Here is a 71,147-nt window from a genome sequence, read left to right on the forward strand (position 1 = left end):
ATCAAATACCTGAACCGAATCGATACGTATAAATAGATACCTGAATGCTTGCACCGATAGATACATACAAATCCGTACTCGAATACGCGTGCATCAATCTGCAACTGCAAATACATACCCCAAACACCTGAACCGATACATACAAATGCGTACCCATATATACGACCCGCAAGTGCAAATACGTACCCAAATATAACATCACATATATATCTTTTTGAGAATTTTATAAAATATAACAGATAAGTAAAAGAATTATTGTTTGTCAATAATCCATATTCTAACATTAATTGGAAAAATGTTCATTTTTATTGGAAAAAATAATAAACAAAGAAACTACTCATGCGCCATCTGGCAAGTGCAAATACACACGCCCAAATATGAAATATCCCATCATATAGGTTTGCATCTTTTTGGAAATTTTATAAAATAGTTAAAAATAAGTAAAAAAATCATCAATTCATACCCTTCATTAACAGGACAAAAATTTCATTTTATTCGGTAGAAAAATAATAAACGGCCGGCAAGTGCAAATACCATCCAAATATCCCATCACATATGTTTATAACTTTTTGAGAATTTTATAAAATAGGTACAGATAAGTAAAATAATTATTGTTTTACAATAATCCATATCCTAGCATTAATTGGAAAAATTGTTCATTTTTATTGGACAAAAGAATAAACAAAGAAACCACTCGTGCGCCGTCTGGCAAGTGCAAATACATGTAACCAAATACTATGCAATATCCCGTCATATATGTTTATATATTTTTGGAAATTTTATAAATTGTTACAGATAAGTAAAATATATTTTTTTGTCAATTATTCATATCCAGCATTAACAGGACAAATTTTTCATTTTATGCGGCAAAATAATAATAGATAAAAATACTTGCGTTTGGCAAGATTCGAACTCAAGACCGACAGCACAAACTAGGCCCATATAGTATCCCGTGGGAGCGATTTTTAGATGTGTTTATTTTTTTATTTTTATTTTGTGTTTCTTTAGCTTTTGCCATCTGTTTTCTCGGGTTCTCCAACAAAAAATCTTTCCTTTTTCGTTTGGTTTTCTGTGGAGAGCAACTAGTTGAGGAGCTCTTCTTCGGGAGCCTCCTCAACGATCACATGGTTGGGCTGAGAGCGTGTTACTTGGCGTGCTCTCAGTTGCCGCCACACGTCGCGCTTTGGACGCTCCTTCCGAATTTATTTATTTTATTTGAACGTGTATTCGGCTTTTTAGATGTTTTTTTGGGGGGTTTCGACATTTCGGTTTTCCACCGAACTTTCTTAGCTTTTCGACAAAAAAATCAAAAAAAAGTTTTGCACTAAAAAATGTATCTTTTTCGTAAGAGGCATGGTTTTTCTTCGGCAAGTGGCACAGTTTTGATTCAGCGAGAGGCACGGTCGTGCCTCCTGGAAACAAAAAAAAATACGCATTTTCTCTTCTTTTTTCTCCCACGAGAGGCACGGTTTTGCTTCCGTGAGAGGCATGGCCGTGCCTCTCGAAAACAAAAAGGAAAACATGTTTTTATTTTTTTTCTTTCGTGAGAGGCACGATTTTGCTTCCGCAAGAGGTATGGCCGTGCCTCTCGAAAACGGAAAAAATACGCGTTTTCTCTTTTTTCTCTTCCGTGAGAGGCACAATTTTGTTTCCGTGAGAGGCACGAATTTGCTTTCGCGAGAGGCACGACCCTTGCCGAAACGACGACTTCCGAAAATGGGAAAAACATGCTCCCGATTCGGTTTTTTGTTCAGTTTTTTCGTGAAAAAAGAAGTTCAAAACCTATCAACATAGGATCTCGTTTTGAGGGTCTCAACGCGAGGAATCCAACGCTAAAAACGGTCTGAGATTTGGATGCATGGTTTAAGAGATAAAACATTTTAAATAAACAGATCTACGAAAAAAGGGACAACTCACAGGTTGCGACAAGTGGCACACATACAGCACGCCAGTTGTCACAACCTGGGGAGGGGGAGTAATCTTTGGAAGGAGTACTCTTCAATTAGTGATTTCATTTTTTGTGTCTGTTTTCAATATTTTGGGTTTTGGGTCGGTTTTATGTGTTTCATTACCATCCTTTTTACCTTATTCTTTTAATTTCTGTTTTTCCATTAAATAAAACTATACAAGTTTTTTTAAATACATGATTCACATTTTTTTCAAATTTATGTTTTGATGTTTACTTCTTCGTACATATTATACATTTTCCATGTACATCTAGAAAAAAAACTTATACACTTTTACCATTTTACAAATAGATGATTAACATTTATTTCATATACTTATTTTATATTTTATATTTGAATATGTGTTAACCATTTCCCAAATATAGGGGCCTAAGTACTAATAACATTACTGAAGTTGCTGCGAGACGCTCCCCTGGTCGCTCCCGCGGGTGGCCCGGGAGCGAACCCTAGGCGCTGCCAGCGAGCTCCCCTCTGTCCCCACCTCCCCTCGCCGCCGCCGGCGGACGTCGCCTGGCGAAGCCCGCGCGGCTCGGCAGCTACGGGGTCCTTCCCTCCTCCAGCTCGGGCAGGGGCGGCGCGGGCCGTCTGCTACGGCGGGAGCTCGGCGTGGCGCTCGCGCTGGCATGGGCGGCCGCGTTCGGGAAGGCGTGGGTGGGCGCGTGGGGTGGCCCGAGTGGGCGCGCGGGGGCGCGGCTCGGGCGCGCTGGCCTCCGGCGGCACGGATCTGGTGCCTTGCGGGGGCTCACGGTCGGGGAGTCTGGCCCCCTGGTTGCGCGGCGTTGCGGCTCCGGCGTTTGGTGACTCCGAGGCTGCGCCTCGGCAGGTGGCGGACGCGGTAGCGTCGTTGGCAGGATCCGGGGCTGCGGCCCGGCGGCTCCTTCCCAGCGAGTGGGGGTGGGGTGGCGCCCCCCTTCCTGCCTTCGGGTCCTTCATCTCCATGCGGGTCGGCTTCCTGCTGGCCCCTGTGGGCTGCTGCGGTGATGCGTCAAGGTGGGCGCGAGTCTAGGGAGCTGCGGGACGAGGTGGGACTGGAGCGGCCGGCGTGCCGACTCCAGTTTTGCTAGTGGTCGAAGTTTGCCGATGTCCCTGTCCCCGATCTGGTGATCTTGACCTCAGTGAACCGATTCGGGTCCTGTGCGCTTGTGCTGTAGGAGAAATCCCTGCTCACCCATTGTGTGAGCCGACCACGACGGCGCCACCCCGGCGTCGTATACCTTCCTGGAGGCGTGTTCTCCGAGCTATATCGCGTGGATCTGCCTCGGCGTGGTTCAGGCCATCTTGTTGTAGGGATGTGCTCAAACTCCGGGTGAGAACCTTGCATCGACTATGTCGATGTCAGCGGCAGTGGCGTCTATGGACGTCGTCTTCCTCGCAGGTGCCGTTGTGGAGCTCCAGCACCTACGGTACTTTGCTTTGTGGTCTCCGGGTGAAAACCTAGATCGGGCTCGCCGGATCGGATGATGGTGTTGCGTCTTCAACAACACTTCCTCCTTGGAGGCATCATCTTGGGGGCCCAAAGCGACGGTTCCTGTTGCGGCGTGTGGCTGAGGTTGGTGCGTTTGGTGGCGGTGGTGCAGCGAGCTTGGAGCCGACGGTGGTGTGTTTCTTCTTCATGTGTTTCTCTTTGGCCGTCCTTTGCGTGGTCTTCGTTCTGTTGCTGTGCATGCTAAGACCCTTCCATGGTTGTCGTTGTGCTGCGGCGAGCTTTGGGCTCTTGGTGCTGTGTTGGCTCACCTTTGCTCAATGACGATGCAATGATGCCTCCCCAACTCGCTAATAGTTTCGACCACCCATGGTAGATCTCCAGCCAAGGTTCGTGTTAAGGTTTGGCACTCGTTGATTATAGTTGATCCTATGTTGTGCCGTGGGGCTCGGTACGCACGCCGGCGCGGTGCGTTGGGTTGTTTGCAGAGCCTTAGTATTGTGATCCCTCGATAGCACCCCACATCTACTTGTGTCTCTCATGGTGTTGGTCTCTCTGCCTGCTAGCTAGGTCTTGCCTTCTCCTGGGTGGCATTTTTATCATCTTTTATAACCTCATTACTTGTACGGTTTTCGGCCTGGTTTCCCTCATAAACGGGGTTAACTTGTTTAGTTTTTTTATCCGGTTTCCCTTTAAACTGGATCAGCCAAAGTTAAGGGGTGACTCTTGGCTTTGGCAGCTTTTTGAGCAATATATTCAGGTGGGGATACTCCCCCCCCCCCCCTGACCGTTCAAAAAAAAATATATATATATAGGGGGAAACTAGTATAGGACCTCCCCTTTTGGTGAGATCGTAGGATCAGCCTCAAAAATTTATATTTAGATAATCTCAACAATTCTGAAAACAAAATTGCAACATACCTGGAGGGTATGTCTACCACTCCAAAGAAAAATCAGCTCGAAACTCTATCTATAGTTAGAGATTCAAAAAAGACGAATTCGACTATGATTAGTGTCAGCATTGGGTGAATAGCATTTGACACTATTCACTTTCGATTTTCTCTTTTTTGGTTCTCTAAGTGTAGTTTGAATTAGGAGCAGAAATTTTTTGAGATTGTACATCAAACATGGACGTGTATCTGCAAATATTTTCAGGATTTGTCAAGTTGTTTCGTATCTTCAAAAAGATTAATCTTATTGATCTACCCTAAGGGCAGATCCTATACTAGTTTGAGTACCCCCCCCCCCCTCAAATACAGGTAGAAACATTTTTATGAATGATAAGAAGCAATTTTCTAAAATTGACACGGACATATTTTTTGCTCAGTGAATATTATTGGAATTGTATTAAGATAATATTTTTGGATGGTATGAAACATTTTCTTTAAATTGCATAAACAGTTTTTTACATTGTATAAACATTTTCCAAATGTTATGTATATCTTTTAAATGCGTGAACATTTATTAAATTTCACATTTCTTAATGCTATCAGTAGAAAATTAATTCATGCTAACAAAACAAATTACACCGTGTAATATTTTTAAAATTCATGATTTTAATTTCCAAAGTTAATTAAGTTTTGGAATATATGTGTTTGAACATTTTTGAAAAAAGAAAAAAAAAGGTTGATATGTTGCATATTGACGGCTAGACAGTTACACCTTACAACACTAAATTGCAAAAAAAAAAGTCAAAACATACTCATGCTAGATCTAGTTTGGATGAGCACCTCACAAGGATTCAAATGGTGAAAATGAATCTTATTATTATGTTCGATTCAAAAGTTATGGCTTATAAAAAATTAAAATTCGAATTTAATGCGTCTGCATCATATGGGTACTTTACAATCCTTTCTTAAAAACGTTTTGAATCGAGCTGCTCTTTGGCTTTTCTTTTCTAACAAAGAGAAGACCAATACTTTATTTTTCTATGTTTGCTCTAGTCTAACGATAGGCCAATGACCACTACTTAGACGCGTCCTATTTTATGACGAGACAACCTCACCCAACACTCTTTTTCACCGAAGAAAAATGGAAAAGGAGAACAACATTCTCCTAAAACAAATGCTCGAGGACCATTGGTTTCTGCACGATATTCATTAACTAATCTCAGGGATGCAAATTTGTGATGTTTAGAGTACTCTGACCCTCCCTACTTCAATGAAATGAGCTATTACTCCATCCGTGAACAAATATAAGGCCCCGCTTGGAATGTAGTTTTTCTGCCACCCCTGTAATCTTTTACACCTGTATTATACCAGCCTCCAACCAAATACATTCCGAAGGGTGGTATTTTCAATCCGGTTGTAATATGTGCTTGGCTCTCCAGGTTCCAATCCACTTGTAAAATATGCGTGTCGCCCAGGTTGCAACACTCGACTTTCCAAACATATGTACACACATATTCAACAGCACGGCCAATCATGACCAAGCAGGACGGCCACGTCGCCAAGGAGTACTTCGCCGCCGGTTGAACTGGGAAGGCGCGGGGAGGGGTGGCAGAGGAGGAGGAGGAGGAGGAGGAGAGAGGATACCTTGGTGGAGCAGAGGAGGATGAGCGATTCGCCATCACGTTCAGGTCACGACTGCCGGCCAACATCGCCGTCGCGGGCAGGAGCGAGTCACCGTCGCGGCCAGGAGCAAGTCGCTGTCACCGTCGCGGCCAGGAACGAGCCGCCGTTGTCGAGGCGCCTAACCGCCGTCGTGGCCACCGTCTTCTGCGCCTCATGTCGCCGTCGCGAACGCCGTCGCTTGACCACCTCGTGGACGCCGGCGCCGGCGCCTCCCGGCGGCGCAACTCGATCTAGGTCTCGAGCGAGAGGCGGGGTGGGGAAAAACGACGGCCTCTGGTCTGTATCGGATACCGGCCTGATACGGGTGTAAACGAGAAAACCAGTGTAAAACTTACAGCCCAAAAACGACATGCCAAGCACCAACGACAGGCCCATCCGTTTTTATTTTACAGGGGTAATATTTTACAGGTGTATTGGGCCCTAAAACGAGGAACCAAGCGGGGCCTAAGTGTGTTTAGGTTACTACTTGATCTAAACGCTCTCATATTTATTTACGGAGGAAGTACTACTTAACTAGATTTATCTATGAGGCCAGTCAGGCATGCAATTTTTGTGAAAGATTCTCGGGCACATCCTCCTCCAACAACCAGGCTGACTGCAGCTGGTTAACCAGAATAGTAGTTAGCTTAGCTGGTACGCAGTATTGTATTCCGTCGGGCAATTATGCCTGACACTAGTTTACTCATCCAGTGCCCAGACATTCAGTCCGAGCACATATCAGCCCGTGTTGACTGGAGCGTCCATGTGAGATCCTGCAGGCGTTGGGTACAACTTAGCCATTGGCGACGGCAAATAAAGTTGTGACAATGATGCAAGTAAAGTTGGACTTTGGAGTTGGACATGGACCCGAGGAATGAGATGGGAGAATCTCATCCCCTTTTCTATCCGCGCCTGTCTGCGGGTGCACGATGGATGGTTAGGTGCCACCGTACAGTGCAGTGCAGCACTGCAGCTTAAAATTAGTTGATCCGTTATGTTAATCTGGTCAGCTTCGGCACTCGTGTTAGGTGCCTCTGCCTCGCTGGTTCCATGCCCATTGCCACGGATCGCACACGCTTTCAGACAGAGGTGTTCAGTCCATCACATGAACAATTCAGTCTCCAGTATAATGGCTCCTCCGTATCAAAAATATAAGACATTTTTTTATACTATGACATTGTCAGAAAAACTTCTTATATTTCGATACGGAGGGAGTACATTGGTTTTTTCACTTTTTTTTTATTTTGGAAAAGGAGGTTAAAATTCCCGGCCTCTGCATCAATCGATGGAGTGTATGGCACACATTTTTCTTCACATCACATGTACGAGTGGTTCATTATTTCTTTGTTTATTGTCAGTGGTGCTAGTTGTATTGTTCGTGCACACACTAATGACGCATGTTTAGGCTCCTGTCATTGTATGTACAGTGCTGGTTTGGTATCTTCCTTCGACTGCATTGCACCTGCTGTCATGAAATCTCGCAAGATGCGGGTGGATAATCCAACAATTAGACACAAAAACAGCCGAGGAATTGTACGGGCTGCTCCTTGTTTATGATTAGTAGCAGCACCGGTGCTGTTCATACACACCATTCACACGTGTTAGGTTCTTCGTCAGTTGTCACTCGAGACTAAAACGTACTCCGCCGAAAGGCCTTTGTGGGCACCGACATGTTTAATCAGCATACTTACGGACTGCACCCTACGGGCTGCACTCACAGGCATATGTGTCCCCCAGTTAATCCCTCTCCCTCCATGAATTTCAACTATGGGGCCCGGTGCTGCCCACTCAATTATTGTCACGTCATACCGTAACTTGCAATCCGGGACTCGGCAAATCCGGCCCCTTCAACCACCGCGGACGAGACCGGGCGCGTCCACGGACACTGACCGGGTACCCTTCAAATCACATTGTCCACATCCGTATATCTCATATCCGAACCCTTATATTCATACTAAATCATGCAACATCGACCAAATTACGTAGATCAACTAACCGGACATAGAATCAACCACAAGATCACGAACGATTGTTCATAGGTCCACCAAAGTTAACATAAACGGTGGACAACTTTATACTACATATAAAACTTGAAATGAAATTGAACTTCACCACTTTCGGGCCGGCTCTTACCCCTGCTGGTCGCCGGCGTAGCTGTAGCCATCGGCGGCTGGTGGAGGATGACGAGGAGGAGGAGACGATGACGAGGCCCTTGAGGCGCTGGACGGCCCAGTCTTGCTGGCGCCTGAGCTTGGCCAGCTGAGCCGCCTCCGCTGCCTTCTCCTTCACCTCCTGCTCGGACTGCTCAATGGCAAGCCGGAGGGCCTTTGTGTTCTCTCAGCGGAGCCGCTGAGCATCCGTCTCTGCTGTCGTAAGTGACTGACGGTAGACCCACGCGAGGAGACGCTCGTCCTCGTTGGGCTCCACCGGTAACCCACGACAGCGGCGGACAGAGCTCTCCGCAGCGTCCCTCTCCCTTTCACGCTGCCTCTCGCGGCAGGCGGCGGGCACCTCCGACTCCGGCATGCGCGTCCGGGCCGGCGGGGCGGGCACAAGTACCCACCACTGCCCACAAGGGGGGCAGTAGCTGGCAGGGCCAGGGGACGGTGTAGGGGAGGCGCGGATTGCGCAGGCCGCCTGTCGGAGCTGCCCCAGGGCCGGGAGGGGCCAGCGCTAGCATCCGAGCTGTGTTGATGGGAAAGCTGCGGCTGCGGCGAGGCTGCAGATCCGGAGCTGCCCCGGTCTCCACCTTGGACCGCTCCAAGGCAATGAAGAGGGCAAGCTCATACTTGGGATCTAGCTCATCATCGGAGCGGCTGCCGGAGCTCGACATTGCGCCGGATTCGATCAAAATCGGTGTGGAAAGAGGAGAGGACGGAGCGAGAGAGGAGAGGACGGAGCGAGAGAGGAGAGTGAGTGAGCTAGGGTTTCGTAGCGATGAGCCTGACAAGTTTTTTTGTGGGACATCCGTGGGGTCGGTGGTGGGCCGAGCTTGTCAGGTGCACGCGCTCGGGCATGCCCGAGCCGCCTCATATCCTCCCTACATTTGGGACGGATATGAGGGGTGTCCGTCAGTCCAGGAGTTGAGGCCCGTTTGAGAGCTCCGGTTGAGTCAGTATTTTGTGATCGGTCAGTGACCGGATGGCCTACCGGGCATATGAGACGAATATAGGGTGCCCGGCTGTAGATGCTTTAAGTGTAGAAAATTTAATCAGTCTTCGCCGGAGACAATTGAATATAGATGGATTATCTCTTCCTTTCCCGTCCCGCGAGGCTACTAAGGCATCCTTCCCTTAACCCCATCGGTGAGATCCATGCGTGTATGTTATGAAGTCATATGTTTGGGGCCACCAATATGCGCTTCTATTCTTAGCAGAGATAGTAAAATGTAATATCTTTAATAGGGCAGGACCACATGTTGGGTGTTACAAGTTCGCATAAGAGCCAGTACTGACCGTAGGAACCTCAAATGATCGTTATTGAGTCTAGAAAGAAAAACTATTTTGATACTACTTATCGGAGAGTAGGAATTCGTTTTTACTTATTTCACTACCGCCCTCCTCTGGTAAGGAAGTGTGGTGTAGAAGACCTACCTAGCCGGCACCTCTAAGAAGGACACGACGCATTGTGTGTCTTTACCACCCAATCCAAGACGGATCCAGACTTTTGTCTGTGAGATGGAACATGGGTGGATAGAACGGACTTCAGTTCACCTCCATGAAGGAAGGACGACGTCTGAGGATGTCGTCACCGCCAGGCCGGACTAGCCGACCTAGGGTTTCCCTCAATCCCTAGCTATACCACTAGTCACCCATGATGTCTACTACACAACTTGTTTTTGCAGACTCGTGTTGGGCCTCCAAGCACAGAGTTCTGTAGGACAGTAGTAAATTTCCCTCAAGTGGATGACCTAAGGTTTATCACTCCATGGGAGGCATAGGATGAAGATCGTCTCTCTCAAACAACCCTGCAACCAAATAATAAAAAGTCTCTTCTGTCCCCAACACACCAAATACAATGGTAAATAGTATATGTGCACTAGTTTGGCAACAGATGGTGATATCAGTGTAGTAATGATAGTAGATATTGGTTTTTGTAATAGGAACAATAAAAAACAGCAAGGTAACAGTAACAAAAGTGAGCACAAACGGTATTGCAATGCTTGAAAATGAGGTATATGGTTCATACTTTCGCTAGTGCAATCTCTCAACAATGCTAATATAATTGGATCATATAACCATCCCTCAACGTGTGATGAAGAATCACTCCACAGTTCTTATCTAGCGAAGAATATAAGAAGAAATTGTTTGTAGGGTACAAAACCACCTCAAAGTTATCCTTTCCGATCGATATATCCAAGAGTTCGTACTAAAATAACACCAAGTTGTCCTTTCCGATCGATCTATCTAAGAGTTTGTACTAAAATAACACCATATGATACACATTAACCAACTCTAATGTCACCTAGAAACTCCAATGTCACCACAAGTATCCGTGAGTTGATTATACTATATGCATCAAACAATTTCAGATTCATAATACTCAATCCAACACAAAGAACCTCAAAGAGTGCGCCAAGATTTCTACCGGAGAAACGAAGAGAACGTGCATCAACCCCTATGCATAGATTACCGCAATGTCACCTCGGGAATCCACGAGTTGAGTGCCAAAACATATATCAAGTGAATCAATATGATACTCCACTGTCACCACGTGTATTCATAGCAAGACATACATCAAGTGCTCTCAAATCCATAAAAGTATTCAATTCGATAATAATGAAATCTCAAAAGGAAAACTCAATTCATCACAACAAAATAGAGAGGGAGAAACACCATATGAACCAACTATATTAAGAAAGCCCGCGATACATCAAGATCGTCTCAAATTAAGAACACGACAGAGAGAGATCAAACACATAACCACTAGTACAAACCCTCAGCCCTGAGGGTAGACTACTCCCTCCTCATCATGGTGGCCGTTGAGATTATGAAGATGGCCTCTAGTGATGATTTCCCCATCCGGCAGGGTGCCGAAACGGGCTCCCGGTTGGTTTTTTCCTGGCTACAGTGGCTTGCGGCGGCGGAACTTCTGATCTAGGGTTATTTCTGGCGGTTTCTGCATTTATTGGATTTTTTGGCGTCAGTTTCACATGAAGATGGGCCTCAGGGGGCCCACTATCCTCCAGGGCGTGCTAGAGGTTGGTGGCATGCCCTGGTGCCTTGTGGGCAGCAGGGGGCCCCCTTCCAGCGGTTCTTTGCTCCAATATTTTTCTTTTCTTCCAAAAAATCGTCAAAAAGTTTCATCCAATTCTGAGAACTTTTATTTCTAGAAAAAAACAACACCATGGTAGTTTTGCTGAAAACAACGTCAGTCCGGGTTAGTTCCACGTAAATCATACCAAAACCATATAAAATCTTTGTAAACGTGGCATGAATACTTAATAAATTATACTCCCCCTGTCCCAAAATTCTTGTCTTAAATTTGTCAAGATACGGATGTATCTAACATTAAAACGTAACTAAATACATTCGTATTTAGACAAATTTAAGACAAGAATTTTGGGACAGAGGGAGTAGGTACTTGGAGACGTATCGAACCAGCATGTCCAGATCTGTTGGCATAGAGCTTATGTCAGCCGGATACAGTGGGGGAAAGTGAGAGTCAAAGGGAGAGATCAAACCTCATATTCGACAGGGAGAAATAGCTCCCGGACACAACCGCCGTCTCACCCCTGAGTTGTCGAGGACCCCGACCATAGCTTCCCATGAAGAACATCTATCGCAAGCACGCAGTCGCCTCACCTGTCTAGGTCACCGTCCAATCCTGGAGTCCCCCGCCTCGAAACGGGGGTATAAGGGCCTCGCCGCCACCGACACTGGCACCTCTCCATCTCCCGGGTGAGTGTCTCTCATGTCCGGCGATATGTTACCTTTTGAGCAAAGTTGAGAGGGTAGGGCCCTCTTTAGTAGATCGGTTAGAGATGCTCTTAGAGCAACTCCAACAGGGCGACCCATTTCGTCCGCCGCCGTCCATTTGGATCGGCGCGGACAAAAGTGGAGGCCCAACGCACCGACCCAAACCCAAAACGCGTCCGCTCCGTGTTCGCGCGGACGCATTTGTGGCCCAAATTTGCGCCCCAAATGCATCGGCGTGGACGCGGAACGGACGCCATGCGTGCCTTCTCGATGTCCGCCGCGGCCCCACCTGGCGGTTGCCCAACTACCCGCCCCCTCGCCGGTCAGCTTAATTTATGACCCCTGGCCCACGCGTCAGCGATGTCGGTTGTCCTTTTTTAAGCCGACTGTGTGGCGGGGCCGTCCTCATCCACTTCCCGTCCCCATCTAGGCCATGCTCGCTCCCCTGTCGCCGGCAAGACAACCCTAGCCACCCCAGCCACCCAAATGGGGCTCTTCTCCGGCAGCAGCAGCAAGTCGAAGGGCAAGGCCCCTGTCGGTGTCAAAACCGGCGGATCTCGGGTAGGGGGTCCCGAACTGTGCGTCTAGGCGGATGGTAACAGGAGACAAGGGACACGATGTTTTACCCAGGTTCGGGCCCTCTTGATGGAGGTAAAACCCTACGTCTTGCTTGCTTGATATTGATGATGTGGGTATTACAAGAGTAGATCTACCACGAGATCAAGGAGGCTAAACCCTAGAAGCTAGCCTATGGTATGATTGTTGTTCGTCCTACGGACTAAAGCCATCCGGTTTATATAGACACCGGAGAGGGCTAGGGTTACATAGAGTCGGTTACAATGGTAGGAGATCTACATGTTCGTATCGCCAAGCTTGCCTTCCACGCCAAGGAAAGTCCCATCCGGACACGGGACGAAGTCTTCAATCTTGTATCTTCATAGTCTTGGAGTCCGGCCGATGATGATAGTTTGGCTATCCGGACACCCCCTAGTCCAGGACTCCCTCAGTAGCCCCCGAACCAGGCTTCAATGACGACGAGTCCGGCGCGTATGTTGTCTTCGGCGTTTGCAAGGCGGGTTCTCCTCCATGTTCCATGTGTTAGCCGAATAGTGTCCGGTTTCTTCATAAATGTTGCGCTCCTTGGCTTCCACGTCCAATAATGGCCCTCTTCCATGTGTTGTATGAATGCGAAAAGCCAGGGTATTTTTACGTTTTACCCCCTAGCTACACGAATAAGCCGCCTATAAGAGAGGCGTGGATCCAGATCCGAATCACATCATCCTCCTTCCGCAAGTATTCATCGAAGCGCATCTGACAAGAATCCATTCCAACATGGATAGCCGACGCGGCTCCTCTTCTCGCGCTCCCAGTCCTCAGCCAGGAGATTGGAGGAGATGCTCAGTCCTGCATAGAGAGTTAGTGACGCTCCAAGCAGAGGGATACCTTCCCCCAGCCTTTATGGTTCCGGTTCGAGCCGGACTGGCCACCTACAAGGGTGGGAAGCAGGCGGAGAGCGTCCCCAATCCCTCCAAAGGAGAGCGGGTATGCTTCGTCCCCTACTTAATAAGGGGACTCGGATTTCCCATACATCCGTTTCTCCGGGGGCTCCTGGAGTTCTGCGGACTCCAACTTCACCACCTCACACCTGCCTCCATTTTGCACATCGCGGGCTTTGTAGCTATTTGCGAGCTGTTCTTGGGTATCGAGCCCCATTTTGCGCTGTGGAAGAGACTGTTTTGCCTCGTACTCCGTTCTCACGAGGGGTCGATATATCAAGTGGGCGGAGCCGAAATATGGTGCATCGCCGGGACCGGATATTTATCCGGAACCCCGAAGAAGGCGTTCGAAGATTGGCCTTCGGAGTGGTTCTATATGGAAGACGCCCCGCTGCCGGATCCAGTTCGGATCGGCCTCCCGGAGTTTAGCAACGCTCCTCTGAAGAAACACCTGAGTTGGCGCCCGCGGAGCCCTCAACGGGAAGATGATAGGAGCGTCCACTATCTGATGGGCCGGATACGGTTACTGGCCCATTCCGGATTAACCATGATTGGAGTCATGGCCACATGCATTATGCGAGGGGTGCAGCCGCTCCAATATAGGGGCCACCCCATGTGGGATTTCAACAGGGAGAATGACGCCACCCGTCATGGCCGCAAGGGGCCGGGATCGGCCGCCGATCTGGTGAAGATCCTGTCCGGCTTGTACAAGGGGGAGAAGGAGGACTTCTTCCGCACGAGTCCATTGAATGGATTCTCCATGAATAACCCTCAGAGCTGGGTAGGCGGACGTTTATATATCTGATACATGCCTTCAAAGATAAGTGTCTTACTTTATGATTTCGACGCAGGAACTGCGCCGGGATGTGGAGGGCATAGAAAGCCCGACTCCGCAACCTGAGGATCTGGGAAGATCCCTTGATCCGGCTTCCGGAGAGGATCCGGACATAACGGTGGAACTGATTGACGGGGTGTTCCATCAGCTCAGCATGGACAATGCTCTAGTCGCCATTACGGCTGACTACCCCGGTTTATCCCCGGCTTCCCAGGTGAGTACGACCGAAGTCCTGACACCGTTACCTTTCTAATGCTTATTTCTGACCATCGTGTACCAACGGTGCTTCGCAGGAGGTGCCTTTACGGCGGGAAGCCGAGCCCGCGGCGACCGACCAACCAAGGTCAGTGCGGCCCAGCAGGCGGAAGAGGAGTGCGACGCAAATCGAAACGTTGCCGCAAAGGTATGGTGCACCATTGTCTTTTAAGGGAAAGACTCCTGGGAGGTATATTAATGCTCATGATTCTTCCAGGAGAAAGAGCACTCGCCGGACTGAGTCCGGAGAGGCTGCCAACCAAGCCTCCGCCAGCCAGGCTCCAACGCCTGGTCCGGAGAGGGAGGCGAGCGCAAGGCGCGAGCCGGATGCTCCTCCAATGGAGGATGCCGACAGGTTGTCCACCACCAGATCTGAGGTGGAGAGCGCCATGAATCACAGGCGCCGTCGGATAGTTCTTCGTGACGCGTGTTTCTCCCCAGAGGCGTTGAATGCCTTTAATGCGGGAGACGCGCACCTCCGTGCTGCTCAAGATGGTTTAACCAGAGCCATGGAGCAGTATGTGAAAGACATACGGGGGAGGAATTTTAATAGTTATATATGCCAGTAGCCCCCGAGACTTAAAATAGTTAAACTAACTGATTTAAGGATCATTTGTTATGCAGGATCTTACAGAGAAGAATACCCACCTGTCCCAGGAGCTTCAAGAATGCAAGGCCCAACTTGAGGCTGCACTAGCCGCTGCTGGGGGAGCCACAGAGACCCCCTCTGGTAATTCATATTTCAAAAAGAGAAATAGTTTATGAAGTGCGGCGTGTTTATAGTCTGACAATAATATTGCAGAGGGTGCCGGACTAGATCCGGACAAGCAACATCTGCTGCGCCAGCTGAAGGCCGGCGAGAAGGTGCTTATGAGGGTGCAGCAGGAGAGGAACAAACTCCAAGATGCCAACACCCAGTTGGGCGAAGAACTAAAAGATGTTCGGGTCCAGCTGTCTAACTCCGTAAAGGAGAATCGGTGGCTTCGTTGCGGCATTTATAGTAAGTGCTTGAGCAAACTCTTTTGAAAAGAAGAGTTTGGCGAGGAAGTCGATTGACAGAAATGTGTCTTTAGGTGTGCTCACGGGTCGTCCGGCGGAGGAGATGCCTGGTTCCACGGGAGACCCTCTTCTCGAGCTACTGCAACTGCACGAACGTGTTCGGCAGGCGATGAGCAGCGTCGTTCAGGCCTTATGGCCTTCCGTCTCCCTACCCGAGGGTCTTGGAGGGCTTGCTGAGAAGCTTCAGGGAGTACAGCGGCATCTCCGTCTGTGGAAGATATCGACCTGCCATCAAGGCACCAGGGAGGCCTGGGCCATGGTGAAGACGCGGTACCCGAAGGCTGATCCAAACCACATGGCCGAGGTCGGACCTACGGGGCCCGATGGGAAGGAGATCCCTGTGAGCCTGATGTACGGCCAAGTAGAGTTGGCCGCGAAATATTCCCAACAGGACTGTAAATTAGACAACCTGTTAGATGGGATTGAAGAGGAGTACAATCAGTCAGTTTGACGATGTAATTTAAAATGACATGTAAAATGCCTTCTAGCCGGATTGTAGATCGTTTGTCTTTGCGGACCTTTTCGCTTCAACCTCGGGACCCAACAGTCCAGAGTGTGTCAGAATACCCTTACGGTTATAAAAAAGGAAAACCGGGGCATGCATGGAGACAAGGCGTAGGGGTCATAAGTGCTTTATCAGACAAGTGCCCAACTAGCTATGTTATATTACATGGTTAGTAAGAAACATCTTCCAGGGAGAATAGTTCCGTTAGGGGTTCCTTTCCCTCGGAGGCATGCCCTAAAGTGCATGATCGGACTGCGAAAAGAGCAGAAAAAGCATCTGGGGCAGATAAATAAATAAGTAATAAATCATCTTTCAGGTCACCGACCGAATATTCCCTTAAGAACGCTAGCCTTCGGCTTCACCCAGTCTGAGGTACACATCCGGCTGACCCGGCAGTAACAATTGCAGAGGTGCTCCCTTTACCTCCTAGCCGAACAATCGGGAACGTAGGGGTAAGCACAGGAGCCAGGCAACCCGGCTTGGCCAAAACTTAAGTCATATCGATGCATATAATGGTGAGTAAAAGGTACATGCGGAAGTATGACACATGTGTTGGGCATGAAGCCCTTATAAATAAGCTTCTGTTAAAGAAGCCCCCAGGTATAACAAGTGCGAGTAGCACATCGAGTGAGTGCGAACAAAGCGCAGATCAGCCCTCAAGAGGCTTGTACTGAAAGAGGGAGGAAAAAGGAGGGAAAACAAAGACAACGAAAAAATATGAAAGGTGGACGGAGGAAGGAGACGAACTCTGAGTCCGGCGCTAGGCGTAGAATCTTCGGAGACGGGCTGCGTTCCATGGGTTTGGCTCGAGTCGGTTGTTAGATGCGTTGCGTAGACGGTATGCACCGCTAGTGAGGACTTGGTCGATGATGAAGGGACCTTCCCACTTGGGCTTAAGTTTGTCCTTTTTCTTGTCCGGCAGGCGTAGAACTAGCTTGCCAACATTGTAATTTTGGCCCGTACTTCTCTGCTTTGATATCTTCGAGCCTGCTGCTGATAGAATGCAGAACGAGATTTTGCCACGTCGCGCTCCTCCTCTAAGGCGTCCAAACTGTCCTGCCGATCCAACTCGGCTTCTCTTTCTTCGTACATGCGCACGCGAGGTGAGTCATGAATTATATCGCAGGGCAAAACTGCCTCGGCGCCGTATACCATAAAAAATGGTGTGAATCCGGTAGTGCGGTTTGGCGTGGTCCGCAGCCCCCAGAGTACGGAGTCGAGCTCCTCTACCCAGTGCGTGTTAGATTCCGTGAGGGACCGCACTAATCTGGGTTTAATGCCGCTCATGATTAGACCATTTGCTCGTTCCACTTGACCGTTAGTTTGGGGGTGGTAGACTGAAGCGTAGTCGAGCTTGATGCCCATGTTTTTGCACCAGAGTTTAACCTCGTTGTCCGTGAAATTCGTGCCGTTATCAGTGATGATGCTGTGGGGGACGCCAAAACGGTGTACTACCCCGGATATGAAGTCTATCACAGGTCCGGATTCTGCCATTTTAACCGGCTTGGCCTCTATCCATTTGGTTAATTTGTCCACCATGACCAATAAGTATTTGTGCTTGTGGGTTCCCCCTTTAAGGGGTCCAACCATGTCAAGCCCCCAGACCGCGAACGGCCAAGTGATGGGTATAGTTTTGAGGGTGGTGGGTGGCATGTGGCTTTGATTAGCAAAGAGCTGGCAACCAACGCATCGTTGGACTAAGTCCTGAGCATCTGCCCGGGCTGTCGGCCAATAAAATCCTGTACGGAAGGCCTTGCCTACAAGGGCCCGGGCTGCAGCATGGTGCCCGCCGAGTCCGGCGTGAATTTCAGCCAGGAGATCTCGCCCTTCCTCTTTGGAGATACACCTTTGAAGGACTCCGGTTGTGCTTTTCTTATAAAGTTCTCCCTCATGGACCTTGTAGGCTTTAGATCGCCGAACTATGCAGCGGGCCTCATTTTGGTCTTCGGGAAGTTCCTGCCTGATTAAGTAGGCTAGGAATGGTTCCGTCCACGGGGCAATTACTGCCATTATTTCGTGGGTTGAAGGTGTTATTTCATTGGCTGAGCCGCCGATGGTGTCAGAATGTTCTGTGTTGGGTGGTGCAGTTGGTTCCGGGTTGTTATTTCCGGACTCCTCTTCCCATAATACGGATGGCTTAAAGAGCCGTTCCAGGAAGATGTTTGGAGGGACGGCGTCGCGTTTTGCACCGATGCATGCCAACACGTCTGCTGCCTGGTTATTATCCCGGGCTACATGGTGGAATTCGAGTCCTTTGAACCGGGCTGACATTTTTAGGACGACGTTATGGTAGGCTGCCATTTTCGGATCTTTGGCGTCAAATTCTCCATTTACTTGGGATATTGCGAGGTTTGAATCCCCGCGCACCTCTAGGTGTTGAATACCCATGGAGATTGCCATCCGGAGGCCATGTAGAAGGGCCTCGTATTCGGCTGCATTGTTGGAGTCCATGTACATTATTTGAAGCATGTATTGGACTGTGTCTCCGGTTGGGGACGTCAAGACGACGCCAGCCCCCAAGCCAGCCAACATTTTGGAGTCGTCGAAATGCATGATCCAATTGGAGTATGCGCCGTACTCTTTAGGGAGTTCGGCTTCGGTCCATTCGGCGATGAAGTTAGCCAAAACTTGCGACTTTATAGCTCGTCGTGGTTTGTAGGTTATGTCAAATGGTAATAGCTCAATGGCCCATTTTGCAATTCTACCCGTCGCATCGCAATTATTTATAATATCGTTGAGAGGTACTTCGGAGGCCACCGTTATGGAGCACTCTTGAAAGTAGTGTCGCAGCTTCCGGGATGCCATGAACACTGCATACGCTATCTTTTGATAATGTGGGTACCGGGACTTGCATGGAGTTAAGACAGTGGATACGTAGTACACTGGTTTTTGAAGAGGGAATTTTTGCCCTTCTGTTTCTCGTTCGACGACGAGTACGGCGCTGACAACTTGATGTGTTGCCGCGATATATAATAACATAGGCTCGCCCAAGTTGGGCGCGGCCAGGACCAGATTTGTTGCCAATATGGCCTTAATTTTTTCGAGTCCGGCCATGGTAGCATCCGTCCATTCAAAGTGTTCGGTGCGCCGGAGGAGGCGATAGAGGGGCAGCGCCTTTTCTCCCAAACGGGAGATGAAGCGGCTTAGAGCCGCCACGCATCCCGTCAATTTTTGTATTTGTTTGAGGTCTTTTGGGATATCCAATTGTGACAGAGCCCGGATCTTGGCTGGGTTTGTTTCAATTCCTCTACCGGATACAATGAAGCCCAAGAGCTTTCAGGCTGGTACGCCGAAAACACATTTTTCCGGGTTGAGCTTAATGTCGTATGCTCGGAGGTTGTCGAATGTAAGCCTCAAATCGTCTATTAGAGTTTCGACGTGTTTGGTCTTAACGACCACATCGTCTACGTACGCCTCCACTGTTTTGCCTATCTGGTGGCCAGACATGTCTGAATCATGCGCTGATATGTTGCGTCGGCGTTTTTGAGTCCGAAGGGCATTGTGTTGAAGCAGAATGGTCCGTACGGAGTAATGAATGCCGTTGCGGTCTGGTCTTTTTCCGCCATCTTGATTTGATGGTATCCGGAGTATGCGTCGAGGAAGCACAATGAATCGTGTCCTGTGGTGGCGTCGATGATTTGGTCGATGCGAGGGAGAGGGAAAGGGTCCTTTGGACAGGCCTTGTTAAGGTCTTTGAAATCGACACAAAGGCGCCAGGATTTGTCCTTTTTGGGTACCATTACTAGGTTGGCTAGCCAGTCCGGATGTTTTATATCTCTGATGAATCCGGCTTCTAAGAGTTTGGCTAGCTCCTCTCCCATTGCCTGTGTTTTGGGTTCGGAAAATCGCCGAAGAGCCTGTTTGACTGGCTTGAATCCTTTTAGGATTTTTAGGCTGTGTTCTGCCAGCCTGCGTGGGATTCCTGGCATGTCTGAAGGGTGCCAGGCAAAGATGTCCCAATTTTCCCGAAGGAATTCTCGTAGTGCGGCTTCTACATCAGGATTTAATTGTGCCCCAATGGAGGCCGTCTTTGTAGGGTCCGTTGGATGGACCTGGAATTTGACTATTTCGTCTGCTGGTTTAAAAAAGGTGGACTTAGACCTCTTATCGAGTATCACATCGTCCCTATCCACCATGGAGCACAGCGCAGTGAGTTCCTCTGCCGCTAGGGCTTCGGATAATGCCTATAGGGCCAGTGCGGCTGTCTTATTTTCAGCGCGAAGTGCTATATCTGGATCACTGGCAAGAGTGATTATTCCATTGGGCCCGGGCATTTTGAGCTTCATGTACCCGTAATGGGGTATAGCTTGGAAGATTGTGAATGCCTCTCGCCCTAACAAGGTGTGATATCCGCTGCTGAATGGGGCCACTTGGAACGTGACCTCTTCGGACCTGTAATTGTCCGGCGAGCCGAACACTACGTCTAGTGTGATTTTTCCTGTGCAGCGTACTTCTCGACTAGGGATTATTCCTCTGAAGGTTGTGCTGCTTCGCTCAATGCGGCTCCAGTCAATTTCCATTTTTTGGAGGGTTTCCTCGTAGATGAGGTTTAATCCGCTGCCGCCATCCATGAGTACCTTGGTAAGACGAAAGTCGTCCAATATCGGACTGAGGACCAATGCGGCTGGTGCTCGAGCTGTTCGGAATTTAGGTTCGTCGCTGGCATTGAAGGTGATAGCCGTGTCGCTCCATGGATTTGTTGTTGCTACTTGGTAGACTTCGGCGAGGCTGCGGATTATTCGTTTCCGCATGTTATTTGATGCGAAAGTCTCGAAGACTGTTAATACCGTACTGGTACTGTTGGGCTGGTTGCCCGGGGCTAGAAAGCTTTCGCCACTTTTGGCCACCTGCCGTAGTATCCAACATGCTCGAAGGCTATGTGTTGGAGTGGCGCCCTCCGTACTGTGGATTTTACAGGGTCCGTTGAGCCATCCCTCCAGTACGGTTCCGTGCCCTTTAGGGTTTTTTTGCTTTTGGTTTTTAACCCAGGTGCTTGAGTATGACGCACCCTTTTATTTCGAACTAGGGTTGTATTTAGGGCCGGATTGTCCCAAAACCTGGTTTCGGTTTTCCAGGCACTCTCCATCGCACAGTATTTTTGTACTATGGTCGCCATATCGGCGAAGCGTGTAACTTCGCGACGACTTATGGCGTTCATGATTCCCTTGTCCGTGCAATTGTTGCAGAAAATTGACATTGCGCTTTCCTCACGGCAGTCTTTTATCCTGTCCATGACCAGGAGGAATCTGGCCCAGTAGTGATGTACTGTTTTATCGGGCTCTTGCCGTATTTGAGATAGATCGCTTATGTTTGGGTGGGCGGGCGGAATTAAATTCGGAACCCCGCCCGGTCTGAGGCTCAAAGGCCGAGAAGTTTCCGGATTTGGAAGCTTGGATTGCTGGATGTTATCCGACAAATCTGGTCCGATGCCTGACTTTAGGTTCAGTACTTGATTGACATCCGTCCCTCCGCGGGAATCCGGCGTGAAGGGATCGGGAATCCGGACATAACTGGTCTTTAACATAGAGGAAGAGTCGCCGCGTTGTTCCTCTACCACGACAACGTGGTGGGTATCCTGGGGAGAGTTAATTTCTCTCAGATCGGTTTTAAGCCCAATCTGATCGTAGTCTGTGGCGACTCCCAGGGCGGCGATGCGATCCAAGAGCTCATTTACGGAGGAGAGCTCCATCGGATCTAGCTGCTCGTCGAATTCCGAGTTGACGTGAAGATCGCTTTTGATGACTCGAGAGGTCATTGTCGGAGCGGCGGCCGAACAGGTGGTCATAAGAAAACCGCCTAGCCGGATAGTTTGGACGGGGGCCAAAGCTCCCTTGACGACGGCGCCGTCTTTAAAGACGGGAAAAGGCATCCCTCCTGATTGCGACGGCACAGAGGAACTCTCAATGAAAGCACCAATGTCGGTGTCAAAACCGGCGGATCTCGGGTAGGGGGTCCCGAACTGTGCGTCTAGGCGGATGGTAACAGGAGACAAGGGACACGATGTTTTACCCAGGTTCGGGCCCTCTTGATGGAGGTAAAACCCTACGTCCTGCTTGATTGATATTGATGATGTGGGTATTACAAGAGTAGATCTACCACGAGATCAAGGAGGCTAAACCCTAGAAGCTAGCCTATGGTATGATTGTTGTTCGTCCTACGGACTAAAGCCATCCGGTTTATATAGACACCGGAGAGGGCTAGGGTTACATAGAGTCAGTTACAATGGTAGGAGATCTACATGTTCGTATCGCCAAGCTTGCCTTCCACGCCAAGGAAAGTCCCATCCGGACACGGGACGAAGTCTTCAATCTTGTATCTTCATAGTCTTAGAGTCCGGCCGATGATGATAGTTCGGCTATCCGGACACCCCCTAGTCCAGGACTCCCTCAGCCCCCGTCGTCCCCTTCCCCGCGGAGTTCATCTCGCCTCCGCCTGCGCCGACTTGTCGGCAGAGGCAGCGGGTGAACGTGCACGTGCACCAGGCGGAGTGGCATTGTGCACCAGGCAGCGGGTGAACGTGCCCGTGCACCAGTAGAACGTGCCCGTGCACCAGGCGTGCCGCTGCCCTACCCTGATGTGACACTATCGCACGACTGGCATCTAGATCCAGAAAGGATCCCAGTGCCGGCGGCGTCGCGGTCGGCTAGGGCGCACGCGGAGGAGGTGCGTCGCTGACGGGCGCTCCTGATGCCGGAGCAGCGCGGCGATGAGGCCTACGCCTACGACTCGCCCAACTGGGCGCGCTGGTTCACCTTCGAGCACGAGGAGGCGAGGCGGCGCAGCGTGCGCGAGGTCGACCGCAGCGTGCCGCCGCCACCGCTCATCGTCAAGGAGGAAGACTAGGCGGCCCTTGCGGTCGTCTACCGGGAGAGCGAGCGGCGCAGGGCAGAGGCGGCAGAAGAAGAAGAAGCTCGATACGAGGCGGCCATGGCGCAGGCCATGGCCCTCTCCACGGCCGGCGACTGTGTGGTACCGCCAGTGGCCCCGCCGTCCCCTCCCCGCCACCTCGTCAAAGTCGAACCGCAGCCGGAGCCGGAGCCGGAGCCCATCGAGCGCTACTTCTGGACAGGAGTAGTGCGTGAGTGGGTGAGGGCGCAGCCGGTCTGGATGCAGGCCGCGCCGGAGCAAGAGGCGGCATACCTCGAGCACTGGCGGCAGATCCGGGTGGCCGAGGAGCGCCGCGACGACGAGTACCTCGAGATGCTCGAGCGCGAGCCGAGGCCGAGCGGCTCGAGGCCGAGGAGGAGGCGCTCCAGGCCGCGGCGGCCCAGGCGGCGGCACTGCCAGCGCCGACATGGCCGCGCTCTGGAACACGACGTTCAGCTGGGCCGGTCCGGCGCCGACGCTCATCGACCTCATTGACCCCGAGGACGACAACGCCGACGCCTAGGGCAGCGCGCTGGCGCCTAGTTTTTATTTTGTTTTTAATTTTCTTAAATACTAATGTGGACGCGTGGACTCCCGCCGGCCTTCGTGGCCGGCTCTAATATTTAATTAATTTAGTTTTTTTATGTTAAACATGCATGCATTCATTTTAGTTTCTTATGCCGTCGAAATGGGTCACCCCAGCGTTGGGCGCACGCGCCGACCCAAACGCGAAAGCGGATGCCCGTGCCCGCCTGACTGACCCAAACGAACAAAAAACGGACAAAATTGTTATTCGTTTGGGTCGGCCATTGGAGTTGCTGTTAGTGCCCCCCCCCCCGCCGCGAAGGTGGGACGCCGATGAAGCGTCCGGGGACGGACTCGACGGATGATAAATTAGTTGATCCGTTTTGTCAGTCGGGTCAGCCTCGGCGCCCGTACCGTACGTGTTAGGTGCCTCTGCCTCGCTGGTTACCTGCCACCAAGCCAGCCATGCGTCGCACAGCACGCTTTCACACAGAGGTGTTGAGTCCATCTCAGTGCTACAGTCCCTTGATACTAGTATCTTGGTAGTACGTAGGAGTACTATTTCCCTACTGCACCGCTGTGGCGATCTTTGCAAGATGCGGGGCCATATGACCCAGCAAACAGGCAAAAAAACAGCCGGGAAATTGCACTGTCACTTCATTGTTTATGATCAGTACCAGTGCCTAGCATTGCTCATGCACACGATACACATGTGTTAGGCAGCCTCTCCTCAGTTGTCATCAGTTGTCACTTGAGGCTTAAAACGTCCTGCGCCGAGCATCGATCATGCTGGCCCGAGTTGTTTAATCGGTCTCTGTCAGAGACATCGATACAAGACAGATAGGATTAACCTGACAGACAAACTGTATTATATCATATACTGTAATTTACGAATAAACTAAGCTAAAGCAGCAACGGACCACATGCGTGAGTGTTTAGGCGCATATATTCGTCTGCTTTCCCTTGTCGTTGACAAATATCATTGCTTCTATTATACTACAAAAAATACCACAATCTCCTACTCCTACTAACCCACACCACTGATTTCATTTCCGTCTCCTTTTGAGATGCTCGCACCACACCACACCACACCACACCACGCCACTGATTGATTTGATTGGCGGTGCGCGTTAGTGGTGGCTGGCGGCATTATTGACGCCGAGAGAGAGCTAATAACTAAAAATTCAGATTCAGACCCAACAGCAATATCAACCGAAACGAGGGCGGCTATCATTAGCCTGCGCGCCATGGTCGATCGATTGATTAATCACGCAAAAAAGAAACTTATACATCACATATATAATTACACACGCGAACATCTTCGGAGTCTTTGTCATGGAGCGCATTGCCCTTACCGGGCGTGACGAATGCACCTACGTTTCATTTCGGGCGGCGGCGGCTTTTCTTTTATGGCAATATATCAGAACGTGTGGTTTTATATCAAGTATATTGCATTTCAACGAAATTTGAAGACAAATTAGGGAGTCTCTTTCAGTCGAAAATATCTGTGGTGGATGCGAGTTTTTGTCGGGAAGACTCTGCAAATAGAATCAAGAAAACGGAGGTGCATGATTAATTAATTGGGCATTTTTTCTTGGGTACTACTACATCCGTCTTTGTTTATTGGTCCTCTTCGTTTTTGTGTCAAAATTTGATCATAGATTTAACTGACAAAATTTTAATGCATGTTGATCGAAAATTTTCTTGGGTAGTGCCATTGTCAGTCCCAAGCCAACATTATGGATTAAGCAATGCCACTCATAATTTCTTGTGGGTGCACTTTTTAATCATAAATTTCTTGGCGAATTTGTTGCCAGGAGTACTGATTAACCCATGTTACTCTAGGAACAAATGCGCGTGGCATTAGTCAAGCAATCCCAGCTGGACACCCCGTTCTGTCCGTGGGCCCCACGCGTCAGTCAGCCCTCCAACTGGAGCACGCGGTTCCGCCGAACTCTGCCGGAGTATCGCGTTCACGCCCTCAACAATTGAAAATATTGCAGAGAGATCCCTCGCAAGTCACACCAGTACATAGCCGCTCTTCCACTTGCCCCCCTCCTCGTCCTCCTCGCCGCGGCCACTCCGCCACCACACTGCCACGCCGCCCACCGTCGCCAATGCCGACCGGCCTCCTCCTCGCCGCCGCCGCGAAGCTCTGAAGGAGAACCGGAGGCGCCGCCGCCGCGTACCCCGCGCCGTAGCCTCTGTGCCGCGGCCGAGAGCCGAGAGCCGCGAGCTCTCCGACGGCGCGTCGAGGTAACCGCCGCCGCCGCCGCCTCTCTCTGCCATCGCTGCTTAAGGCTCTCTACGGCCTATACCTACTATCTTCCGTTGGTATTCTCTGATCCGCCGCGATATCTTGCGGACTCTGCAGATTTCTCCAACTCCAACCGCTTTTACGGTTCTTGGTTCCGAGAAAGGGGGCGGGGGAGAATCCGGCGGCATGGGGAGCGAGACCAAGGAGATGAAGTACAGAAGGAGGGCGAGGGCGCCCGAGCCGGGGGACTACGGGCAATGCGGCGGCGGCGGCGGCGCGGTGGACTGGGCCGCGCTCAAGCAGCAGGACCCGGCGGAGCTGCTCCGGAAGCTGGACGAGATACGGGACCAGATCACCCGGTCCTGCGAGGCCGCGGGGCCGCGGGGGGCGGACCCGCCGCACCGCATGGGCCGGGGCGCCGTCTCCATGCGCCACGCGCACGCCGACCCCCTGCCACCCCCGCCGGGCCGTGGTGCGCTGCCGGAGTACTACCGCTCCTCGCGCCACGCCGGCCGGTACGGGCAAGGCGGGCCGCCGAGCTCGTACGACCAGCGGTCCGTGTGCGACGACAGGTACGCGAGGCAGCCGAGCGGGAGGTTCCGGCAGCCGCGCCCGGAGGGGCAGTGGGATGGCTACGGGTACGGCGGCCAGGGGAGCGGCCACCACAGCTCGTGCCAGTGCGCGCAGTGCGTGCACGGCCAGCGGGCCATGCCGCCGCAGGAGGAGAGCATTCCAATGGCGAGGTTCTTCGCGGGGCAGCAGAGGCCGCCGTACCAGTTCGACAGGTCGGCCTCGTCGATATCGTCGGAGTACGACCGGAGGTCGGTGGCCTCGTCGCTGTACTCGCACCTTTCCATGTCCAAGAGAAGGGTTGAGTACTTCAGCAAGAGGGCGGACAGCTTCTGCCGGCCGGCGAAGGGCGGCGCGCCGTTCGTCGTGTGCAGCTCCTGTAACCAGCTTCTGCAGCTGCCTCCTGGGAAATGCACATCACCGAAGCAGAATCGGGTTCAGTGTGGCTCCTGCTCAGAGGTTGTTACTTTCAAGCTCAAGGGTGTGAAAGTTCACCCGGCGATCCCATCATCGTCATTCAGTGTACCAAACAGTGTGAGAAGCTCAGATCGCCGGGCTCCTCAAAGTTCTGGGTGGTATCCATATGAGGATGATGACACTTCCAGTTTCGGTAGCTATCGACAGAAACAGAATTTTTCCGACAATCTGTCGCAGTCTTCTATTGGAAGCTATGGCAGCAGCACAAGCAAAGAGCGCGGGCCAAACAAGATCAGTCAGGTAAAACCTGTATCTGTCAGCAAGTCCAGATTTGCAGATAGCCCAAAAGATATATTATGTCAGGGAGATGCAGACAGTCAGGCCGAAGCTTCAGTTATTCGCACAATCAGTCCACAAGCCCCAGTTTTAGAGGACAAACTTGTTGATCCCTTTTCCAGCCAGCAAAATGATTGCAGTGGTGGGGATCAAATCAAGAGCAAGAGGTATGGCTTAAATAGCAAAGGAAACTTTGATGTTCGAGGTGAGAGGATTGATGTGAAATGTGAACAAAAGAGCAATGAAAGTCGGAAGGATGGATTTAGTGGAGAAACCGCGAAGAAGGCATATGGACAGAAATATCTCAAACAACTTAATGCTAGTTGTCCTGATGGTCACATTGGTAACAAGAACACGCGGAAGGCCAATAGTGATGATAGCAGGAGCAGCAGCTTAGAAGATGAAGCTACAAGCAAAAGGTATGAAGAAAAGAGCAAACAAGATGACAACAGCTTTGAAGTTCAGAGTGTTAATAAGAGATACGACAACTGCAACAAGGAAGGTTATAACAATGACTTTGGATTCGATAGCATAACTAAGACATGTGAAGAAGAGAGCATAGAAGATGATTATGCTAAATCACTGTCCTCAAACTGTGAAAATGCCAAGGGAGTAGCCAAAAATGAGTCATCAGTCAGTGAGCGAACAAATACTAGCTCGCATGTCTCTTCTGATGCTGGGCTAGATGAAATTCAATCTTCAGCTGGTAAGAGTGGGGATTCATCATTTTTTGGTGGTTTCTTAAAGAAAGGTTTCAAGGATCTTTCTTTATTCAACCAGTCTATGGACAGTGTCAAGGTTTCGATCAATGGTCATCCAATCTCTGAGCGTGCTCTTCGTAAGGCGGAGAAAAAAGCTGGTCCTGTTAGCCCTGGTTCATATTGGTAAGTCATTTCCCCTCATTTGGAATTCAGAACATGTCCTGTATTTGCAGCATATGCTGTATATCCTGTTGCCTTAGTTCATCGTTTACTCTAGCTGTCTAGCATCATCTGCCAAGAACATACACTTTTCTTAGATGCTGCCACAATCAAGAGACAAATAAATTGATCTGTATTCTCCTTAAGAATAAATTAGGTTTAACGGTGAGAATCATGATGAAGTATACTGAACCACTGTTATAAAACGACCATGCCTGATTCCACTGCATAACTCTTATGTAATATTTCCTTCCATAAGCTAAAGAAAGAAGGCTTTGCTTTTTTTTAGCCAAATTGGCCATTTCATCTTGAAATGATCACTAGACTAGTCTGTACATTCTTTCATAGACTTAAGATACTTGTTCATCATTGATTTGTATTCTTTGGTGATTGCTCCACTAAATGCTTTAAGCTCAAAATCAGAATTCAATGTTTGTCCGCCTTTAACCAGAGGCAACATTCTGATGAGTATACTTAGAAGGCAGATACAGATGCATGATTAAATAATAGTTTGTGCAATATTACCATGTAGCTAGTTTATAATTTGTTGCAATTCCGTTAGATCTTCAGCACAGAGATAGTCGGTTACAGTAACTTTTAATTCACAGGCATTGGAAATTTCTTTAAAGCAAAGGTAACATAGTGTTTTCTCTCTTTGCTAATTCAGGTATGACCAACGTGCTGGATTTTGGGGTGTCATGGGGCACGAGTGCAGCGGCATTATCCCTGTAAGATAATTCTTTTCCATGGGATGCTTTCCTAGAACTGCGTGTTTGCATGTCATGACCAGTCTCTCATTTTGCAGCCATTTATAAAAGAATTCAGTTACTCAATGCCCAAGAATTGTGCCGGTGGGAACACTGGAGTGCTTGTAAATGGCAGAGAACTTCATCAGAAAGATTTCGATTTGCTTGTAAAGAGAGGCCTTCAACGTTTCTCTGAAAAATCATATACCGTTGATATCTCAGGAAATGTGATTGATGCTGCAACCGGCGACAAATTACGCAGCCTTGGAAAGCTCGCTCCTACGTAAGTTCCTCCTTTACAGACTGCATTTCCTCGGGAAGAGTGGGCTATATCTATATGTATATTTTTGCTATCTTCGTATAAAAGGAAACTTCAACTCATTTTGATGTTAACACTAGTGCAACATTGTGGCCAAGTAGTTTTGGGTTTCTAGATATCTACAGTCTTCGGTAAAAATTCCCTGGCATTAGTGATATGTATTTGACAAATCATCTAATGGCTTAATCAATTACCCCTCCTGTGATTCACTACTTGATATGGATTAATTACCTAGCAGCAGGGGACTGCCTGTAAACATAATAGGCCAAAGTCAGTGTGGTCATGCCTTATTTCCATGCAGTAGGTCAACATCATTTGTTCACTTTCTTCTTTGACCATTGCTTGCTGTGGTTATTCTAAACCTTTTGTTCAATTGTTGTTTGTTTTCTACACGAAAGAAATTACTGATATCATGTGAACTTGTGCAAGGTTGTCAGTTTGGTCGTCGTATGGAAACGTGCAAGCATTATGCTAGAACTTTTTATTGCTTTTAGCCACAACTTGTCTCAACTCTGAGTACCATGTATTTAATAACCTCTTAAAATTCTTGATCAGCAAATCGTCTTTATCAATTTCCTCTAAACCATGTTTTTTTTAGTCAGGCACTAACCATTTCAATTTTCAAATGACAGAATCGAGAAGATGAAACGCGGTTTTGGCATGCACGTCCCCGAAGAGATAAGTTAGCACTCTTATGACAGTCTATGATGATGTCTCCTTCATTTCCTACCCCCACCCTACGCCATCAGAAAGCTGCATTTTTGCGAGCTAAATCTTTGGACTCTGCTATGGAAGAAAGCCTTTTAGACCATACTACTTCTTGCGGCCTGGCCGTGCGGCAGCATCAATAATACTCCCAGGAAAGGAAAACCTATTTCCACGCACTCCATTCCTTTACTTGAGATATATCTCTGTGATGGTATATTCGGGCAGAGGTATAGCCTCCAAGTTCCTCCTGTTGTGTTGTTTCTCGTCCCCATCTACTGCATATGTTCTTGAAGCAGTTCTCCCTCAGCATAGGTAGGCATTGGAATGTACCAGTATATGTCTTTTGTGGGGTTGTAATACACTGGTAGAATATTTCTACCTTGTAGAACCAACTGTAAATATCTATCTCTGAAATGCAAACCTGGTTTGGACACCTGTCTTGTTCCGGAGAATCACGATTACTATCTGTCAGTTTGTACCATGGTTGGAATGCTATAATAACATGGTGTACATATTGCTGCAACTCTGTTCTTTGTACTGCTGTTCTTGTCTGAAGAGCAGCCAATCCTTGGGTTTCTCCCGGTCAATGTTGCCGGCACATGGGAATGGGTGGAAGCTGAAGTGAATACAAGCTGCATGTTTGAATCGATTGTGTCAGCATATCTTTTCTTTTTAATCCGAGTCAAGCTGACACGTCATGCGGAAATTGGATCTTGCTATACAGTCAGAGATGGATGATCAGTCCGATCTTCAGTTGTCTTGCTTACCGGGCTGCTAACATTTTACCGCCGCGCGCTTTTCTTCTTCTTCTTCTTCTTCTTGTTCTTTGAGGATACTAATGTTTATTCACCGGAGACGAAACACAACGTATGCGTTCAAAAGTGATCTAGATGCACTTATATTTCTTTTTACAGAGGGAGTAAGTTCGAACAACACTTCACAGACTTATGCTCCAGCTGATATCTAGGACTCAGTGAGTCTCTCAACCGCCCTATCTGTCAGTACGTACCATGTCCAACTTTGACCAAGTTGCAATGGGCCAATACTTTGACCAAGTTGCAATGGGCCAATACTTTGACCAAGTTGCAATGGGCCAATGAGCAGGCCACATGGATGAAAAACGGTTTGTTTTATCTTCTCTTGAACAATTGAATGTGACTAGTGTTGTTATACTATGATTCATTCATCTCTGAAAGTGCTATCTTCATAGTAATTTATATTCCCTTTATCTTGGTACTGACATTTTTGGTACTAGTGTAGTGTAAAAAACGCTCTTATATTTTTTCTTAATATTTTTTACTTTTTTTCCTATACTATAAAGCTATTCAAAAAATCCCAGGGTGGGCCGTGGCCCACCCTGTCCACCCTCTGCCTCCGCCACTGCATGTCCCACGTGCTTGACCACTGCAAGGCCGCCCCCACATCCGCTTATGCGAGCTCGCCGTCACGTTCTACATGGAACGAACGAAATTACCCATATCATATGAACTTGTGCATGATCGTCACTTTGGCCGTCATACGGAAACGTGCAAGTATTATGTTACTGCCCATGTTCACTTTTACAAGGCTTTGTAGATGTGTGTTCTCTGAATTGCAACCATGGTTGGTGCAATACACTTGTACCACCCATTCTTCAAAAGTACTACTCCCTCTGTAAAAAAATATAAGAGCGTTTGGATCACTGAAGTACTGATCTAAACCATTTTTGGAACATGGTTGGAATTCTATAATAACGCAGTGTGTATACTGTTGCAACTCTATTTTCGTTATGGTCAGTTTTCTTGGCTCAAGACCAGTTAAATCCTGCGTTTTTCCATGGTCAATGTGTGTCGCCGGCACATGGGCAAGCTGGAGGGTGAAATAGATACACTTTTGCATATTTGATAGTCTGAATCACGTGGAGATTAATCAGGGCTTGGTTATCTTCTTCCTCTTTATTTGGAGTAGACTATATCATGCACTAGATTAAATTATGTATATTCAGAGAGAAAGCAGAGCATATGCCGAAGTGTTGGGTCTACTGACACTCCACAGACTTTGGGTTCAGTTGCTACGACCCAGTCGGTCTCTCAAGTGCCATGTCAGTAGTTGAACCTTGTAGGCGTGTACCATGTCCAGCTTTGAATGTTTCCTTTTGCCATATCAGTGGTAAATCTTACCCCCATGAGAAAACACAAGAGACCTTGCGTGTCGATGCATTTTTTTGATGGGAAAAGAGATGTACGTGACGCCTGCATAGAGGTACGGTACGGTACGACACCGTAGTGCTACGAGTTAGGCGCCGCCGGACGTAGCGGCCTGCATGCGGGCTTGACCGTGCCGAGTAGGTCACGAAATGCGACATGGTCAAGGTGAGCCGCGCGCATGAAACCATGCATGCCATGTTGGTATACAATATTATGATTCTCGTGTTTGAAAATGCCATCTTTGAGCAACTGGATGGGGCCACTGTTGTTATACTATGATCCATCATTCACCTCTGAAGTTTGAAAATTGCTATGTTCGTAGTAACTTATATATTTGACTTGCGGTCAGGCTGGTGGTAACCGCCGGCACCTACTGCTCCGTGTGATATATGTGTGTGATCCTGCCGGCCTCACCTCCACCGGAGTACTCACTTGGGAGTTGTGACCCTGCGACTCCGGGAGCTATCTTCTTTCAAGTCGTGTATGCTGTGCTCCCTTGTCCCATCTCGCCAGCATTGGTTGACTGAGCCACCTCCATCGTCGGCCGGCCTCCATGTACTACGTATCTGCGCGTGCATGGTGACGCCGTGAGCCCGTGGCAGACCACCATCCATCAACCTTGCCACGAACCCAAAAGCAAGGAGCACCAATGGCCGTCGCCGTCGCCGATGAGGCCGCGACGCGCCGCGGCGAGCGTGGCGACGGCGAAGGGAAGGCGGCGGCGGGGGACGCGGGGGCGGCGTTCGTGCTGGAGTCCAAGGGGACCTGGTGGCACGCGGGGTTCCACCTCACCACGGCCATGGTGGGGCCGGCGGTGCTGTCGCTGCCGTACGCGCTCCGGGGCATCGGCTGGGCGCTGGGCCTCGCCACGCTCACCGCGCTCGCCGCCGTCTCCTTCTACACCTACTACGCCATGTCCCGGGTGCTCGACCACTGCGAGGCCGCCGGCCGCCGCCACATACGCTTCCGCGACCTCGCCGCCGACGTCCTCGGTACGCACCATGTAGCTGCTTCATCATCATTGCTCACTCTCTTCAGCTTACTAGGCATGAGTATTTCTAGATCACCAATTTGATCGATAGAATTAAGTAACGTTAGAAATTTTATCTAAATACGATTGGATGGTATGTTTTTAGCATATAATAGTAACCTTTTTGTTAATCGGATGTATATAGGCTCGTTTTAGTTTGTTTGTTCATTTATTTCAGTTCATATTAAAATATTAACATATTTTATATTTGTAGAACGGAGGGAGTACGTGTTTTATTGACCCTTGATGATCTAGAAATATCCGTATGTGCCTTAAAGGCTTAAATACAACTGAAGTGAGGTAGTACTGTAGTGTAGGAGTACTCATCAGTAGTTGATATGAACCGACTGATGAGCGGTATGATTTTTGGTAGGTTCTGGATGGGCGTTCTACCTAATGGTGGCCGTGCAGGGTGCTATCAACGTCGGGGTCACCATTGGCAGTATCTTGCTCGCCGGCAACTCTCTACAGGTAATCAGTCGATTATATTCTCTTTTTTTTGCGGATGAAGTCGATTGTATTCTAACCGTTGGGATGATCTGTGCTCACAATATTAGTGAGCCTCCTTTGTTTTTTTTTTTGCAAAAATATTTCTAATGATGGATATATTGATATTGATTTGGTATTATTCTCATACTTTTTACAAAACTTATTAGCGCAGTGATGTCACTTGTGAGATACTCCCTTCGTTCCTAAATAGATGGTGTATAACTTCAGTTAAAACGTCAATTATTTCTAAGTTTGACCAAGTATATAGAAGAAACTATTAGCAACTATATATTGAATAAATACATGATAGAAATGTATGGTGACCCCGCAAAATATGTATTTAATGGTGGATATATTGATATTCATTCGATAATGTTTATCTTCATATTTTTGTATATATGCTTGGTCAAACTTAAAAAACATTGACTTTTTGACTCAGTTTACATATGTCATCTATTAGGGGACGGATACAATATTGTATACTACCAAAACTGCAATTTTGGAGTAACTAGTAGAATACCCGTGTGTTGCTACGTGCATTTGAAATATTTTGCCATAATACATGCAACACTAAATGACTAGTATTAGTTGCATGATTTCTTATATGTACATGACCTTTGTAATTCAAATCAAGATATACTATGCTGTGTGGAAACCTCCGGCTTCCCTACAAATCATTAAATGGCAAAGATTTAGTAAAAACTCATCCGGTTTATAAAACGTAAAGCGGAATAACAGCCATGTAATTCTTCGGAGAATGTAGTTGATCACGCTAAAATTGTGTTTTGATTTCACAAACATGTCACCCCCCTGCCCCCAACCCACTATTTGTTTTTATTCACGGTCAAATAATTGGTCTTTGTTGCGTTGGTCACTGATGTTTTGGAATGGAACCAATGGTCAATGGCTATCTTTGTCTTTTTGCCCTTAATATTGTCAAAATCTTGGCTAGCTAAATCGAAATCAAAACGTCACTCTAATTAAGTATCTAAGCTTAATTGATCTTCCTCTGACAAGTGTATAACTGTGCAGATTATGTACAGCAGCTTGGTGCCAGATGGCCCTTTGAAGCTGTACCATTTCATCATCGCCGTCGCCTCCGTGCTGGCTCTCTTGTCCCAGATGCCCTCATTCCACTCGCTGCGGTACATTAACCTCGGCTCGTTGGTCCTTAGCGTCGGCTACACCATCCTCGTCTCCGCCGCTTGCATTCGGGCAGGTACGCACAAACATCAACAATGATGCATATATGCTTCTATATCTATGTTGTACTCGGTGTTTTCATACAAAAAACAACCACAAAAAAACTTCAAAGTCGATCTCCACATGATAGGTCTCTCGAGCAATGCTCCGGCGAAGGATTACTCGCTGAGCACATCCAAGTCGGAGAAGACTTTCGACGCCTTCCTCTCCGTCTCCATCCTAGCCGCCGCGTTCGGCAACGGCATCCTGCCCGAGATCCAGGCCACGCTGGTACCTCCGGCGGCGGGGAAGATGGTGAAGGCGTTGGTGATTAACTACTCGGTGGCCTTCTTCACCTTCTACCCGCTGGCCATCACCGGCTACTGGGCCTTCGGCCAAACGGTCCAGTCCAACGCCATCCAAAGCCTGATGCCGAACGCAGGACCCTCGCTGGCGCCGAGGTGGCTGCTCTGCCTCACCGTCGTGCTCGTCCTCTTCCAGCTCTTGGCCATCGCGCTCCTCTACGCGCAGGTGGTGTACGAGGTCATGGAGAAAAGGGTGGCGGACGCGACACGGGCGAGGTTCTCGTGGCGAAACCTGTTGCCGCGGGTGGCGATGCGGACCTTGTACGTGGCGGTCTGCGCATTTGTGGCGGCGGCGCTGCCGTTCTTCGGCGAGATCGTGGGCGTGGTCGGCGCCGTGGGGTACATCCCGCTCGACTTTATACTCCCCGTCGTCATGTACAACATGGTGGTGTCGCCGCCTAGGAGGTCGGTGGTGTATATGACCAACGTGGCGATCATGGTCTTGTTCACCGGCCTCGGGGTCATTGGCGCCGTCGCATCCGTGAGGAAGCTCGTGCTCAATGCCGGGCGTTTCAAGCTCTTCAACGACCATGTCGTCAAATGAATTGATTTCTTGCTTCTGTCACACGACCTCGATCTCTCGTCGGATATCTAGTTATGTATTGTTAGGATAGGTGCACAACATTTTTTATTTACTTTTGATAAACTGCATCACAACACAATCTAACTACGGGGATAAACTCCACACGATAATATGGAGGCGTGTGGCACCTTTTTTTTTTTTTTTGAGGGAGGAGGCGTGTGGCACCGAGGAAGAAAAACACTACGCTCTGGCTCTCTGCTGGTTTGGGCCACGTAATGGGATGCAGCCCACGTCTAGTCTACCGATGGGCTTTTGGGCCTGCAGGATCGGGCTCCTTCGCTCACGCGGGCGCGGCCGGGGAGAGCAAAACACAGCAGTGTAAGGTTGTTTAGTCCCACCTCGGGTACGCAAGAACTGCTCAACCGGTTTATAAGCTCGAGCGCGCCAGCAGACTTGTCCCTTCGGGGACATCCGATAAAATTGGAACGATACAGAGAAGATTAGCATGGCCCCTGCGCAAGGATGACACGCACAAATCGAGAAATGGTCCAATTTTTTTAAGATTTTGCGCGCCGGTCCCTGGGACGTGTGTTCTCTATTGCATCTATGCCCCTGGAGCCTTCTTTCAGATTCAGCGGGCATTGTCTTTCCTTATACGTAATAATTTCAACAAGACCCTTCTGTCCGCCGGTATTTCCTTAGCCACGCCATATCCACTAGTCAATACTCTGTTTTTGTCAGCCCCTTCTCATCTCTGCAATCTATAGTCCTCACAGTTTGGCCCCTTTTTTTTCAAGACACGATTTCTCACCACCTTATGTTTCTGGTAATTAGACCCCTAACTAAATCTTAATCTCAATTGTAGGATATGTTGAGAATGATATCCTGGAGAACAAATTCATAGGTTCCGGTGGCCATCCTGGTCAAAGAAAAACAACATAAACCTTTGATGATCTCTATGCAACATATACTAGATTTGGACATTTTGATGATCCTACATTCGATCATCAGAGCATACCTAAATATATAATACACGGTCAAAGAAAAAACTAACGTTAATCATGTCATTTACATAGCCACTCGTATTCACGTATTGACTCAAATCACTCATATAAAAGAGGTATGTGAGAACGAGCATGCAATTTATCAAAGGTTAATGGTTACGCCACAGATTGTCACAATATGGCACATTTAATGGCAATGACAGAAGCTTCTTTACCCCCGACATGTTACAACGACCTCAACGCATGACCAATATGAATGTAGTCGTGGTATGCCATTGCATGGAGGCAAAGAGATGATGGCATATTGGCAGACTTGCCGAAGATGAGGGGAGTATATGAGTAGTTGGTGGGGATGGAAGAAAACTCTACATTAAAAATGGGCACAAGCTCTTGATTGCATTAGTGTGACCTGGTGACACGAGCTGATGAATGAGTTACAGATGTGGCAGACATAGGTAGTGGGTTGTAACTATTTAGCAATAGCGGACTTTGTCAAAATCTTGTTTTGATAGGCCTAAACATCAGAAAAATAATTGTACATGTAAGTTTATATACCATTGTGGCGGTCATTTGTAATCCCGACAAAGTGGTAGGAGCATCAGGAGTGCACGATTATTGCCCTCCTTTTACATAACTTGTAGTTATCGGAAATATGGGGAAAAGCTATTGAAAGACCATCCTGTAGTAAAGAAAATCTGAAAGATGCCAGATAAAAAAATTGAAACTTAACTCGGCTCATGTGGTTGGTGATTGTACAGATTTGCTTCATGCACAAGAATCAAGTCCCATGACCAATACTCTACCGTGTCAATAAAGCAAAATAGAAAAAAAAGTGTTACAGGATGGCCAATATTTCTCTAAAAATGAGCTCCAATGTCTATGATTTTCATACATTGCTCAACATATTGACTTGACAAGATGTTCCATTCCACTTAGCAAATATTACATGTACATGTTTATATATCATGATGTCATTTCTCCAATGAAGTGATAGCAGCATGGGTGATGTAGGATGGAACCCTATGGAGACGATCTTTCACGTTTGGAATGGATCCTACGGGGAGACACGAAGAACGAGCGGAAGAAAACAAAGGGAATCACGGGGGAAAACGAGAGAAACACTCAACCGACAAGGAATCAATCACACGAGGGCTAGATCACCGAGCACACAAGGTAGCACAAGATTCAAAATCAACAAAGGTAAGATACACGAGTAACCGTTCTTCTCCGTGAGGAGGTCTTGGGGGTCTTCCCTTGAAGGGGTCTTGAATCCGCTTGGGGGATCTTCTCCGAAGAGGTCGTGAGCTCCGAGGAGAAGTAACCAAGTGGATGAGCAAGACTCTCACACAAAATATGAGCTAAACCAATGCTAACCCTAGCTAGGAGGTGGGAGAGACCTATTTATAGTCGTAGTGCAAATGGAAGTCAAAGTGAAGGGGTACAAGGGCTCCAGCCCGCGGGCGCGGTCACTCAGGTGTCGGACGTCCGGAAGACGTCGGAAGTCCGGAGGCTCGGGACGGTCCGGACATCCGGCAGGGCTCGGACGTCCGTAGATTCGGCTCTGTCGTGGGTGCGTCGGACGTCCGGAGAGGGCCGGTCGTCCGGAGCTTCGGGACGGTCCGGACGTCGGATGACTGTCGGTCGTCCGTAGATTCGGCTCGGTTGCCTGTCGCCCGGTCATCCGGTCCGCTTCGGACATCCGTAGATTTGGTTCAGGTGGTCAAGTACCGGACGTCCAGAGAGCTCGGTCGTCCGTGTCCTGGGACTCGTCGGACGTCCTTTGACTTGGTCGGTCGTCCGACGCCTGTAGCTTCCAAAGCAGCTCTTCTTCTTGTCCATCACGCTTGGGGTCCTTGCCGTCTTGGCTCTTACGTGTAGCTGTTCCGTGGCTCTTCTCGAAGCACCTGATCACACATAGAGTTTCCGAATGAGGTAGTAGCCATGTCTCGTGAGTAGAAAGAGGGAGTTCGGAGAGGACTGAGTTCACCTTATCTTCAATAGCCTTGGCTCGAGCTCGTGTCATGGGTCCAAGTGGTGTTGAGGGAGGTGTAGGTACGTCCATGGGGATGAGCGAGGGATGCTCCGCATCATCTCCCCCCCCCCTTGGGAGAGATCCGACCTCGGATCAAAAGCTTCATCTCCATGGTATGGCGCGAGGTCCTTGACGTTGAAGATGTCGCTCACATTGTACTTGCCTCGTGGTAGGTCGACCTTGTAGGTGTTGTCGTTGTAGCGTGCTAGCACCTTGAAGGGTCCATCGGCTCGAGGGAGAAGCTTGGACTTGCGTTCATTGGGGAAGCGGTCCTTGCGAAGGTGTAGCCACACGAGATCACCAATGTTGAAGATCATGGGTTGTTTGTTGACGTTGAGCTTGGTCGTTAGTCGTTGTACTTGGCGCTCAATGGTGTGCCTTGTATCCTCATGCATCTTCTTGATGTAGTTTGCCCGTGCACTCGCATCCATGTTGGTGCGCTCTTGTAGAGGAAGAGGTAGAATGTCCAATGGTGACAACAGGTTGAAGCCGTAGACGACCTCGAAGGGGGACTTGCCGGTTGTCGAATGTCTTGCATGGTTGTAGGCGTATTCGGCGATGGGTAGACATGCTTCCCACTCCTTGATGTTCTTCTTGATCAACACGCGAAGTAGAGTGGAGAGAGTCCGGTTCGTCACCTCTATTTGGCCGTCGGTTTGAGGATGGTATGCGGATGAGACCAAGAGCTTGATTCCGAGCTTGGCGCAAAGGGTCTTCCAGAAGTAACTCAAGAACTTGACGTCGCGGTCCGAGACAATCGTCTTTGGCACTCCATGAAGTCGCAAGATTTCCCTAAAAAGAGATTGACAATATGTGAAGCATCGTCTATCTTGTTGCAAGGAATGAAATGTGCCATCTTAGAAAATCGGTCCACAACAATAAAGACAGAATCCTTGCCATTTTGAGTTCTAGGCAAACCAAGTACAAAATCCATGCTAATGTCTTTCCAAGGTTGATAAGGAATAGGAAGGGGCATGTAAAGACCATGGGATTGAGCTTTAGACTTAGCTTTGTGACATGTAGAGCAACGGTTGGTGAAGCGTGAGACGTCGCGGAACATCTTGGGCCAAAAGTAGTTCTTGGAGAGCGTGGCGAATGTTTTGTCACGTCCAAAGTGTCCCATGAGTCCGCCTCCATGAGCCTCTTGCAAAAGGAGAAAACGAAGAGAAGACTCGGGAATGCATAGTTTGTTAGCTCTCATAAGATAATCATCTTTTATGTAATATTGTTCCCAAGACGTGTGTGTCAAACACTTAGCATAAGGAGTAGCAAAAGAAGGATCATGCTCATACAAGTCTTTTATATGCTCAAAACCAATAACATTCAACTCAAGTTTAGTGACAAGTGTGCATATGCGTGAGAGTGCATCCGCAACTACATTTTCCTTACCCTTAATGTATTTGATCACATATGGGAAAGATTGAATAAATTCACTCCATTTGGCATGTCGCTTGTTCAACTTAGTTTGACCTTTTAAGTACTTAAGCGTTTCATGATCGGTGTGTATGACAAACTCACGAGGTCTAAGATAATGTTCCCAAACATGTAGCACACGCACTAAAGCATACATTTTTTTGTCATAAATGGGATAGTTAAGTTGAGCACCGGAGAGTTTTTCAATAAAATAAGCAATGGCTCGTTTTTCTTGCATCAAAACTCCGCCAATTCCGGTGCCACTTGCATCACAATGAACCTCAAAAGTTTTGTCAAAGTTGGGCAAAGCAAGAATCGGAGCATGAGTAAGCAAAGACTTGAGCTCATCAAAAGCGATGGATTGCAAAGATCCCCAAACAAAAGGAGCATTCTTCTTACTCAAGGCGTGCAAAGGAGTGGCGATTGTGCTAAAGTTTTTCACAAAGCGGCGATAAAATCCTGAAAGACCAAGAAAACTACGCACTTGTTGCAAATTGGTGGGTTGGGGACAAGTTTTAATTGCCTCAATCTTAGATTCATCAACATGGACACCCTTGGAAGAGACAACAAAACCCAAGAAAACCACTTTGTCAACACCAAACGTGCATTTTTTTCAAGTTTACATAAAGACGTTCCTTGCGAAGGGTTTGCAAAACAGATTTAACATGATTAATATGCTCTTTCATGGTTTTGCTAAACACAAGAATATCATCGAAGTAAACCACAACAAAGACTCCAATGTAAGGTCGAAGCACATGATGCATAAGACGCACGAAAATACCGGGAGCTTCCAATAAACCCATAGGCATGACTAATCACTCATATAAGCCAAATTTGGTTTTGAAAGCAGTTTTCCATTCATCACCCTCTTGTATGCGGATTTGATAATAACCACTTTTAAGATCAATTTTTGAGAAAAAGTTGGCTCCACTAAGTTCATCAAGCATATCATCTAAGCGCGGAATGGGATGCCTATAGCGAACGGTAATAGGATTTATAGGTCTACAATCGGAACACAAACGGAAACTTCCATCGGGCTTAGGCACAAGTATAATGGGAACGGCACAAGGGCTTAGGCTTTCACGTACATGACCGTTGTCGATGAGTTGTTGTACTTGCCATTGAATCTCCTTAGTTTCTTCGGGGTTGACGCGGTATGGAGCTTTGTTTGGGAGAGGCGCTCCGGGGATGAGGTCGATTCGATGCTCAATGCCTCAGAGAGGAGGTAGACCCGGAGGTAGCTCATCGGGGAAAACATCTTGGAATTCCTGCAAAATAGATTGAAATACTAAAGGTAACTCATGAGAGTTGTTAGTTGTTGGCTCTCCATCCTTGCACACAAGGACAAAGTGCATAACACTCGATGGGTTCTCACACACTTCTCTCATCTCACTTTTTGTGGCAAATAGGACTAGGTTTTGCTCTCTAGGCGAAGAGGCGCTCAAGTTTGGCTTGTGGCTCTCACTCACTTTTGGGTGGATCACTTTCTCACTCTTCTCTCCATGATGGGGGCTTGCTTGTCGGCTATCACTTGACTAGGAGACATAGGTCATAGCACATATTCCTTCCCTTTGATCTTGAAGCTATAGTGATTGGTGCACCCGTTGTGGATGACACCACGGTCGAATTGCCATGGTCGACCAAGAAGGAGATGGCAAACGGTCATTGGGACCACATCACACTCCAAAGTGTCCTCATATGCACCAATTTTGAAGGAGACTTGGACTGTATGCTCGACTCGTATAGTGCCGGAGTCACTTAGCCATTGAACCTTGTAGGGATGCGGGTGCTTCCTCTTTACCAATTGAAGCTTGGAGCATAGTTCTTCACTTGCCAAGTTGTGGCAACTACCTCCATCGATGATGACCTTGACGGACCTTCCATTGATGCCGGCCTTTGTGTGGAAGATGTGGCATCTTTGGTCTTCTTCTTGTTGATGTTGAAGAGTCAAGACCTTGGAGACAACGAGAGTGGGGCTCGAATCTTCATCACAAAAGACTTGATCATCTTCATCCTCATTCACTCGCCGGTGTATGGCCACTTGCTCAAGGGCTTCCATTTCCTCTTCACTCATGGAGTCATAGGTACCATCGTCGTTGAGGATCATGGTGTGCTTGTTCATGCATTGATAGGACTTGTGGCCTCGGCCGCCGCAAGTGAAACACTTGAAGGAGCTTGTCTTGACGATCTCATCGGTCGGAGTAGATGAAGAAGCACGCGGCTTGAAGTTGCTTGTAGTAGGAGGAAGACGACTTGAAGTTGCCGAAGTTTTCTTGTAACTTGACTTGTCGTCGTTGCTTGGAGAAGGCTTGGTTAATGTAGATGTTGGAGGAGTCGTTGAATCTTGGTTGGTGGAGAAACCGTAGGTCTTGGATGAGTACTTGGCGTACTTGAAGTCATCTTGCACTTGACGTTCGGCCTTGGTAGCTTGATGCACGAGCTCAATGAGGTTGGAGTATGGTTGGAAGTCGGCAATCTTCTTGATGGGATGATTGAGTCCATTCAAGAAACGTGCCATAGTTTGCTCATCATCTTCCGTGACACTGGCTCGAATCATGGCTATCTCCATTTCCTTGTAGTATTCTTCAACACTCTTTGTTCCTTGCTTGGTGTAAGGGCATATTTATTCCCAATATGTTTTGGTGATTGATGACAATGCTTGTGCGGACTAATCGTGTGTGTTAGTTCTTTCAGAGATTCATCCATTGGCACGAGACGATTTCCTCCCCTCGGTGTTGTAATTCAAGACGGTGTAGCTCCTTCGTTTCGTTGTTGGTGGACTAGTTTCGTAGGAGTCACCGTACTATCAAGAGGGGATCTGTTTTGGTAAGACTTGGGTGGAATCACACATACACATCATTATCACACCCGTCGTCTTTCCTTCCGCATCTCTGGAGCTGCTGTTTTCCCCTTACTATGCTCTGCTTTGCCCTAGCGGTAGTACCGCGTCCACAGCGGTAGTACTGCCGAAACTCCACAGCGGTAGTACCGCTTGGGTGTTTCGGCCGTAGTACCGCTGTGCGTCTGGGCTACTTCCACCTCGATTCTCGAACGGATTTTTCGTGTCGGGTTTTGCGGCACTAAGGGAGGTAGTAGGGGCGGTAGTACCGCTCTAAGCGGTAGTATCGCCCTTCCCTAGCGGTAGTACCGCCCTGGTGACAGGGCCCTGGGCAGCGCGGCATACCGCTGGGTCTAAGCGGTAGTACCGCCCGGAGTGGTAGTACCGCTCTTCCCTGGCGGTAGTACCGCCCTGGGGTCAGGGCCCCAGGCAGCGCGGCAGTACCGCTGGGTCGAGCGGTAGTACCGCCCGGAGCGGTAGTACCGCACTTCCCCAGCGGTAGTACCGCTCTGTGCGGGGCTGGTGAGTGGGATAACGGTTGGATTGTTCTTCCCACTATATAAAGGGGTCTTCTTCCCCAAAGTTGACCTACCTCTTTCCCCTAAAGCTCCATTTTTGCTCCAAGCTCCATTTTCGCCCGATCTCTCTCCCTAGCCAATCAAACTTGTTGATTTGCTCGGGATTGGTTGAGAAGGCCCAGATCTACACTTCCACCAAGAGAAATTTGATTCCCCCCACTTATCCCTAGTGGATCTTGTTACTCTTGGGTGTTGAGCACCCTAGACGGTTGAGGTCACCTCGAAGCCATACTCCATTGTGGTGAAGCTTCGTGGTGTTGTTGGGAGCCTCCAAGTGTTGTGGAGATTGCCCCAATCTTGTTTGTAAAGGTCCGGTTGCCGCCTTCAAGGGCTCCAATAGTGGAATCACGGCATCTCGCATTGTGTGAGGGCGTGAGGAGATTACGGTGGCCCTAGTGGCTTCTTGGGGAGCATTGTGCCCCCACACCGCTCTAATGGAGACGTACTTCCCTTTAAAAGGAAGGAACTTCGGTAACACATCCTCGTCTCCACCGGCTCCACTCTTGGTTATCTTATCCCTTTACTTTTGCAAGCTTACTTGAGTTATATCCATTGCTTGCTTGTGTGCTTATTGTCTTTGCATCATATAGGTTGTCCACGTAGTTACACATCTAGACAACCTATTTCATTGCAAGTTTTAATTTTTTAAAGAAAAGTTTAAAAATTGTTAGTTGCCTATTCACCACCCCCCTCTAGTCAACCATATCGATCCTTTCAATTGGTATCAGAGCCTCGTCTCTTTATTAAGGACTTTGCCGTCCGAAGAGTATGGTTGACACCAACGACGGTGCGGAGGAGCACTCCAGTGTGAATCCTGTCTCGTCTTCGGCCGAAGGGGGAACCTCGGTCTCTCGTGAGGAATTCAATGTGGCTTTAGACACATTGAAAACCTCCATGACGGCCGAGGTTAAAAGCATGTTTACTGAATTCCTAGAGGGACTCAAACTATCTACCTCGCCGATGAAAGTGGGTGATCCCACTAACAAGGTGACGGATGCTAACCCCGACAAGGGGGAAGCTAAGAGTGAAAAGAGTCCGTCTACTAGTGGTAGAAATGGCACCGGCATCTATGCCCATGTGGAACCCCCGGTGTATGAAGGACCGATCCCCTCTACACATTTGAATCATGCCGGTCCTCCTCCTAAATATGTGAAAAATGAAGATTATGATTCTTGGGTTTATCGCTTCAAGCGTCATTTAAAACATGTGAATACTAACCTTTGGAGAATTATTGAAGAAGGTTTATATCCTCATGATCCAAGCAACTTCACCCCTCGAGAAGAAGTGGACAACCAATTCAATGAGAGTGCTCTCTTCATCATCCAAGATGCTATCCTTCCCGAAGATCTCCATCATCTTCGACCTCATGTCATGGATAAAGAAGCATGGAAGTGTGTCGAGCGTATGTATCAAGGAAGTGCTAGCATTCAACGCTCCAACTATGAAGTGGTGCAAGATGAAGCCGATGAGTTTGCAATGAAAGAGGATGAAGAACCTCGTGAGCTCTTTCGAAGAGTGACCAAACTTGCGGTCGCACTCCGAGATCATGGGAGCAAGGACACGGATGACAACTGGATCAAGCGCAAATTCCTCAAGGCCATGATGCCCTACAATAAGGCCATGTCCTCTGTCATCCGCCAAAGACCGGACTTCCACTCCATGACCTCTGGTGAAGTGTTGGATGAGTTTGTTGCAATGAACATCTTGGATAAGACCGCCGACAATGCCGTGCTCCGTTCCCAAAGGGCAAAGAAACCCAATCTTGCCTTGAAGGCCAAGGTTAGTGTGGAAGAAGAAGAAGAAAAGGAAGATGAGGAGAGCAACCCCGAGGACACGAAGTATGATTATCATGAGCCCATGGCTCTTGCCTCAAGACAGTTTTGGAGTAAGAAGACTACAAGACCCAACTTCAACAAGAACAACTCAAGTGGCCTCAAGGGGAAGAAACTGTTGGAAATATGCCCTAGAGGCAATAATAAAAGCATTATTATTATATTTCCTTGTTCATGATAATTGTCTTTTATTCATGCTATAATTGTACTATCCGGAAATCGTAATACATGTGTGAATACATAGAACAAATACGTCCCTGGTGAGCCTCTAGTTGACTAGCTCGTTGGTCAACAGATAGTCATGGTTTCCTGACTATGGACATTGGATGTCATTGACAACGGGATCAGATCATTAGGAGAATGATGTGATGGACAAGACCCAATCCTAAGCATAGCACAAGATCGTGTAGTTCGTTTTGCTAGAGTTTTTCAATGTCAAGTATCTCTTCCTTAGACCATGAGATCGTGTAACTCCCGGATACCGTAGGAGTGCTTTGGGTGTACCAAACGTCACAACGTAACTGGGTGACTATAAAGGTACACTACAGGTATCTCCGAAAGTGTCTGTTGGGTTGACACGGATCGATACTGGGATTTGTCACTCCGTATGACGGAGAGGTATCTCTGGGCCCACTCGGTAATGCATCATCATAATGAGCTCAAAGTGACCAAGTGCTTGGTCACGGGATCATGCATTACGGTACGAGTAAAGTGACTTGCCGGTAACGAGACTGAACGAGGTATTGGGATACCGACGATCGAGTCTCGGGCATGTAACGTACCGATTGACAAAGGGAATAGTATACGGGGTTGCTTGAATCCTCGACATCGTGGTTCATCCGATGACATCATCGAGGAGCATGTGGGAGCCAACATGGGTATCCAGATCCTGCTGTTGGTTATTGACCTGAGAGCCGTCTCGGTCATGTCTGCATGTCTCCCGAACCCGTAGGGTCAACACACTTAAGGTTCGGTGACGCTAGGGTTATTAGGAAGACTTGTATGTGAATACCGAATGTTGTTCGGAGTCCTGGATGAGATCCCGGACGTCACGAGGAGTTCCGGAAGGGTCCGGAGGTAAAGATTTATATATGGGAAGTTGTCAAACGGACACCGGAAAGTTTCGGGGGCATATCGGTATTGTACCGGGGCCACCGGAAGGGTTCCGGGGGTCCACCGGGAGGGGCCACCCCTCCCAGAGGGCCACATGGGCTGTGTGGGGAAGGAGCCAGCCACTGGAGGGCTGGGCGCCCCCCCTTGGGCCCATGCGCCTAGGGTTGGGGGGGGGAACCCTAGAGGGGGCGCCCCCTTTGCTTGGGGGGCAAGTCCCCCCTCCCTGGCCGCCGCCCCCCTCTAGATCCCATCTAGAGGGGCCGGCCCCCCTTGCCCCTTCCCCTATAAATAGAGGGGTGAGGGGAGGGCTGCATACACAAGCCAAGGCGCAGCCCCACCCCTCCCCAACACCTCTCCTTCTCCGTCACGAGCTTGGCGAAGCCCTGTCGGAGTGCTGCTTCTCCACCAACACCACGCCGTCGTGCTGCCGGTGGAGCTGTCTTCCTCAACCTCTCCTTCCTCCTTGCTGGATCAAGACAAAGGAGACGTCGCCCGTACCGTACGTGTGTTGAACGCGGAGGTGTTGTTCGTTCAGCACTTGGTCATCGGTGATCTGAATCACGTCGAGTACGACTCCATCATCACCGCTCCCTCGAACGCTTCCGTACGCGATCTACAAGTGGTATGTAGATGCAAACTCACTCCCTTGACTCGTTGCTTAGATGAACTCATAGATGGATCTTGGTGAAACCGTAGGAAAAATTTTAATTTTCTGCAACGTTCCCCAACAGTGGCATCATGAGCTAGGTCTATGCGTAGTTCTCTATTGCACGAGTAGAACACAATTTTGTTGTGGGCGTAGATCTTGTCAACTTGCTTGCCGCTACTAGTCTTATCTTGCTTCAGCGGTATTGTGGGATGAAGCGGCCCGGACCAACCTTACACGTACGCTTACGTGAGACCGGTTCCACCGACTAACATGCACTAGTTGCATAAGGTGGCTGGCGGGTGTCTGTCTCTCCCACTTTAGTTGGAGCGGATTCGATGAAAAGGGTCCTTATGAAGGGTAAATAGAAGTTGACAAAATCACGTTGTGGTTATTCATAGGTAAGAAAACGTTCTTGCTAGAACCCAATTGCAGCCACGTAAAAGATGCAACAACAATTAGAGGACGTCTAACTTGTTTTTGCAGCAATTGTCATGTGATGTGATATGGCCAGAAGTTGTGATGAATGATGAATGATATATTGTGATGTATGAGATCATGTTCTTGTAATAGGAATCACGACTTGCATGTCGATGAGTATGACAACCGGCAGGAGCCATAGGAGTTGTCTTTATTTTTTGTATGACCTGCGTGTCATTGAAGAATGCCATGTAAATTACTTTACTTTATTGCTAAACGCGTTAGCCATAGAAGTAGAAGTAGTCGTTGGCGTGACAACTTCATGAAGACACGATGATGGAGATCATGATGATGGAGATCATGGTGTCATGCCGGTGACAAGATGATCATGGAGCCCCGAAGATGAAGATCAAAGGAGCTATATGATATTGGCCATATCATGTCACTACTTTATATAATTGCATGTGATGTTTATTATGTGATATGCATCTTGTTTACTTAGAATGACGGTAGTAAATAAGATGATCCCTTATAATAATTTCAAGAAAAGTGTTCCCCCTAACTGTGCGCCATTGCTAAAGTTCGTCGTTTCTAAGCACCACGTGATGATCGGGTGTGATAGATCCTTACGTTCACATACAACGGGTGTAAGACAGATTTACACATGCAGAACACTTAGGGTTAACTTGACGAGCCTAGCATGTACAGACATGGCCTCGGAACACAGAGACCGAAAGGTCGAACATGAGTCGTATGGAAGATATGATCAACATGGAGATGTTCACCGATGATGACTAGTCCGTCTCACGTGATGACCGGACACGGCCTAGTCGACTCGGATCGTGTAACACTTAGATGACTAGAGGGATGTCAAATCTGAGTGGGAGTTCATTAAATAATTTGATTAGATGAACTTAATTATCATGAACTTAGTCTAAAACTTTTGCATAATATGTCTTGTAGATCAAATGGCCAACGCTCATGTCAACATGAACTTCAACGCGTTCCTAGAGAAAACCAAGTTGAAAGATGATGGCAGCAACTATACGGACTGGGTCCGGAACCTGAGGATCATCCGCATAGCTGCCAGGAAACAATATGTCCTAGAAGGACCGCTAGGTGATGCTCCCGTCCCAGAGAACCAAGACATTATGAATGCTTGGCAGTCTCGTGCTGATGATTACTCCCTCGTTCAGTGCGGCATGCTTTACAGCTTAGAACCGGTGCTCCAAAAGTGTTTTTGCAACATAGAGCATATGAGATGTTCGAGGAGCTGAAACTAGTTTTCCAAGCTCATGCCCGTGTCGAGAGATATGAAGTCTCCGACAAGTTCTATAGTTGTAAGATGGAGGAAAATAGTTCTGTCAGTGAGCACATACTCAAAATGTCTGGGTTGCACAACCGCCTGTCCCAGCTGGACATTAACCTCCCGGATGAGGCGGTCATTGACAGAATCCTTCAGTCGCTCCCACCAAGCTACAAGAGCTTTGTGATGAACTACAATATGCAGGGGATGGTGAAGACCATTCCTGAAGTATTCTCGATGCTGAAATCAACAGAGGTTGAAATCAAGAAAGAACATCAAGTGTTGATGGTCAATAAGACCACTAAGTTCAAGAAGGGCAAGGGTAAGAAGAACTTCAAGAAGGACGGCAAAGATGTTGCCGCACCCGGTAAGCCAGTTGCCGGGAAGAAGTCAAAGAATGGACCCAAGCCTGAAACTGAGTGCTTTTATTGCAAGGGGAAGGGTCACTAGAAGCGGAACTGCCCCAAATACTTAGCGGATAAGAAGGCCGGCAACACCAAAGGTATATTTGATATACATGTAATTGATGTGTACCTTACCAGTATCGTAGTAACTCCTGGGTATTTGATACCGGTGCCGTTGCTCATACTTGTAACTCACAGCAGGAGCTGCGGAATAAGCGGAGACTGGCGAAGGACGAGGTGACGATGCGCGTCGGGAATGGTTCCAGAGTCGATGTGATCGCCATCGGCACGCTACATCTACATTTACCTATGGGATTAGTTTTAAACCTCAATAATTGTTATTTAGTGCCAAGTTTAAGCATGAACACTGTATCTGGATCTCGTTTGATGTGAGATGGCTACTCATTTAAATCCGAGAATAATGGTTGTTCTATTTATATGAGAGATATGTTTGATGGTCATGCCCCGATGGTCAATGGTTTATTCTTAATGAATCTCGAACGTAATACTACACATATTCATAATGTGAATACCAAAAGATGTAAAGTTGATAACGATAGTCCCACATATTTGTGGCACTGCCGCCTTGGTCACATTGGTGTCAAGCGCATGAAGAAGCTCCATGCTGATGGACTTTTAGAGTCTCTCGATTATGAATCATTTGACACATGCGAACCATGCCTCATGGGCAAGATGACCAAGACTCCGTTCTCCGGAACAATGGAGCGAGCAACCAACTTGTTGGAAATCATACATACCGATGTGTGCGGTCCAATGAGCGTTGAGGCTCGCGGAGGATATCATTATGTTCTCACTCTCACTGATGACTTGAGTAGATATGGGTATGTCTACTTGATGAAGCACAAATTTGAGACCTTTGAAAAGTTCAAGGAATTCCAGAATGAAGTAGAGAATCAACGTGACCGAAAGATAAAATTCTTATGATCGGATCGTGGAGGAGAATATTTAAGTCACGAATTTGGTACACACTTAAGAAAATGTGGAATCGTTTCACAACTCACGCCGCCTGGAACACCTCAGCGTAACGGGGTGTCCGAACATCGTAATCGCACTCTATTGGATATGGTGCGATCTATGATGTCTCTGACCGATTTACCGCTATCATTTTGGGGATACGCTCTAGAGACAGCTACATTCACTTTAAATAGGGCACCGTCTAAATCCGTTGAGACGACACCATATGAATTATGGTTTGGGAAGAAACCTAAGCTGTCGTTTCTAAAAGTTTGGGGATGCGATGCTTATGTCAAGAAACTTCAACCTGAAAAGCTCGAACCCAAGTCGGAAAAATGCGTCTTCATAGGATACCCTAAAGAAACCATTGGGTATACCTTCTACTTAAGATCCGAGGGCAAGATCTTTGTTGCCAAGAACGGATCCTTTCTAGAAAAAGAGTTTCTCTCGAAAGAAGTAAGTGGGAGGAAAGTAGAACTCGATGAAGTACTACCTCTTGAACAGGATAGTGGTGCAGCTCAGGAAAATGTTCCTGTGATGCCTACACCAACTGAAGAGGAAATTAATGATGATGATCAAGGTACTTCTGATCAAGTTGCTACTGAACTTCGTAGGTCCACAAGGACACGTTCCGCACCAGAGTGGTACGGCAACCCTATCCTGGAAATCATGTTGTTAGACAACGGTGAACCTTCGAACTATGAAGAAGCGATGGCGGGCCCAGATTCCAACAAATGGCTTGAATCCATGAAATCCGAGATAGAATGCATGTATGAAAACAAAGTATGGACTTTGACTGACTTGCCCGATGATCGGCGAGCGATAGAAAACAAATGGATCTTTAAGAAGAAGACGGACGCGGATGGTAATGTCACCATCTATAAAGCTCGACTTGTCGCTAAGGGTTATCGGCAGGTTCAAGGGATTGACTACGATGAGACTTTCTCTCCCGTAGCGAAGCTTAAGTCCGTCCGAATCATGTTAGCAATTGCCGCATACTATGATTATGAGATATGGCAGATGGACGTCAAAACGGCATTCCTTAACGGGCATCTTAAGGAAGAACTGTACATGATGCAGCCGGAGGGTTTTGTCGATCCTAAGAATGCTAACAAAGTATGCAAGCTCCAGCGATCCATTTATGGACTGGTGCAAGCATCTCGGAGTTGGAACATTCGCTTTGATGAGATGATCAAAGCGTTTGGGTTTATGCAGACTTACGAAGAAGCCTGCGTTTACAAGAAAGTGAGTGGGAGCTCTGTAGCATTTCTCATATTATATGTAGATGACATACTCTTGATGGGAAATGATATAGAATTCTTGGACAGCATTAAGGCCTACTTGAATAAGTGTTTTTCAATGAAGGACCTTGGAGAAGCTGCTTATATATTAGGCATCAAGATTTATAGAGATAGATCGAGACGCCTCATAGGTCTTTCACAAAGCACATACCTTGATAAGATTTTGAAGAAGTTCAAAATGGATCAGTCTAAGAAGGGGTTCTTGCCTGTATTTCAAGGTGTGAGATTGAGCTCGGCTCAATGCCCGACCACGGCAAAATATAAAGAAGAGATGAGTGTCATCCCCTATGCTTCAGCCATAGGATCTATTATGTATGCCATGCTGTGTACCAGACCTGATGTAAACCTTGCCGTAAGTTTGGTAGGAAGATACCAAAGTAATCCCGGCAAGGAACACTGGACAGCGGTCAAGAATATCCTGAAGTACCTGAAAAGGACAAAGGACATGTTTCTCGTTTATGGAGGTGACGAAGAGCTCGCCGTAAAGGGTTACGTCGACGCTAGCTTCGACACAGATCTGGATGACTCTAAGTCACAAACCGGATACGTGTATATGTTGAATGGTGGAGCAGTAAGCTGGTGCAGCTGCAAGCAGAGCGTCGTGGCGGGATCTACATGTGAAGCGGAGTACATGGCAGCCTCGGAGGCAGCGCATGAAGCTATTTGGGTGAAGGAGTTCATCACCGACCTAGGAGTCATACCCAATGCGTCGGGGCCGATCAAACTCTTCTGTGACAACACTGGAGCTATTGCCCTTGCCAAGGAGCCCAGGTTTCACAAGAAGACCAGGCATATCAAGTGTCGTTTCAACTCCATCCGTGAAAATGTTCAAGATGGAGACATAGATATTTGCAAAGTACATACGGATCTGAATGTCGCAGATCCATTGACTAAACCTCTCTCGCGAGCAAAACATGATCAACACCAGAACTCTATGGGTGTTCGATTCATCACAATGTAACTAGATTATTGACTCTAGTGCAAGTGGGAGACTGTTGGAAATATGCCCTAGAGGCAATAATAAAAGCATTATTATTATATTTCCTTGTTCATGATAATTGTCTTTTATTCATGCTATAATTGTATTATCCGGAAATCGTAATACATGTGTGAATACATAGACCACAATACGTCCCTGGTGAGCCTCTAGTTGACTAGCTCGTTGGTCAACAGATAGTCATGGTTTCCTGACTATGGACATTGGATGTCATTGACAATGGGATCACATCATTAGGAGAATGATGTGATGGACAAGACCCAATCCTAAGCATAGCACAAGATCGTGTAGTTTGTTTTGCTAGAGTTTTTCAATGTCAAGTATCTCTTCCTTAGACCATGAGATCGTGTAACTCCCGGATACCGTAGGAGTGCTTTGGGTGTACCAAACGTCACAACGTAACTGGGTGACTATAAAGGTACACTACAGGTATCTCCGAAAGTGTCTGTTGGGTTGACACGGATCGAGACTGGGATTTGTCACTCCGTATGACGGAGAGGTATCTCTGGGCCCACTCGGTAATGCATCATCATAATGAGCTCAAAGTGACCAAGTGCTTGGTCATGGGATCATGCATTACGGTACGAGTAAAGTGACTTGCCGGTAACGAGACTGAACGAGGTATTGGGATACCGACGATCGAGTCTCGGGCATGTAAGGTACCGATTGACAAAGGGAATAGTATACGGGGTTGCTTGAATCCTCGACATCGTGGTTCATCCGATGACATCATTGAGGAGCATGTGGGAGCCAACATGGGTATCCAGATCCCGGTGTTGGTTATTGACCTGAGAGCCGTCTCGGTCATGTCTGCATGTCTCCCGAACCCGTAGGGTCTACACACTTAAGGTTCGGTGACGCTAGGGTTATTAGGAAGACTTGTATGTGAATACCGAATGTTGTTCGGAGTCCCGGATGAGATCCCGGACGTCACGAGGAGTTCCGGAAGGGTCCGGAGGTAAAGATTTATATATGGGAAGTTGTCAAACGGACACCGGAAAGTTTCGGGGGCATATCGGTATTGTACCGGGGCCACCGAAAGGGTTCCGGGGGTCCACCGGGAGGGGCCACCCCTCCCGGAGGGCCACATGCACTGCGTGGGGCAGGAGCCAGCCCTTGGAGGGCTGGGCGCGCCCCCCCTTGGGCCCATGCGCCTAGGGTTGGGGGGGGGGGGAACCCTAGAGGGGGCGCCCCCTTTGCTTGGGGGGCAAGTCCCCCCTCCCTGGCCGCCGCCCCCCTCTAGATCCCATCTAGAGGGGCCGACCCCCCTTGCCCCTTCCCCTATAAATAGAGGGGTGAGGGGAGGGCTGCATACACAAGCCAAGGCGCAGCCCCTCCCCTCCCCAACACCTCTCCTTCTCCGTCACGAGCTTGGCGAAGCCCTGTCGGAGTGCTGCTTCTCCACCAACACCACGCCGTCGTGCTGCCGGTGGAGCTGTCTTCCTCAACCTCTCCTTCCTCCTTGCTGGATCAAGACGGAGGAGACGTCGCCCGTACCGTACGTGTGTTGAACGCGGGGGTGTTGTCCATTCAGCACTTGGTCATCGATGATCTGAATCACGTCGAGTACGACTCCATCATCACCGCTCCCTCGAACGCTTCCGTACGCGATCTACAAGTGGTATGTAGATGCAAACTCACTCCCTTGACTCGTTTCTTAGATGAACTCATAGATGGATCTTGGTGAAACTGTAGGAAAAATTTTAATTTTCTGCAACGTTCCCCAACAGCAACGAGTTAGAACTTGTTTCAACTGTGGCAATGTCAGCCATTTCGTTGCGGATTGTCCATACGAGAAGCGGGAAGACAATGGTGGCAAGTTCATTCGAAAAGACAAAGCCAAGTCCTTCCCCAACAAGAACAACTTCACCAAGAAGACTCCTCCTCGCGGGTTGGTGGTTCAAGAAGAATACCGTGAGGATGACGATGATGATGAAGATGGTGAAACAATGGCCATGGCATCCGTTGCCATTGTCTCAACTCCTCGGGTGTCTCTCTTCGATGCACCTAACGAGAACATCACCGCCAAGTGCCTCATGGCTAAGGCCACCAACAAGGTAACGCCCAACATTAAAACCACCATTATTCCTAACCCTCCTTCAACGGATGACTATGATAATGGTAAGGGGTCTAATGAGGAGTTCAATGAATTTGAGTCCTTCATGAGTAAGCTCAAGGGCAAATCCAAGAAGCATTTCGTTGCTCTCTTGGAACAACTTGGTGAAGCCAATGACATGATCGAGGCTCATGAAGAAACCATCACTAAGATGGAAAGTCATAGTCGTGACTATGCCGATGAGCTATCGGATCTCTCTAATGCTCTTGAGGAAGAGCGTGGGCATCGTTTGGCTCTTGAGGAGTCACACAACGATGGTCATGCTAAACTAAAGAAAGATCTTGATCATGCTCTTGTTGTGTCTCGTGTTCTAGCTTCCGAGAAGGCTAAACTTGGGGTTGATCATGTTAGACTCACGGAGGAGTTTGATGTACTTGACAAGGCCCACAAGGTCTTGAAAGGTGCTCATGCCACCCTCAAGGAGTCTCATGCTCAACTCCAAGTTAAGCTAACCAAGGAAAAGGCCACATTTCCTCACATGGTCTTAATTGATAATGAAAATGCTACTAACCCATGTTGTGAGCATGTGCATCTTGTGGAGGAAAATGCCAAGTTGAAGGAACAACTCGAGAAAGGTCTTGTGTCATGCATACAAGGCGAGAAGAACCTAAATGATCTTTTGAGCAATCAAAAGGAAGTTGTGGGCAAGGAGGGAGTTGGGTTCGCACCCAAGTCCAAGAACAAGAAGAAGAACAAGGAGAAGAAGAGCAAGACCAATCGACCTCCTCCGCTCACTCAAACCTTTGTGAAGGAGGGAGAAGGTGCTCCTAAGGAGAAGAAGAACAATGGGAAGAGTGGTGAAGCCAAAGAGCGCAACACCATCTCTCCCAACAAAGCCGGCGACTTTAACCCCTCTTACGTGTTGTGCCGTGCTAGTGATGGACATGTTTATGCTAAATTTGTTGGTTCTCCTTATGAGTACATTGAATGGTCTATTTGGGTTCCTAAGACCCTTGTTACTAACATCAAAGGACCCATTACTCAATGGGTACCTAAAACCAAGCATTGATCTCTTGTAGGTGTTTGCTTCCGGTGGGGGATCATGGTTGCTCGATAGTGGAGCAACAAATCATATGACCGGGAGCAAGGACTTGGTGGTGGACGTGCACAATATCCCATCTATGCCCACCAATGTCGAATGGGGTGATGCCTCACATTCTAAGGTATTGGGTCTTGGCAAGGTTGTCATTTCTCATGATCTAACGATCGAGAAAGTCATGCTTGTTGAGTCCCTTGCGTTCAATTTACTTTCCGTTCGTCAACTCGCACTCATGGGTTTTGCTACCTTCTTTCATATTGATACCGTGGCCCTCTTGTGGAGCAAGACTCTTAAAGTAGCCTTTGTTGGGTATGTCGAGAACGGTCTCTATGTGGTTAACTTCTCGGAGCAACCCACTAAGACCGCGACATGCCTAATGGCTAAAGTTGATGTGGGATGGCTTTGGCATCGCCGTTTAGCCCACGTCAATATGAGATCTTTGCAAAGTCTTCTCACGGGGGACCATGTCCATGGACTAACGAATGTTAGTTTTGCCAAAGATCGTGTTTGCAGTGCTTGTATCGAAGGAAAGCTTCATGAGACGGCTCACCCTCCCACGACTATCATATACTCGAAGAGAGCCTTGAGCTCCTCCACATGGACCTCTTTGGGCCCCCATCCTTTGATAGTCTTGGGGGTAGAAAGTATTGCTTGGTGATAGTGGATGATTATTCAAGATACACTTGGGTATACTTCTTCAAGAGGAAGAGTGAGACTCAACAAACCTTCATCGACTTTGCAAATGAAGCTCAACGTCAACATGATGCAAAGATCTTGACAATAAGAAGTGGCAACGGCACCGAGTTCAAGAACTACACCTTGGATGAGTTTCTTAGTGATGAAGGGATCAAGCATCAATATTCTGCACCATATACCCCTGAACAAAATGGTGTTGCGGAGAGGAAGAATCGGGCGTTGATGGATGCGGCAAGAACCATGATGGCGGAGTTCAAGTCCCCATACAACTTCTGGGCCGAAGCCATCAACACAGCTTGTCATGCATCCAATCGGCTCTATCTCCGCAAAGGCTTGAACAAGACTCCGTATGAGATACTCATCGGGAACAAGCCTAACCTCAAGTACTTCTGGGTGTTCGGGTGTAAGTGTTTCATTCTCAAGAAAGGTGTTCGTTTGTCTAAATTCGAAGCTAGAGCTCATGAGGGCATATTTGTTGGTTATGCTACAAACTCTCATGCTTACCGTGTTCTCAACAAGTCCAACGGACTCATTGAGGAGACGTGTAACGTAGAGTTTGATGAAAATAACGGCTCCCAAGTGGAGCAAAGTGGTACTTGTGATATAGGTGATGAAATTCCTCCCCAAGCCATAAGAAGAATGGGTATTGGTCATATCCTACCCATTGAGGAACCCCTTGTGGCCGAAGGAGAAGGACAATGCTCCACTCAAGTGGAGCCATCACCTCCCCAAGACCCACACGCTTCCGAAGAACAAAGTGAAGGCCCTCAACCTAAGGAACAAGACCAAGGGCAAGATCAATCACAAGATGGTGATGAACCTCCACATGATGCCCAAGGTCAAGTTCTTCCCCTCGAGCAAGTTCAAGATCATGAGCAAGCTCAAGATCAAGAACAAGCTCATGACGACGCTCAAGATGATCAAGTGAACCCTCCTCCTTCGACATCCGAGGAGGAATTGGAGCATCATGCCGTGAAGATTGCTTCCAAACTCACCACCAAAGGTCATCTCATGGAGAATGTGGTTGGAAGCCTAAGAAAGGGGGTAAGCACTCGTAGACAGTTAGCAAACTATTGTGAACATCATGCGTTTGTCTCTTGTGTTGAACCCCATAAGGTCTATGAGGCGCTCGAAGACTCGGATTGGCTCAATGTCATGCATGAAGAACTCAACAACTTCAAATACAACAAGGTGTGGAGATTGGTGCCAAGACCTTCGGGGAACCACAACGTCATTGGAACAAAGTGTATCTTCAAGAACAAGCAAGATGCTCATGGGAACATCATTCGCAACAAGGCAAGATTGGTAGCACAAGGCTACTCCCAAGTTGAGGGTATCAACTACGGTGAAACATTTGCTCCCGTTGCTCGTCTTGAATCCATTCGTTTGTTGATTGCTTATGCTTCCCATCACAACTTTAAGTTGCAACAAATGGATGTGAAAAGTGCTTTTCTTAATGGTCCCATTAATGAGTTGGTTTATGTCAAGCAACCCCCCGGGTTCGAGGACCCCTACTTCCCGGATCATGTGTATCAACTCGATAAGGCACTCTATGGCCTTAAACAAGCCCCACGTGCGTGGTATGACCACCTTACCGAGTTGTTACAAGATCGTGGATTTGACGTAGGACAAATCGATCCCACTCTTTTTACTAAGAAGGTCAAAGGGGAGTTGTTTGTATGCCAACTATATGTTGATGACATTATCTTTGGTTCTCCTAAGAAAGCTTTCAATGAGGAATATTCCGCTCTCATGACCTCCAAGTTCAAGATGTCTTCGATGGGAGAGTTGAAGTTCTTCCTTGGCTTTGACATCAAACAAAGAAGAGAAGGAACCTTCATCAACCAAGCCAAATACACTCAAGACATGCTCAAGAGATTCAAGTTAAGTGATGTCAAGCCGGCTTCTACTCCAATGCCCACCAAGTGCCAACTTGACATTGATCCCAATGGTAAAGCGGTGGATCAAAAGGTATATCGCTCCATGATTGGCTCCTTGCTTTACCTTTGTGCATCTAGACCAGGTATCATGTTGAGTGTGGGGATGTGTGCACGGTTTCAAGCTGCACCGAAGGAAAGTCACTATGTGGCGGTCAAGCGAATATTTCGATATTTGGCTCATACCCCAAACTTTGGCTTATGGTACCCAAGAGGGGCAAACTTCAAGCTTGAAGGGTTTACGGATTCCGATTGGGCGGGAGACAAAGTGGATAGGAAGTCCACTTCCGGAGGGTGCCAGTTTCTTGGGTGCTCTTTGGTGAGTTGGTCTTCCAAAAAGCAAAGTTGTGTGTGTCTCTCGTCCACCGAAGCAGAATATGTGGCGGCCGGTAGTTGTTGTGCACAACTATTGTGGATGAAGCAAACTTTAAAGGAATACGGTGTCAATTGTGACAAAGTGCCTCTTTGGTGTGACAACGAAAGTGCCATCTAGATTTCTCTCAACCCGGTGCAACACTTCAAGACGAAGCACATTGAGATTCGGTATCACTTCATCCGGGATCACATTAGGCGAGGAGAGATCGAGCTCAAGTATGTCAACACTCATGATAACCTTGCAGATATTTTCACGAAGCCCTTGGATGAAGCAAGATTTCGCGAGTTAAGGCATGAGCTAAATATCATTGATTCGAGCAATGTGACTTGAACCCTGGCACACCCCACCCCACTCAACTTGGTATCTTGCTTAGATGTAGGCATGGACATAGGGGGAGTGTTGTTCTCTCAATGAACTTTTCCTCCCCCCATTATGCATAAATCGATCAACTCTTTCACAATAGCCATTTTTTATGGTACTTGTGCTTCAAAGACGAGTTTTGGTCATGGTCCCAAGGATAATTCTTCGCGGTGCCATACCATTTGACTCAAACATAGGTGGCTCCGGCCACCGCCCTCTCCTGAGAGAGGCCAGAGCTTGCTCTGTTTCGTGTGGTTGTTTGCGTTTGAGTTGTTTCTGGTCTGTTGTGTGTGTGTGTGTTGTCGCGTCGGTCCTCTCATTCTTTTGGCTTTGCTTTCTGTTTCTTTTTGAGCGTTAGCCGTTGGTCTAGAAGCAGCATGGTTGCTGAAGCGGTACTACCGCCCTCCAGAGCGGTAGTACCGCTGTGAGGCGCGGGCTGGGGGTTATATCGGGGGCAGGGGGAGTTTCTTCTCCCCCATACCCATTCGCTCACCCCTTCGCCCTATTCGTCTCTCTCTTCAGCAACCGGCGCCGCGGGAGGGCTCTGGCGGATCTCCCTCTCCGGGGCGCTCCTCTCTGTTTCCTTCGGTGGAATCGATCCCCACCTTGTCCTCTTGTCATGGATGCCGGTATTGCCCCAGTTCCCTGTTTCCTTTTGTCTAGATTTCCAATCTAGCGTTCTTGGGGCAATAGCAGTTGCATCTCTAGATTTTTGTCCAGATCTAGGCTTGAGTAGGATGGAGAATGCTTCTAGACTGTTTGGATTAGTGTTTGGTTGGAGTATTTTTGAATTTGGTAGGACGGTAGTACCGGATCTGACCTCGGTAGTTGGAAACTGCTGTTTCCCCGCCTCGAGCGGTACTACCGCTCTCCCAGAGCGGTACTACCACTCTCTCCAGAGCGGTACTACCGCTTGGAGCGGTACTACCGCTCAAGGGTCACGGTACTACCGCCCTCTATCCAGTTCCATCATCCTCCAACCTCTCAGTGATCTCTTTGTTCGTGTTTGTGGCTTACGCTCGTTCTTTCTGGTTGTTTGCATGTTTGTGTGTGTGGTTCCAGGTGATGAGGTTCCTGAGCATCAGGCTCGTCGTGTCAACCCCGGTTGTGCCTGGTCCAAGCGCTACCGCACCACTGAGCCCACTGAGCCTGTCGGAGGATCTTCTAGTGCTCCACCTCCTCCCCAACTGTAGAAGAAGCCTGGGGTCAAGCCAAAGCCAAGCAAAACCGTGCCAGAAATGCCGCCCAAGGAGTTTTGGGCAAGGCGCCGCCGCAACCCGTATGAGGTCGACCAAGATCCCACTTTGGTCAACCGTCCGTTCTGGAACAGGTTCCAGTTTGCCATCTATTTTGATGTCCTCAAAGCCAAGAAGAATCTCTATGTCAACGTGCACTCCATCGACACCGAGCATATGGAGAATGATCCTGACTACTTTGGTGAAGCTCTTCAGATGTGCACTCAGCTGAACATTCTCAGGATCATGCAATTCAACAAGGACTATGATGCTGATATTATGGCCCAATTCTATGCCACGGTTCACCTTGGGACCGATGAGGACAGGACTCTGACTTGGATGACAAATGGCAAGTTGCTGTCAGTCAAGTGGAAAGCTTTCATGCAGTTGATTGGGGTGGAAGATCTTGGACTTGAGTCTGCTGTCGGCTTTCGCCCCCACCGTCGAGCCAATGCCACTCACAAGCAAGCGCTGTGGCCCTACTGCACTCTGAGGATCAACCATGAGACGAAGAAGGAGACCTATGAGTTGCCTGCCTATCTGGACATTCTTCACCGTATCTTCAGAGAAACTCTTTTCCCTCGCATCGGGAATCTGGACCAGGTTCACTCTTATCTCGTGGACATGCTTCTCTTCTGTCAGTGGGAGAAGGGGCAGAGCACCGGAGAGTCCTTGGATATCTCTCATGTTATGTGGTCTGAGCTGGTTTCTGCTATCTCCGAGCGCAAGTGCCCAATTTATGGTCCATTCATTATGCTGCTCATTGAGAAGGCCTGGGATCGTGTCTATCCCAAGGTGGTGCTGGAGATTGGAGACTTGGTTTCTCACGATGTCAAGCGTCTGAGGAAGAAGGATAACTGGGGCACTCAGGCCCCTAGGACTGGAGTTCCTTCATCTGCTGCTGCCTTGGAGACTAAGGAGGAGTTTGGGGCTGAGGCTGAGGATGAAGATGATGACTACGTGCCTTCTGAGGCAGAGCCCTCTTGGGCCAAGAAGCTCAAGATCAAGGTGAAGAAGCTGTTCTGCATGGAGTCTCACGGTCAGTACATGACTCATGTGGCTGAGAAGAAGGCCCGAGGTCACCACAAGGAGCTCATGCGTCAGATGGGTGCTATTGTGATTAGTGGTTCTGAGGATCAGCTTACCGAGGAGGAGGAGTGGATTCAGCAGCACTGCCCCTGGACTGATTCTGATGCTGAGCACTTCCCGGCTGACGATGGTACCACAGATGATCCCTCTGAGATCTGATGGGTGTCCATCGTTTACCTTCACCTGGAGCCGTAGCATCACTCCCTCTCCTTTTTGGTGTCTCGATGCCAAAGGGGGAGAGAGTTTAGGGATTTGCGTTTTGTGTCTTCCGTCGTTTGTGTTTGTGCTTTCGCTTGTTGTTTTATTTGGTTTGTGTCTGTGAGACCTAAGTTCTGGCTCTGTCAGTAAGACCTAAGCTCGAGTCATATGGTGTGAGACATATGCTACCTTATATCTTTGTATCTTTATCTATGTATATCTAGCTTATGAGTTCCATGCTTATCTTGTTATATATATGTTGCTCTCATATCTTGCTTAGGTAGTTGGTCTCTAAAATGTAGGGGGAGCATTGATCCTGGCGTCTGTGCCGTGCAGTCCAAAGCACTTTTCTAGGTAGCACACATCCAGGGGGAGCCCTTCTACATTTTAGGACGGTTGTACTTTTGCGCTTATCCTATATCTTTCATATTGTGCAAATCCCGTATTGTCATCAATCCACCAAAAAGGGGGAAATTGTAAGGGCATATTTATTCCGAATATGTTTTGGTGATTGATGACATTGCTTGTGCGGACTAATCGTGTGCGTTAGTTCTTTCAGAGATTCATCCATTGGCATGAGACGATTTCCTCCCCTCGGTGTTGTAATTCAAGACGGTGTAGCTCCTTCGTTTCGTTGTTGGTGGACTAGTTTCGTAGGAGTCACCGTACTATCAAGAGGGGATCCGTTTTGGTAAGACTTGGGTGGAATCACACGTACACATCATTATCACACCCGTCGTCTTTCCTACCGCATCTCTGGAGCTGCTGTTTTCCCCTTACTATGCTCTGCTTTGCCCTAGCGGTAGTACCGCGTCCACAGCGGTAGTACCGCCAAAACTCCACAGCGGTAGTGCCGCTCCAAGCGGTAGTACCGCTCTCAGAGCGGTAGTACCGCTTGGGTGTTTTGACCGTAGTACTGTTGTGCGTCTGGGCTACTTCCGCCTTGATTCTCGAACGAATTTTTCGTGTTGGGTTTTGCGGCACTAAGGGAGGTAGTAGGGGCGATAGTACCGCTCTAAGCGGTAGTACTGCCCTTCCCTAGCGGTAGTACCGCCCTGGTGACAGGGCCCTGGGCAGCGCGGCAGTACTACTGGGTCTAAGCGGTAGTACCGCCCGGAGCGGTAGTACCGCTCTTCCCTGGCGGTAGTACCGCCCTGGGGTCAGGGCCCCAGGCAGTGCGGCAGTACCGCTGGGTCGAGCGATAGTACCGCCCGGAGCGGTAGTACCGCCCTTCCCCAGCGGTAGTACCGCTCTGTGCGGGGCTGGTGAGTGGGATAACGGTTGGATTGTTCTTCCCACTATATAAAGGGGTCTTCTTCCCCAAAGTTGACCTACCTCTTTCCCCCCAAAGCTCCATTTTTGCTCCAAGCTCCATTTTCGCCCGATCTCTCTCCCTAGCCAATCAAACTTGTTGATTTACTCGGGATTAGTTGAGAAGGCCCAGATCTACACTTCCACCAAGAGAAATTTGATTCCCCCCACTTATCCCTAGCGGATCTTGTTACTCTTGGGTGTTGAGCACCCTAGACGGTTGAGGTCACCTCGAAGCCATACTCCATTGTGGTGAAGCTTCGTGGTGTTGTTGGGAGCCTCCAAGTGTTGTGGAGATTGCCCCAATCTTGTTTGTAAAGGTCCGGTTGCCGCCTTCAAGGGCTCCAATAGTGGAATCACGACATCTCGCATTGTGTGAGGGCGTGAGGAGATTACGGTGGCCCTAGTGGCTTCTTGGGGAGCATTGTGCCCCCACACCGCTCTAACGGAGACATACTTCCCTTTAAAAGGAAGGAACTTCGGTAACACATCCTCGTCTCCACCGGCTCCACTCTTGGTTATCTTATCCCTTTACTTTTGCAAGCTTACTTGAGTTATATCCATTGCTTGCTTGTGTGCTTATTGTCTTTGCATCATATAGGTTGTCCACGTAGTTGCACATCTAGACAACCTATTTCATTGCAAGTTTTAATTTGTTAAAGAAAAGTTTAAAAATTGTTAGTTGCCTATTCACCCCGCCCCTCTAGTCAACCATATCCATCCTTTCACTTGGGGAGTTGTAGCTTCTTGAAGAGATCGCGGTTGTAGTAAGTGGGCACAAAACGTGCTCGCATGACATCCTTCATTTGAGCCCAAGTGGTGATTGGAGGTTCACCTCTTGCTTGGCGTCGCTCAAGGACTTGTTCCCACCATATGAGCACATAGTCTTGGAACTCAAGTGATGCCCTTGCGATCTTCTTCTCTTCCTCATAGTTGTGCAAACGAAATATCTTGTCGACCTTCAATGCCCATGAGAGGTACTCTTTGGGATCATTGCTTCCATTGAACTTGGGCATTGTGAATTTGAGCGTGCCATAGCGTTGCTCTTCATTGTGTTGTTGGCGATGGTGATGATGACGCCCTTGACGTGGAGGATAATCATCCTCATGTTGCTCTTGGCGCAGAGGAAGTCCATGATCAACTTGCTCTTGTTGAACTTGACGATGAAGTGGAGCTTGACGAGCTTGTGGAGGGGCTTGAGGAACTTGACGTTGTACTCACGGGTGGTAGTTCCTCTCTTGGATTACTTCTCGAAGGGCTTCCTCCTGATTGCGCCGTTCGCGATTGCGGTTGGCGATTGCTCGACTTGATTCTTGAAGGGCACGTTGCGCCTCAAGAGCTTGCGCTTCACGTTGTTGTTGTTGAAGACGTTGAGCCTCGGCATCTTGTTCCTCTTGGTGTAGACGCGCTCGTTCTTCTTCTTGGCGCTGTAGTCGTTGTCGTTCTTGGGCTTGAGCAAAAGCAACTTGGTGTGTTGGAGGATGAGGTAGATGCTCGTCGACTTGCTCTTGTGAATGCTTGTCATGTAGGGGGTTGCGATCTGCATGGCAGTCTTGACGCGTGGCTCGTCGAAGAGTGTTCGACGATGGTGTACTTGAGTCGGAGAAGGTGTCGTCGGAGTGTCGACTCGAGCGGCTCCATCGTGAGGATGAAGAAGTGTAAGGATGGTGGTTCCTCATCAAGGCGCGGATCTCGTCCATTCTTGCATCATTCTCTTGCTTGTGAGCGTCGAACTTGTTGTCGAAGTAATCTCTTGTACGTTGCTCGGAGAGTCGCAAGTCGGTGGCGAGGTGGTCGATGCAGTCGCTCATTGCTTGTTGCTCTTGGTGTAATGCCCTTTGAGCACCAAAGAGGTGGTTCTTGGTGATGAATGATGACATGTCGTCGCCGTTCTCGATGAGGGGTGGATTGGTAGAAGAACTTGGCCTATCCATCATTCCAACAAAATGTAAGTGGTAGACGGAGAAGAACGTATACCAAATGTACCTTGACCGATGTTGAAGATGAATCAAGTTCACTCAAATGCAGACAATGAAATAGCACTTTTGGTACCGATTCTTGTCGGTTCTCATACCTACACAAATAGAAGCTTATGGTGGAGCTTGGTTAGGATGGTGGCACAAAATTTGATGCAATTGTAAGTGAGCTTCAATAATGTTGGAAAAGATTCACAAATTTGCAAATGCAACAAGTAGACCAAGCTAGTTGTCCACGGAAACACACACGCAAATAGATAGATGGGATTGTGCAAACAAAAAGTGAGCCAAAATGTGGAAACCACGAAAATGCTCTTGTTGCACAATACTAGAGAGACTCTAGCACGATTGCACAATAAGCGGATACGAAACTTGTGCACAACCTACTAGGCAAAAATGCAACGACCTCTATCCCAAGTATGCTATATGTATGGTATTTCGGTGCTATGATCCAAGATGATCTTATATGACAATCTTAATGTTGTATGATGCTATGGTTCTTGCTTATAAGCTCTTTGCTTATCTTTCCTCTTTGCTTAAAAGCTTGGGTGGCTCTTTCACTTTTGAGCTCTTTTCTCATGCAAAACTTCACGAACCAAGATAGCAATTGTGTATGCTATGACAACTTTGTGACACACAAGTTGATTCCACGATATGCACCACGGTGGTATGGTATGTATGCTATGGAGGATGATCACTAATGTCCACAAGTCATGTTGCCGGCAATACTCAACGGCTAGTCTCGATGGGTAAGCTACGCAAAATGAGGCAATATGGGTATCAATGCAATTGCAAGGTATGACAAAGATGTCGTGGAAGTTACCGTCCTTGGCAATGATGAGACCCTTGCGAAGTTGAGCCGTGGTGATGATGAAGTCAAATCGTACCTAGATAGCCGAAACACAATAGGACATGGAAGTCACCACTCAAAATCTCAAAGACCAAAACGTGGCAAAATCGTCATAGGAGGTATCAGGGATGATGATCGTGTATGTGGTTTTTGGAAGATGTGGTGGAAGGTGGGGTTGTGGTGGTGGTCGAACTGAACTAAGTTCAGTTTCATAAGGGTTTCACAGACGTCCGGGTTTTACGGACGTCCGGCGGGTTCGGGTCGTCCGGTGCCTGGGCGAAAATCAGGCACGGGAAGAACAACACGATTTCGGGAAGGAAGAAGATGGTGAGGTCGAAATCGAGCGGATTGATGGATGGAAAAGGGTGGGGAGGTTGGGGAAAGCTAGATCCACACGTAGCAACTCAAATCCATGGATCAAATCCAACAAAATCTCAACTCACCAACAAATCACAAAAAAATTTGGGGCTATTTTTGGTGGGGAATTTTCGGATTTAGGATGAAAACAACAAAATCAAGCTAGAAAACAAAGGGTACGGGCTCCAAAAACGTGATCAACGTGGCTCATGATACCAAGATGATATAGGGTGGAACCCTATGGAGACGATCTTTCACGTTTGGAGTGGATCCTACGGGGAGACACGAAAAACGAGCGGAAGAAAACAAAGGGAATCACGGGGGAAAACGAGAGAAACACTCAACCGACAAGGAATCAATCACACGAGGGCTAGATCACCGAGCACACAAGGTAGCACAAGATTCAAAATCAACAAAGGTAAGATACACGAGTAACCGTTCTTCCGCCTGTGGAGGTCTTCCTTTGAAGGGGTCTTGAATCCGCTTGGGGGATCTTCTCCGAAGAGGTCGTGAGCTCTGAGGAGAAGTAACCAAGTGGATGAGCAAGGCTCTCACACAAAATATGAGCTAAACCAATGCTAACCCTAGCTAGGAGGTGGGAGAGACCTATTTATAGTCGTAGTGCAAATGGAAGTCAAAGTGAAGGGGTACAAGGGCTCCAGCCCGCGGGCGCGGTCACTCAGGTGCCGGACGTCCGGAAGACGTCGGACGTTCGGAGGCTCGGGACGGTCCGGACATCTGGCAGGGCTCGGACGTCCGTAGATTCGGCTCTGTCGTGGGTGCGTCGGACGTCCGGAGAGGGCCGGTCGTCCGGAGCTTCGGGACGGTCTGGACGTCCGATGACTGTCGGTCGTCCGTATATTCGGCTCGGTTGCCTGTTGCCCGGCCGTCCGGTCCGCTTCGGACATCCGTAGATTTGGTTCGGGTGGTCAAGTACCGGACGTCCGGAGAGCTCGGTCGTCCGTGTCCTGGGACTCGTCGGACGTCCGGACTTGGTCGGTCGTCCGACGCGTGTAGCTTCCAAAGCAGCTCTTCTTCTTGTCCATCACGCTTGGGGTCCTCTCCGTCTTGGCTCTTGCGTGTAGCTATTCCGTGGCTCTTCTCCAAGCACCTGATCACACATAGAGTTTCCGAATAAGGTAGTAGCCATGTCTCGTGAGTAGAAAGAGGGAGTTTGAAGAGGAGCGAGTTCACTTTATCTTCAATAGCCTTGGCTCGAGCTCGTGTCATGGGTCCAAGTGGTGTTGAGGGAGGTGTAGGTACGTCCATGGGGATGAGCGAGAGATGCTCCGCATCAATGGGGGCATGGGATTTGCCAGACTCCTTTTCCATCCTATTTAATCTTCAAAAACTTGAGAAAAAACATCGAAAGGCTATCACACGGTTTAGGAGTTTCGAAGAAAAATGTATGATAGTTAGATGAAAGGTATCGAAAACAACAGGTTGTGCACTTAGTAGTTACTCCCTCCGTTCACAAATATAAGATGTTTTAAATATTTCAATATTGACTAATATACAGATTAATATGAGTGAACAGATACACTAAAACGTGTCTATATACATCTCGTCTAAAAAAAGATTAAGACATCTTACATTTATGGAGGGAGGGAGTAGTAATGATAGCCATTTGCTCCATTCGCAAGCGCATAGTCTCATGATACTGCGCTATAAAACTAGTAACTAACTCCTAGAGTAAGTACTAAAAACTTATACCTCTCTCGTACCCTTGAAATACAACACTACCAAGCAAACAATGCCCAAATCATACAAACTGTGATATACCGTTTCCGTCTCTTTAAAATAGCTTCGACAAGGCCATGCACAATGGTGCTATTTTTGGCGACACCATACAAGATAATTTGGTGAGGCGTAGAAACGAAAAAAGTGATCCACCATCTCTTCTTAATATGAAGGACAAAACATCGTTCTCCATCGTATAACATGACTTCCCCCAATTCACATGTTTTCTACTCCCATCCGATGCATTTTAATTTGTCGCTGATTTAGTACAAAGTTTTAGTACTATAAATCATCGACAATTGATATGGACCAAGGGGGGGTAGTTTAATCATAACCAAATCACCCTAAAATTTCAGGATTACACAAACGTTAATTGCCAGAGATAGAGATTACCATATCCTTTGTAAGCTTATATGAATAATAAGAAATGCGTTGAAGAATATCCCCTAAATGCTCTTCTTATTTTACATTACACTTTTGGTAGCTACTAAAATGCCGATAAACAACGTAGGACAAGCCAAGAAAGGAAGCATTCATTTACGTCAGTATACCATATATAAATAAATAGCGAGAAACAACTCATGCATATCCCACCAAATGCGTGTATTTATACTACTACTTGTACGTATGGGAGTCACCAAGTGTTGTCGTCTTGCTCCCCGGTCCCGGAGAGGATTGGCCACCGGTGGATAGATAGATATGGGCAGAGAGTTGTGTGGCACGGCACGCATGCAGATGCCGGCAGGCAGCAGCTCCTTGGGTAGCTCCGTCTAGTTTGACCTTCTTCTTCTTCCTCCTCCCTTTCCCCTGCAAATTGAGCGAGAAAAGTAAACAGGAGAGGGTAGGGGAGCTCCCCCGGCGTTGACTTGGCGTCTGCCCGCCTGCCTGTCCGGATCTGTGGTATCCCGCGGCTCAACGGCAGGCCACATGATCCAGCCTACAGTCCAGCAAGAACACGGGAGGGCAAATTAATCTGCAGCAAGTAGTAGCAGCCACGATCTCCCCGAGATCCCGCGCCATTAATCCCGCCCCACACCTTCCTTCTCCTCCTCCCCACGCATGCGCTGCTCGTAGTGCAAGCGCCTAATCTGACGCCGCCGCGACCGATCGAGAGTCTTGACCGGCGGGGAGGGGTCGATGGATCCGAACATGGCCGGGCACACCGGGGACAGCCCGTTCCTGCTCTCGCCGTCCACGGGGCGCGCCATGACCCCCTCCGCGTCCTACGACGGGAAGCCGGCGGCGGCGGAGGCGGGGGACGCCGGGGCGGAGTTCGTGCTGGAGTCCAAGGGCACGTGGTGGCACGCGGGGTTCCACCTCACCACGGCCATGGTGGGCCCCACGGTGCTCACGCTGCCGTACGCGCTCCGGGGCATGGGCTGGGCGCTCGGGCTGTCGGCGCTCACCGCCGTCGCCGCCGTCACCTTCTACACCTACTACCTCATGTCCCGCGTGCTCGACCGCTGCGAGGCCGCCGGCCGCCGCCACATCCGCTTCCGCGAGCTCGCCGCCGACGTCCTCGGTACGCACGTTGCTTTAATTATTGCCATTAATGCGGTGGTAATAATCGTGGACCAAGTATAATGGGCGGCGTGAATGATGTGCTGTTTTGGATGGGTGTGGTGTGGGTAGGGTCCGGGTGGGTGTTCTACGCGGTGGTCACCGTGCAGACCGCCATCAACGCCGGCATCACCATCGGCAGCATCCTCATCGCCGGCAACTGCCTCCAGGTAAACATACTCCTACAAAGTACAATAAAATGGTGGCAGGAACAGATCGTGTGAAAAAGCACAATAAAATGTTGTAGAGAAACAAAATGTTTACCAAGCTATGTGCCTAACTGATATGTCTGTTGCACCTTGCCTGGACGTGTACATATCAACGAGTGCAGATTATGTACGAGAGCTTGGCGCCGAATGGTACCCTGAAGCTGTACCACTTCATCATCATCGTCGCCGTCGTGTTGTCTCTCTTCTCGCAGATGCCGTCATTCCACTCGCTGCGGTATATCAACCTCGGGTCCCTGGTCCTAGCCTTCGGCTACACCATCCTCGTCTCCGGCGCGTGCATTCGGGCAGGTATGTGCAAACACCGACCGATGATCGTGCGTGCGTTACATGTTTATTACGTCTATGTTGTACTTGGTGTTACATGAAAAAGAACTAGGAAGAAGAAAAGTTTTTTTGTTTGAGATAGACTTGGTCAATCTTAGATCTGAATTTTTGACAGGTATGATGAGCAATGCTCCGGTGAAAGATTACTCGCTGAGCCCATCAAAGTCCGGGAAGATGTATGACGCCTTCCTCTCCATCTCCATCCTCGCCACCGTGTTCGGCAACGGCATCCTGCCCGAGATCCAAGCCACCCTGGCGCCGCCGGCGGCAGGGAAGATGGTGAAGGCGCTGGTGCTGTGCTACACTGTGGTCTTCTTCACCTTCTACCTATCGGCCATCTCCGGCTACTGGGCCTTCGGCAACAAGGTGCAGTCCAACGCGCTGCAGAGCCTGATGCCGGACTCGGGGCCCTCTCTGGCACCGACATGGCTCCTCGGCCTTGCCGTCGTGCTCGTCCTCCTCCAGCTCCTGGCCATTGCGCTGGTGTACTCGCAAGTGGCCTACGAGATCATGGAGAAAGGGTCGGCCGACGCGGGCCACGGGAGATTCTCATGGCGGAACCTGGCGCCGCGGGTGGCGCTGCGGACCTTGTACGTTGCGGCGTGCGCATTTGTGGCGGCGGCGCTGCCGTTCTTCGGTGACATCGTGGGCGTGGTCGGCGCCTTGGGGTTCATCCCGCTCGACTTCGTGCTCCCCGTCGTCATGTACAACATTGCGTTGGCCCCGCCTAAGAGGTCGGCGGTGTATGTAATCAACGTGGCGATCATGGCCTTGTTCACCGGTGTTGGGATCATTGGCGCCATTGCGTCCGTGCGGAAGCTTGTGCTCGACGCCGGACAGTTCCAGCTGTTCAGTGACCATGTCATCAGCTGAATTATTTTCTTGCCGCATATGTAGAACATTTTATCATTTTTAGGGGAATTTCTTGTTATAGCTCAGGTAAAGTAGGCCGGTCAAAGCCCATCAACTACACAAACTGTGTCATCAAATATATGGTTCCGTGTTACAATATGCCGAATATTTGTCTGAGCAACACCGAAAGAAATTCTGGTATATCTGTGTTTCTGTAATTGGCTCAAAAAATGATTTGACAACTATAAATATTCATGGTCTCTCAGCAAATAACCTAAAAAGGCAGCAAATCACGTGGTTCTATTTTGTTTTTGTTTTTGTTTTTATTAGGTATTTTTGTTGCATCCCTGATCAGATCCAGCTACACAGACTCGTTTCGAAACAATGGAATAATTGCTAAGCATCATAATATCACATCACATCACAATCTACGCAGGGGCAAAAGACCTTGCACCAGTTGCAGACAATAACGACATGAATCATGATGAACTTCACTGCACATAAAGAACACATGAATAACTACATATGTTGGAAATGGGTCCAGCTTACAGTATCCAAAAATTATTTTTGGTCTAGGACTCATGGCGCCCT

General features: G+C 48.5%; 3 protein-coding genes and 1 non-coding gene across 4 annotated transcripts; all 4 read left to right on the forward strand.

Moving 5' to 3' along the window:
- The first annotated feature begins 25,433 nt into the window (after positions 1 to 25,433).
- On the forward strand, positions 25,434 to 30,108 carry LOC123148893 (uncharacterized). The gene is made up of 5 exons (XM_044568414.1): positions 25,434 to 25,658; positions 25,777 to 27,866; positions 28,570 to 28,630; positions 28,708 to 28,931; positions 29,600 to 30,108. The coding sequence occupies exons 2-5, from the start codon at positions 25,846 to 25,848 to the stop codon at positions 29,652 to 29,654; spliced, it is 2,361 nt and encodes a 786-aa protein (XP_044424349.1). The 5' UTR covers positions 25,434 to 25,658; positions 25,777 to 25,845; the 3' UTR covers positions 29,655 to 30,108.
- Positions 30,109 to 32,394: 2,286 nt separating this feature from the next.
- On the forward strand, positions 32,395 to 35,536 carry LOC123100546 (probable GABA transporter 2). The gene is made up of 4 exons (XM_044522460.1): positions 32,395 to 32,853; positions 33,265 to 33,362; positions 34,413 to 34,599; positions 34,714 to 35,536. The coding sequence occupies exons 1-4, from the start codon at positions 32,511 to 32,513 to the stop codon at positions 35,469 to 35,471; spliced, it is 1,386 nt and encodes a 461-aa protein (XP_044378395.1). The 5' UTR covers positions 32,395 to 32,510; the 3' UTR covers positions 35,472 to 35,536.
- A 369-nt stretch (positions 35,537 to 35,905) lies between these two features.
- LOC123150736 (U6 spliceosomal RNA) lies at positions 35,906 to 36,008 on the forward strand. The gene has a single exon (XR_006475325.1). It is a non-coding gene; the product is annotated as a U6 spliceosomal RNA (small nuclear RNA).
- A 32,241-nt stretch (positions 36,009 to 68,249) lies between these two features.
- LOC123148900 (probable GABA transporter 2) lies at positions 68,250 to 70,826 on the forward strand. Its single transcript, XM_044568424.1, has 4 exons — positions 68,250 to 69,112; positions 69,223 to 69,320; positions 69,482 to 69,668; positions 69,820 to 70,826. Exons 1-4 carry the CDS (start codon positions 68,728 to 68,730, stop codon positions 70,575 to 70,577), a joined length of 1,428 nt encoding a protein of 475 aa, XP_044424359.1. The 5' UTR covers positions 68,250 to 68,727; the 3' UTR covers positions 70,578 to 70,826.
- The last annotated feature ends 321 nt before the right edge of the window (positions 70,827 to 71,147 follow it).

This window comes from Triticum aestivum, chromosome 1B (genome assembly GCF_018294505.1).
Source record: "Triticum aestivum cultivar Chinese Spring chromosome 1B, IWGSC CS RefSeq v2.1, whole genome shotgun sequence".
Taxonomy (NCBI): Eukaryota; Viridiplantae; Streptophyta; class Magnoliopsida; order Poales; family Poaceae; genus Triticum; species Triticum aestivum.

Excerpts from the sequence above, each read along its gene's own strand:
- LOC123148893 (XM_044568414.1), top strand. The coding sequence starts at position 25,846 with ATGGGGAGCGAGACCAAGGAGATGAAGTACAGAAGGAGGGCGAGGGCG. Across the intron at positions 27,867-28,569 it reads GTTAGCCCTGGTTCATATTG|GTATGACCAACGTGCTGGAT; the intron begins GTAAGTCATTTC and ends TTGCTAATTCAG. Across the intron at positions 28,631-28,707 it reads AGTGCAGCGGCATTATCCCT|CCATTTATAAAAGAATTCAG; the intron begins GTAAGATAATTC and ends CTCATTTTGCAG.
- LOC123100546 (XM_044522460.1), top strand. The coding sequence starts at position 32,511 with ATGGCCGTCGCCGTCGCCGATGAGGCCGCGACGCGCCGCGGCGAGCGT. Across the intron at positions 33,363-34,412 it reads TCGCCGGCAACTCTCTACAG|ATTATGTACAGCAGCTTGGT; the intron begins GTAATCAGTCGA and ends ATAACTGTGCAG. Across the intron at positions 34,600-34,713 it reads CGCCGCTTGCATTCGGGCAG|GTCTCTCGAGCAATGCTCCG; the intron begins GTACGCACAAAC and ends TCCACATGATAG.
- LOC123148900 (XM_044568424.1), top strand. The coding sequence starts at position 68,728 with ATGGATCCGAACATGGCCGGGCACACCGGGGACAGCCCGTTCCTGCTC. Across the intron at positions 69,321-69,481 it reads TCGCCGGCAACTGCCTCCAG|ATTATGTACGAGAGCTTGGC; the intron begins GTAAACATACTC and ends CAACGAGTGCAG. Across the intron at positions 69,669-69,819 it reads CGGCGCGTGCATTCGGGCAG|GTATGATGAGCAATGCTCCG; the intron begins GTATGTGCAAAC and ends AATTTTTGACAG.